Genomic DNA, 72,089 nt, shown 5'->3' with positions numbered 1-72,089 from the left:
GTCAGGAACGTTTCCCTTTTTAATGTCTTTCTAAGTCGTCAAATATCTCAGAGTACACAATAGTTAGGCCTATAGTAGTTCTGTAAGCTGGTAAGCGGGAATGTTCCCGTACCCCTAAATAAACTGTAATGTTGCTACTAAGAACAAAACACGATTTCGTTTTAGATGCAAATCTATAACTAATTCATAAATAAACAAAGATACTAAATAGCAGTTAAAATGATAACCTGGGAAAGTATAAACATTTGACCAGTGAGGTGATGAGTCAAAGATTATGTAGCGCTGACCGAGGATCACGTGAGATCTCGGACTATAACAGAGTCGGCCTATAACAGACTCGGCCTATAACGGAGTCGGCCTACCGCTAAAAACAGTAAGATATCTACGTGATTTACCTACTTTTTATAAGTTGAAGCAGATTAATTTTTAACCTCCGATATAAAATGATTAATAATATATCGGCAAGTCACACTACTCTATGAAATTAATGGATTAATTAATGTAAATCGTGCATGTATGTGACATGCGTGCTGCATACTAAAATTATATATATTGGGGGTCTATTTTTTAGCTCTACTGGTCAGAGACCAGAAGAGCTTATGCGATAGTAATGCGTCCGTCGTCCGTCCGTCTGTCTGTAAACAATTTTTCAAAATGCTACTCCTCCTACAGTTTTGGTCTGATTTCAATATAACTTGGCACACAAGTAGAATACACTAAGATACATAATTCTGTGTATTGGTTTTTTATTTCGATGAACGGTGTTGCCGTGGTTACTAAAAATAGAAATTTCTGTGAAATTCTTTCAAAATGCTACTCCTCCTACAGTTTTGGTCTGATTTCAATATAACTTGACACACAAGTAGAATACACTAAGATACATAATTCTGTGTATCGGTTTTTGATTTCGATGAACGGTGTCGCCGTGGTTACTAAAAATAGAAATTTCTGTGAAATTCTTAAAATGCTACTCCTCCTACAGTTTTTGTCTGATTTCAATATAACTTGACACACAAGTAGAATACACTAAGATACATAATTCTGTGTATCGGTTTTTGATTTCGATGAACGGTGTCGCCGTGGTTACTAAAAATAGAAATTTCTGTGAAATTCTTAAAATGCTACTCCTCCTACAGTTTTGGTCTGATTTCAATATAACTTGGCACACACGTAGACTACACTAAGATACATAATTTTTTGTATCGGTTTTTGATTTCGATGAACAGTGTTGCCGTGGTTACTACAAATAGAAATTTCTGTGAAATTCTTTTAAAATGCTACTCCTCCTACAGTTTTGGTCTTATTTCAATATAACTTGGCACACAAGTAGAATACACTAAGATACATAATTCTGTGTTTTGGTTTTTGATTTCGATGAACGGTGTTGCCGTGGTTACTAAAAATAGAAATTTCTGTGAAATTCTTTCAAAATGCTACTCCTCCTACAGTTTTGGTCTGATTTCAGTATAACTTGGCGCACAAGTAGACTACACTAAGATACATAAAACTATGTATTGGTTTTTGATTTCGATGAACGGTGTTGCCCTGGTTACTAAAAATAGAAATATCTGTAAAATTGTTTCAAAATGCTACTCCTCCTACAGTTTTGGTCTGATTTCAATATAACTTGGCACACAAGTAGAATACACTAAGATACATAATTCTGTGTATCGAATTTTAATTTTGATGAACAGTGTTGCCGTGGTTATTAAAAATAGAAATGTCTGTAAAATTGTTTCAAAATGCTACTCCTTCTACAGTTTTGGTCTGATTTCAATATAACTTGGCACACAAGTAGACTACACTAAGAACATAAAGATACTTTGTCAATGATAATTATTCTACTTATTGCTGTTGTAAAGTTTCAAATCCCAGCTGCTTAAGTACTGTACTCTTCCTTTGCTATAAGTTCAAACCAGTAGAGCTTCAGTCTCGACAGAGACTTCTGGTTTCCTGTATATATTTTTATTTATTTTCTAAGCTGCACTACTCATTTTGTTACTAATAAGTTATAAGTCATTTCTTTGGAGTTTATGTTTTCTTTATAGGCCCATTCTATTTGTTTTCTATTCTCAAATCATCACTCCTCCTTTAGCTGTAATATTCAAATATATCCTTCTGATACTTCTGTTGGATACATGATGGCACACTTTATTAAGTGAAAAATAAAGAGTTTTTCAATCATTATTATGCCAATTAACTACCCAAAAATGAAAAAGAACAATACATATGTTCATCAGATTTATTTGTTTTCAGCATATGTATAACAGTTACTATTTTCAACATCATCAGCAATAGTAACATTTTTTTTAAATATTACATGTTCAATAATGAATAGCATATGTAAGTTCAATGAAAATAAATGAAATATTTTCAAACGAGATATTTAATTTAATTTGCACAAAAAGTCCAGTCCATCATGTGTTCATTATTAAGGAATCACATTGTCAAAGAAGTTCACCGGTGAGCACTCTTCACTGACACAGCACAAGTATAAATGCAGTTCTTGAAAAGGCACGTTTCACAGTACTTATACACAGAAGTTCATTTAGTCATTGGATGGCCCATAAATCTTCCCGCACTCGCTGAGTAGCTGAGAAACCATTCTCTGTCCATCCTCGTACTCCTCCCAGGTCTGGTAGAGACGGCACTCCTTCCTACGTTGTTTCTGCCTCTGGTCCCTAATAATCTGTTCTTCGTTGACCATATATCTTGGTATTGATAATAGTCAATGGTTTCACAGTTGCATAAATTTTAATTAATGATTTATTTTAAAAACTATTATTTTTTATACAAATATTTATAGTACTATCTTTATTTAATTTTAAAGACTCTTGGTAGCTATTTAAATTATGTGCATAAACACAACAATAACAAACTCTCTTTTCACTTAACCATTTGATACAACGAACAGCGAATCTCGCTACTGAAGTGACACAACAAACTGAAGAACGCAAGAAATACAACCTGAACCAAAAAATGAACATAGAGAGGAAGATACGCTCATGTGATTTCCCTGGTAAGATAGCATATGTTGACAAAGGAGGTAACCACATATTTGAAATGCAGCCCAACACCTACAGCATTTTCACTGAAAAGATAACTCAATACTACAAACAGATGTCAAACGACACTAAATTCCCATATTCTGTAAAAGTCGTTTCCAGAGAATAACAGACTAATACTAAAGTAGAGACGAAAATCCAAGTCAGTAGCCACTCTTCAGGAAGAGGAAAAAAGACCTTACAGTATTGCATCATGCTGCATTTAACTAAGTCAAAGATCATGATAAATGGCAAAAATAGCCTCCACTATTTTAATGATCATAGAGTTATAACTGACAATGTAAGGAATAATGTACTTTACCACAGCTCCAACAATGACATCAGATTACAGTTGGAACAAGAACTCCAGGCAATACAAGACTACCAGCTATCTATTACGGGGCAAAGCCATCAAGCTGAAATCAACCAGACAAACAGTTCTGCTGCCATTCCAAACCACAATGTAGTAGATACATGTACAACCACTTCCATAGAAACTGCTCACAATCAATCCAACCAAGAAGGCAATACTAGTCAACATGCAACAGATCTAACAGAAACTACTCCAAAAGCCTTTCTGCAAATCATGAAAGCTGGGAACTAGATAGTCGAGTTCTCTTGTCCTAATAGCATAATGCCAATCACAACAGGAGCGGACCAAACTCTGTCAACATGCCCCATATGCGGCAGACCTGCGGACGGACCAGTTATCGAGTGTACAAAATGCCTCAACTGGATCCACTACTATTGCGATGGAATGCCTATCAGTCTCTACAATAGGCAAAGGAACAACAATCAACTTAAATACCACTGTAATAGCTGTCAAACAACTGATGATGTTGTTGAGCTATCTGCACTAGGTATGAGGGGAGACGAAGCTGAAGATTGCATTGATGGCCGAACCTTCAACATGGAAACACCAACAAGTCCTATAAAGACTGCACACGAGTACTCACTTGATGAGGAGACTGGTGTTTAGACTACCACGGATGGACAAACACCTATACAAAGGCCATATAGAGACCAAACCTCAACCCAAAAGCCTAACATAGAAAGAGACACAAATGGTGAAAAAGGAGTCAGGACAACATTACCCGATTGGTCAAATCCAACAACAACTGTCACCACCACAGAAGTTATGACAGTCACTCACCAAAACCATAAGGCACCCAACAAGACTGCGGCTATGAAAACCAAAAAAGACAGTGAGAGGAAAACTGTAAACCCTCCTAAGGCACCTAAATTCAAAAAGGCCTTTCAACTTGAAGATATAGAAAAACAATTAGCAGCATGTAAGGCTGAAGTAATAGGACTGGAAACTGTGGTACAGGAAAAAGACAAACAAATACTCCAACTCAAAAGACATCAGCTTCTAAGTCAACAGCAAATTCCCAACACTCCACCCCAAAATAATGACATGGAAGGAATGAAGCTAATGATTCAGAGAAACCAAGTCATGATGGAAACAGTTCTCCTTAAAATAGACCACATTAATTTAAAGCTAGACTTAATGGCACCAGCTGACAAGAAAGGCACAATTGCAGAGTCCATAAATAAGGAAGTGGAATGCACCGCAATAACCAACCAAAATCACAAGTTGAAGGATCAATATACATGTATGAATGAAAGTAGAGACAATGATAAATCTTTATATGTGGCTAATGTGGAGGACCTATAACTAATACTGTTTACCCAGTCACGTACTACATGTAAGACAAGTAGACACAACATAGCAATCTCACAGGCGCCATCAAATGAGATCAACACTAGACTAGAAAACACAACAGAAGCCAAAAATGGAATTTAGCTTAGAATTAAGAGAAGTTGAGGTCTTTTCTCCCACACAGATTAGCACACCAAGTGAAATTACAATTACATACAGGCATAAGGAAAAGATTAGTAATCCACTTACTACTATTATCTCGAACACTGACAGAAGTATTTAACTGAAAACACCTTCTAACCGCAATGGGAACACAGGTATCTGTAACCCTCAACCTGACCAAGATAACAATAAGATGGGGAGCCACAGGAATGGTTATAACTCAAACCCTGATTACGAGCCTAATATAACACCTTAAGCCAGGATGGAAAGTAGCGTCAGTAAAGGTCAAGAAACAAGGCCTATCACCACCCTAAATCAGACTTACACTAACTCAAATCGCCTAAAACCACGTCGCAATGATGAAAGGGAGCATAACAGACCAACTAGCCCTACCAGACCAGACAAAACAATAGATAACCCAAAAACCCAAGGAAACATTCAGTCTGTTTTAGGGCATTGCCGAGCCTCCACCCTAGTGCTTATACTAGCCAACCATCTGACCGGTCGCCCATTAAACCAACTATACCAACAAAAGTATCACCCAATTGTAAGAACAAAAGTAGTACAAAAACACCATACCAAAAATTAGATCCAAACCAACACTGTGAAAAGAGGGAAATGAAAATTGGAACCTTGAATGTACAGAACATCCAAAGGCAACCCGGTCTACATCAAGGAGATACTGAAAGAAATAGATATTTTGCTAATCCCAGAGCACTGGATGTTCAAGTTTGAAGAGAGGGAAATACTCCATTCTTTAAGAAAATTCATAAGCCCTGCGTTCGATCTCAAAACGAGGCTAAGGTCGGTTGACCGAAGCTCTAAAAAATGGCGACGCCGAGCATCGGGAAGAACGACAGGCATTGTTGCGTCCCTCTGTGTAACGGCAACGGTCGCTTCCACCCGGAATTGTCTTTTCACGAATTCCCAAGCAATGAAATTGTCAGGAAATTATGGATTCAAGCCATAAGGAGGGACCCTGGACCCCTTCTTAACGTAAGAATGAGTGATAAGCATACAAATACACATCATCACTTGTGGCGTTATGTTGGAAGGTCTAATCCGCCTTGAATATTGATAATCGTAATAGAACACATAACCTATATGAACATGGGATTTATATATAGTGTGTAAATTACTGTTTATAAATATTAAATTGGGAAATATAGGAAATTTTTGTATACATGTAACATGTGCAAGTTTGTAAATTTTGTGTATGGGGACTCAACTTATTTTTACAGCTGTTTACTAAGTGTGGTAAAAATAAAGAAAGTATACACTTTAAACATGATATACAACTACAAGAGACGTAACAGGTCTGTATTTCAACGATTACACTTCAGTGCTGAGTGACAATCACACGACTTCAGTTTATGAGTCACTTTAGGAATTCAAAGAAATTGAACGTTTTTCACATTAGGTTAAGGAAGCTGTTGTTTGTTCACGACATTTTAAAGCATAGAACTATAAATTGACACCAGTAAGGACAACTCTGAGACCTGGTACTGTTCCATCTATTTTCAACTGGACAAAGAATTCAACGCCAAGGAGACTAATCATTAAAAATCCACTCGCCGAAAACCTGCAGAAAACTGACAAGGATGGTATTGCACAGGCACTGGCTCCATTTGATAATTATTTTCTTAATAACACACACATGTGGGGTAATTACGATACACATAAAGCTGTTAGAGATAAAGATATACAACGTGTGAAAATAACTGACATCAATTTATATGAAATAACTAAGATAACATATTTAAAACCGCTACAACTTCCCCCGCCTTAAGATTTGACTCCGCTCAAATAAAAATACATGTAGTAAGTAAACAAAAAGGCCTAATCTACATTTAACATATTAAATTGTATGAAACTGATCAATAAAACAATACGAAAACGCATGAAAATATATAAATAAATAATATACTTAAATTTTACAGTAGAATATAGTAATGTTGCCAATTGCGAATAAAATATAATTCACACACAAGAGAAAAATTATAAATTTCACAAAAACTTGAAGTACAATTAAACATGGAAATTAAATTTACACACATTATTAAAAATATTTCACAAGTAAATTCCTGATTTTTAGGTCACCTGAGTAAACTCAGGTGACCTATTGCTATCCGTTTTCGTCCGTCGTCGTCCGTCGTTCGTCGTCCGTCGTGTGTTAACATTTGAACATTTTCAGCTTCTTCTCTGCAACCACTGAACCAATTTCAACCAAATTTGACACAAAGCATCTATGGGTGAAGGGGAGCAAAAATTGTGAATTTCATGATCCCTGCCCCCCTGGGGCCTGAGGGGTGGGGCCAAAACCACTAAAATTAATGCAATCTTTAAAAATCTTCTTCTTTACTCCTGGACATCATGCAGTCAAACTATTTGCATGATTGTAATCAGCATTGAGTCCTCTACCAAAATTGTGAAATTCATGGCCCTGGGGTCAGGGATTCTAGTGCTAGGGCGGGGCTAAATAAGTATATAGTGAAAAAGCATTATTTCTTTGAAAATCTTCTTCTCTGCTCCTGGGTATTAAATAAACCACCAACTAAGTACATAGTTATGATGAGCAAGAGTGCCTCTACCAAAATTGTGAATTTTATGGCCCCAGGGTCAGGGGTTCTGGTGTTAGGGTGGGGCTCTATTGATTATATAGTAAAAATACATGATTTCTTTGAAAATCTTCTTCTTTGCCCCTGGGTATTAAATAAACCAAGTAAGTAAATAGTTATGATGAGCAAGAGTGCCTCTACCAAAATTGTGAATTTTATGGCCCCAGGGTCAAAGGTTCTGGTGTTGGGGGGGGGGGGGGCTCTATTGATTATATTTTAAAAATACATGAATTATTTGAAAATCTTCTTCTCTGCTCCTAGGTATTAAATAAACTAACCAAGTGCATAGTTATGAAGAGCAAGAGTGCCTCTACAAAAATTGTGAATTTTATGTCCCCAGCATCAATGGTTCTGGTGGGGGAGGGGGGGGGTTATTGCTTATAAAGTGAAAGTACATGAATTCTTTAAAAATCTTCTTCTCTGCTCCTAGGTATTAAATAAACTAACTAAGTACATAATTATGATAAGCAAGTGTTCCTCAACCAAGATTGTGAATTTTATGGCCCCAGGGTCAAGGGTTCTGGTGTGTGTGTGTGTGGGGGGGGGGGGGGCTCTATTGATTATATAGTGATTAGTGAAAATATGTGAATTCCTTGAAAATCTTCTCCTCTGCTCCTAGGTATTATATAAACTAACTAAGTGCATAGTTATGATGAGCAAGTGTGCCTCAACCAAAATTGTGAATTTAATGGCCCCAGGGTCAGGGGTTCTGGTGTTAGGGCGGGGCACTATTGATTATATAGTGAAATTACATGAATTCTTAGAAAATCTTCTTCGCTGCTCCTTGGTACTAAAAAAAATAAACTAAGTGCAGAGTGATGATGAGCAAGAGTGCCTCAACAAAAATTGTGAATTTTATGGCCCCAGGATCAAGGGTTCTGGTGTGGGAGGGGGGGGGGGGGCTCTATTGATCATATGGTGAAAATACATGAATTCTTTGAAAATCTTCTTCTCTGCTCCTAGGTATTAAATAAACTAACTAAGTGCATAGTTATGATGAGCAAGAGTGCCTCTACAAAAATTGTGAATTTTATGGTCCCAGCGTCAATGGTTCTGGGGGGTGGGCTTTATTGATTATAAAATGAAAATACATGAATTCTTTGAAAATCTTCTTCTCTGCTCCTAGGTATTAAATAAACTAAGTAAGTGCATAGTTATGATGAGCAAGAATGCCTCTTCTCAAATTATGAATTTCATTGCCCCAGGGACTGGGGTTCTGGTGTTAGGGTGGGGCTCTATTGATTATATAGCGAAAAACATTAAATCTTTGAAAATTTTCTTCTCTGTCTCTGGGCATGAAGCAGATGAACTACCTATATAGTTAAGATGGACAAGGGCCCTAACCTTGCAGAATTGTGAATTCAAGGCCCCAGGGTCGGGGGGGGGGGGCTCTACTTATATACTGAAAATGAATTAATTGTTTGAAATCTGGTCCTTTATATATATAAAACATTTATTTACTTTTTTATAGGCAATTTTAAGGATGCCTTTTAAAAATTTGTGCAACCTAGGGTCAGGGGTTTATGTCAGAGTTTTAGGGGCACTACTGATTATTGATGAATATTACTGATTAGTTGGAGTGCATTTTTGTTCCCCTACCCTGTGTATGGGTATTCAGTAACCAAGCTAAGCAACTGCTAAGTTTATTGTTATGATGATCAATGGTGCCTCTTTCAAAATTGTGAATGCCATATAACATCTGGCTTAAAACATGAATCAAATTCAATACACTGTTACTGGAAAGTTGTTGCATAATGCTCAGGTGACCTATAAGGCCCGTGGGCCTCTTGTTACATTTTACAGTTCCATAATTTACCGAAATTTTTAATTGTCTTTGATTATGTGGATGGCTGGAGCTGCGAAATGTTGAGGTATTTCGTTCAAAATGTCCATAGCAATATCGGTTCACATTTTCGGAATGACTAATGGATGTGTTTCTGGACTCTTCTCTTCTACCGTCTGGATAGGTTTTTACTGTGGTAGTCAAGCATAGACAAATAGTTCTCGTTTCACAGTTTACCGGAGTCTGGGAACCGTTGCTGGTCGTCTCGGTAAAATCATCCGTTTTTTCTTCGTTTGTCCCGATCTCGGAAATGTCATCTTCGCAAGTAATTAAACTTGCAGCATGACTTGGTGTTGAATCAGTTCCGGGTGATTGTCAATTATTTCGTCCACGATGTCTTCAACAAAATGGAACACAGGACTGTCATCTTCCGGAATTTCTAGGTTCATGCTCAATTCATCATCGCTAATGTCTTCCACTTCAACAATGTACTTTGTTCAATGTACAACAGTGTCATTCTGGGCACCGCAGCAATCTTCTTCGTCTGCGTAGTAGGTAGCCATGTTCACAAATGCAGGTTTCGATTCTTCTTTTTCTTTTCTGGGCATGGCCTTTACTGTGCAATTTAGAATTTCACTTTTAGCACTTTCAAGGGAAAGTTTATGCACTCGCGTAAGGTGTCCTTGTAGATTCTGCTTTCTTATAAAAAGTCTTTGGCAAAAGGAACAGGTAACAAATTTGGCGTTTTCACAATGTATTTCCCGAATGTGTCTTTTTAGATTACTTTTCCGTAAGATTTTAATACCGCAATATTCACATAGATAGTCCATCGAATTACATCTTTGTCGTTTGGTTAATTATGAATGAAATCCAAGTATTTTTTAGGTCTTCTTATAAGACGTCCTGAGACGTCTTAGAGGCCCTGAGTACCGAGCATAGGACAAAATTTGTAGCCATCCACCGACAAGTGGTGGCTTTTCCATATGAGTGAAAATTCTCGAGAGGGACGTTAAACAACGTACAATTTAGCGTTTTTATAAACTTTCGTATATATACCCCAGTGTTTTTTAGAACGTAAAACACAAAACAATCAATTAATTTTCCCCCCTGATTTGATTTAAAAAATGGCAACTGCCGCTGGATAACTGCATGCGCAGAGGACACACACATTTTAACAATTTAATCACTTAAACAACATTTCACCACGATCGCACTTTATCTCTTCGTTGTCTATTGTCACGTTTTCTTCTAATGATTGGATGATACTTTTACCACCAGTGGAAGTTTTCGACACTTTATCACTCAATTCCACTTTTTCACTAAAAACTCTCAATTTAGTCTTCCTCTAAGACATCAAAATCGAATGGAACACCAATATCCAGGATATCCTCCCCCAATTCCAATGGTGTGATGTTACATTTTCTTATATCTAATATTCTCTTATATTCTGATTATTCTCCACCATGTTTTGTTTTTGACAAGCACGAATCTTCAAATTTAGTTCCTTAATTTCCTCTCTATCTTAGAGTTCTATTATTGAAAATGTTGCAATTTCCTTAGAATCTTTGTGCTGTTTACCACGAAATCGCTTCAGGTGTGAAACTAAATATTGTAGTCTAAATGTAGAGATTCCGCGGTTATCCAAGGGACACTTTAACAGTTTTTTTGTGTCTTTAATTTTCATTTCGTAGAGTATTCTCATTTGCAAATAGCTTTCCACAATATTTACAAAGCACCGATTTTCGACAAACCTCCAAAACTTTCGTGCCAGCACTTACTGCGACACGGGGCCTCGGTTTATACGCTTGCATACGAAGGACCGATCTCCAAGTCCCACAGTGAGATTCGAACTCCTTTCTTCGCGACTCTAGAGCAGACGCTTTAACCACTGCGCCACGCGGGAGACTTCATTAAAAGACATTTTTTTTCATTGAAAGAGAAAAAAGTGATGACCATTATAGCCCTGTGATGGATTCTCCTTATGTAAATTTCAGATTTCTAACAATTTATCAAGTAAGATTAAGTTTATGCAATTGTAAGAAAATAAAACCATACTTGCCAAATTTCATTGAAAGAAAAAAAAGAGAACACGCCATTACGACTGACTGAATATAACCTGGTGATGGATTCTCCCTATGAAAATTTCAGACAGTGTTCCCATATACTAAAAATATACAGATAGCCAACAAAGATAAGATACATTTTCGAGGAACGTAGTTGCCATGGTAATTAAATTTGAAATTTAAAAAAAAAATAGCTGTAGCCCTATTGCAATATTGCCACCAAGTGACTTTATCAAGGATCATTATTCTATTTTCTTCTGTTGTAAAATCCTAACTGCAACTTTTCTCTTCTTTTGTTTTAAGTATAAACCAGTAGAGCTACATTCTCAACAAAAATTTCTGGCTCTGGGCCGGATAGCAGGAGCGGGAGCGGTTCCAAGGGCAAGTCAATTAAAGCGGTAAAGTCCCGCATGCCTGTTGATGGAAAGAAAGTTCCATGATGCGTCATCCACTTTCATCTGTAAGTACATGTACCCCTGCGTCAAGTCAGTTTTTCTAAATTTCTACACTCCATTAAGGGATGCAAATATATCAGCTATTTTTATGCCCTCCTTCGAAGAAGGAAGGGCATATTGCTTTGCTGCTGTCCGTCGGTCTGTCGGTCCATTTAGTTTCCGTTCATTTTCTTCACAACCGTTGCACATAGTGAAATGAAATTTGGTATACAGGTTTCTCAGGTAAATATCTAAGTCGAGATCTGTTTTCGCCTTTTCGGTAGGATCACACCTTTTTTGACAGAGTTATGTCCCTTGGACTTAGAAAAATTACATATACAGTTTCCATTCATTTTCTTCGCAGGGGTTTCACAAATAGAAATGATATTTAGTATACAGATTTATGAGCTAATGTCTAGGCCAAGTTCTGCGTTGGGTACGATCGCACCCTTTTTCTTAGAATTATGCCCCTTGGACTTCAAAATTCCACTTATTTGCAGTTTCCATTCATTTTCTTTGCAGAGGTTGCACATATTGAAATTAAATTTAGTATATAGATATATCAGATAAATATCGAGGTCATATTCTATTTTGAACACGATCATATCCTTTTTGTTAGAGTTATGCCCCTTGAACTTAGAAAAATTCCACTTATTTGCAGTTTCCATTCATTTTGTTTGCAGAGGTTGCCTATAATGTAATGAAATTTAGTATACAGATATTTCCGCTGAATATCTAGGTCATGAAATGTTTTGGATAGGATCGCACCATTTTAAATTGGGGGAGGGGGCATAAGTATTTTACAAACATCTCTTGTTGGTAATGGGTATTGTTTGATTTTCATTGAAGGATTATCTCACTTTGTAATCACCGCAAATTTCTCACTTTGCCGTCTTCCATAGGTAGGGGTCCTATTTGGGTTGCCCAAATTCGATAGGCGAGATGACATTTTGCTGTAATTGGTTGAAGTTCTCTTCCACACGTGGTCTTAAGGAATATGCATATTCCTCTGGCCTTGTAAAATTTTGGTCTCACGCCTTCCCGCAATGCAAGTTTTCCTTTCATGTCCGACAGTTTTCCAATTCAAACACTTTCTTATGCTTCTCTAGAATTTCTAGAAGTCATTTTCCCGGAAATATTTCGTTTGTCATTCGATAATCTAATTGATTTGATTTCCTTCGAATCAAGTCTTAGAAATTTCAACAAGTGTGGTCCCAGAAGTGTTGGTTCTTCCTGTTTCACCACAAGCAAGTCTTAATTTTCACCTGTCCATTCAAATCGACATTAACTTGCATGTGCTGAAAAGGGAGATACCAATTTACTTTGTCTCCTTGGAAAGGGAGATCTCGGCATGTTCAGTCTCATTCTCTAGAATACCTGAATAACGTGCATGTGGGTGAATTACATTTGTTCCTTCTCTTAAGGATATTTCTGCATGCTATTATGCAAACTTCTGGCCCTCTTCAAATCCTTTACTTTGTTATCGGGGAGTTTTGGTCTGATAGAACGGAAGGTATTGGTGCTGTCCAATACCCCTCACAATCCGTCGTGAAATTCTTGTCCATCAATCTTAGAAATTCCCTGTCTTCCCTAGACAGTCCTTGTCCCAGGGTCATGAAAAAACTTGATATTTGAGTCAAAACTTCAATTATCTGTGAAGTGTTGAAAATTTGTTAAATAAAACTCATTTCATTTTTATTTTGGACTACAAAACTGCTTAATAATTTTAGGGCCAAAGCAGTACATGTATTTGACATAAACTTAAAATGCTTTATGTTCCCGGAGCTTGGTTTCTCATCATCATCATCATAAGATTTTTGGAATACAGTGCAACCAAGATTGTCAATGTTTCTAGACATGTCTGATGTTATGATGAAGTCTGTACTTCTCTTTAACTTCAAAATCAATGTCACAAGGTTTTAACATCTTCTTCTCAAGAACCACTGGGCCAGGAAAAATGAAACTCATGTGGAATCATCCTTAGGTAGTGTAGATTCAAGTTTGTTCAAATCATGAACCCCGGGGCTAAGGTGGGGCCAAAATGGCCGACCCAAGTTTATCATAGAAATAAGTAGGAAAAATCTTTAAAAATCTTCTTCTCAAGAACCACTGGGCCAGGAAAGATGAAACTCATGTGGAATCATCCTCAGGTAGTGTAGATTCAAGTTTGTTCAAATCATGACCCCCGGGGCTAGGGTGGGGCCAAAATGGCTGACCCAAATTTGACAGAGAAATAAGTAGGAAAAATCTTTAAAAATCTTCTTCTCCAGAACCACTGGGCCATGAAAGATGAAACTCATGTGGAATCATCCTCAGGTAGTGTAGATTCAAGTTTTTTCAAATCATGACCCCCAGGGCTAGGGTGGGGCCAAAATGGCTGACCAAAGTTTTACATAGGAATATATAGGAAAATCTTCTCAAGAACCACTTGTTCAAATCATGACCCCTGGGGCTAGGGTGGGGCCAAAATGCCCGACCCAAGTTTTTCATAGGAATATGTATGGGAAAAATCTTCTTTTCAAGAACCACTTGGCCAGGAAAGATAAAAGTCATGTGGAATCATCCTTAAGTAGTGTAGATTCAAGTTTGTTCAAATCATGACCCATGGGGCTAGGGTGGGGCCAAAATGGCTGACCCAAGTTTTACATAGGAATATATAGGAAAAATCTTTAAAAATCTTCTTCTCAAGAACCACTGGGCCAGGAAAGAGGAAACTCATGTGGAATCATCCTCAGGTAGTGTAGATTCAATTTTGTTCAAATCATTACCCCCGGGGCAATGGTTGGGCCAAAATGGCCGACCAAAGTTTTACGTAGGGATTTTTAGGGAAACCTTTTAAAATCATCTTTTCAAGTACTTCAAAGCTATGATTAGTGATATTAATATGGAATCATCTTCAGGTAGTGTAGATTCTAGTTTCTTCAAATCATGAACCCCTGGAGGTTAAAATTCAAGCCCCCCCCCCCATAAACTTTCATTTCTGATCAGATATGTGCTTTTTCCAAGCCAATGTGCTCAGGTGAGCGCTGTGGCCCCTGGGCCTCTTGTAAAATATATTTTGACCAATATCACGAAATTTATATGCCGGTAACTGGCCCAAACTGGCAGATGATGAAATAAGCAATTAAATGTTCTACTTTCCTATATGTAAGCATTATGTGTCCAGTAGTAAGGAGCCTATTAGACGTTAGAATAGCATAAAAGAAGAAAGTACAAATGTTAATAATTGATTTATCCCCCAAAAATTATTTCCTTCTCCTTCTGGATTCTGTTATTCTCATGTTCATAACTAAACCTAAACATGCTGGCCTTATAATGAAGAAAGAGCCTCTTTCAAATAGATAATTTCAGGGCCGCTGAGTCAGGGGTATCAAGGGGGTACTTTGACTAAAAATAAATTAATGCTTTGAAATCTGCCCTTTGATAAGCAATGGTGCCTCCTTCAAAATTTGTGAATTTCATGGCTTTTGGATTAAAACACAAACCAATTACAATCGCTGGAAAGTTGTAAAATGATACTCATGTGACCTTTAAGGCGCGTGGGCCTCTTGTTTTTGAAAAATATGATTGACAAACATGTTGTCCTCTGTTTTGACTAGTTTTATGGTGATTTTAACCATAAGTTTAAAAAATATTCATAAAATATCTTTTATAAAAAAAATTAAAAAGTCTAACCAGCCTTTCTTTACATATTTAATTAGATATTAATGATACATACATGACAGCAAACTTCTAATTCGAAAACAACTTGTCCGGTAGTTGGATGTAATTAGTTTTTTTTTCATTTTCTTTGAAAAAATACAAAAAAAAGTCATATAAAATAATTGAGAGCTAATATCGACCTTTCAAAGATAAAACTCTTGTTTTAAAAGGATGATTCAAAGATCTATAAAATAAAAAGTTGGTGTAGCATTCTACCTTAAATAAACCATCCATTTAAATACCAATTTCAGAGTAGTTGTATGTATATGTACAATCAGAAAATATCAGAACACCCCATGTCTACGGATAAATAACCTTCATATTAGTCGATATTTACATAAAGCCTTAATTGTTGGGTTACAAAATACTTTTCATCCTGTATGCACAGACGGAATTATCAGCATTTCTATATAAAAGTAAAATTAAAATTTATTTTTATATAGGAGAAAGAACTTCTTAACGAACTTATATCTGATACGCTGTTGCATCTGAGTGAGTCTCTATATAAGGAATTGAATTCTGAGGAAAGTAAAGAAAGGATTTTAAATCCACTAAGAAGTGAGAAAATCGGTTCTGTTCTGGCCTGGAGACCATAAACTGAGAACAGACTTAAGTCAAAATTTTGATTTTTTATTTCTTGAGTTCTGCTTGACGTATTTGCTTAAAAATTTGCAATTCTTTAAAAGACATAGATTCAAATATTTGTTGTAAATTTTGTATCATTTTCAAAATTATTTAAAAAATATACTGGTTTTAAAATTTGACTTAAGTCAGTTCTCAGTTTATGGTCTTGGGGCCTGGTCTTGGGTGTGGAAGCTGAAGTCAGGAGGAAAATATCAACATACATTTCAGAATGGAAGATTGAGGACCTATTCTAACCTGGATCCAATAGAAGATTGGGAAGTCCGTCGTTGAGAAAATGACTTTTGTTACTAAGACACTCGAGTGCTATTTTCAAGAAATCCAAGAAAGAATATGGGAAGTTGAAAGTCAATGGAAAGGATCAGAGAGAGTAAAAATTAAAAAAAAGACGCGAATGGTTTGAAACAGACACTCCTCTTTTAGTTGGGGTTATAGCTTCAGTCCCACTTTGGATTCCATTTATTGCGGCTGCTGGTACTTTGTGTGCCATAGCAGGGTTAATTCTGTCACCGATGGTTGCAATAAAAATTAAGAAATGGAACAACAAAGAAACGAAGCTGAAAGCCATTGATATGGCATACAATGATTTCATGCAGCAGTACAACATAGCAAATATACAGTCAGAGTTAGAATGTACACTTGGAACACACTACAGAAAGCTAGCAGAGAAACTTTTCGCTGAAACTACTGAAAAGCAAATTACTAATCTAAAGGAAACAATAATGAAACTTCAGGAGGAACGTGATCGTTTCCATTACAAGAGAGCTGAGCTGGAATATGTATGCCATAAAGTTGACAAAATAATAAACTCAGTATGTGAACTATCAATGAAATCCTGAACAAATAGGGTATATTAAGGACAGATGATACAAACAAATTTTTTGACTGGAGGAGACTTAATTTTAAATCACATGTTTAGATCTAGAAAAGTGGATAATTCTTATAATTTTTTCTCCTTAGAACTGGAAACTGAAATTGACTTTGAAAATATTAGTAATATTTCAATATGATTACAAATATGGACAAAACACACTCAGTAAAGGTTTACAGATGAAAACAAAATTTCAGAATATTACCTTTGCGCTAAAACTCTAATATAAAAGTTAGGGACATATACCAAGCCAGGTTGATTTTAGTAGATTCACATTTGACTATTGGAGACATATTCTGTAAATATGTATGAATGATAACAAAAAAAATCAATCGAGAGAGAGAGAGAGAGGGGGCGGGGGGGGGGGGGGGGAGAGGTATTTTTTCTTAGACATTTTTTTTCATTACATTATGTATACATTCTTAATTGAATTTGATTTTATGCACAAGATGAATGTGAAAGTAATTAATGACGCATAATTAGATACGATAGACAGTCCTCATGGCATTATATCTTTTGTGTGAAATGTGTTTCCGTTTAATTTGATTTACCTTATTTAAAAATTTTTCGTGTTTGTCGTGTTGGTGTGGAATCATTATAAATTCCCTAATTCTGACACTTTACAGTTCTCTGTTGGGAATGAACATGAAGAAGATACTTTCAACATTATGAAAAACATAAAGCAAAACGAACGCCTTTTTTGTGTGCAGGTCATGAAATGTACTGAGCTCCACGGGTATTTGTTGTCCTGGGCGCATTAATCCTGACGCCCAAATTCTTTCTTGGCTAGTGATACCTTTAGAAAACATTTGAATCTAGATGCATGAAAGTTGACTCGGCAACATGCGCCATCCAATTGTTTAAGTTTTATTAGGTAATTACACCTCCTATACCTGATTTCGCGGACTCAACGATACCATAACATAGGGTATTATACGCGATTTCACGGATAATACCCGATGTCGAGTATTCTCTCTAACGTGTTTATGTGATGCATTCATTAACAGTGAATTTGTTTTACAAGAAAGCATATAATTAAGATGTTATTTTTTTTTCAATTTCTTTGAAAAAATAACAAAAAAAAAAAATAATTAGGAGCTAACGTCGACGTTTCAATGCTGACACCATCGTTTAAAAAAGGATGACTCAAAGATGTATAATATAAAAAAAATTGTGTGGCATTCTATCTTAAACAAACAAAATCTTGAACTATGTAATAATGTTTACATATATGTTTCATTTTTCCTCTCAAACATATATCCTTAGCACTGCTAAATAAGACGATAATATGCAATAATGATATTTTTGACGCATGTTGATAATCTTCTTTTGGAAAGATCATGGTGTCCATATGAACAAAAGTGATTTCGTTCACTCTTCTTTGGTTGAAAGAACTGCGAACGATAGTATTGTTCTCCCGCCTACCTCCGAGTCAATTTTCAAAAGTTAGCATATTTGATGAATTTTCAATATTTTTTATAGATAATTTTATGAATTTTCATAAAACATTACTTATTTGGGAAAACAAAGAGAGCTAACTCTAAAATTTTGGTAAAACTTGTGTTTTTCACTGTAGAAATCAATGGAAAACGGAAAATATTTTTAAAACATCTTCCCCCCCCCCCCCCCCCATGTCACAAAAATTCCTTTTTACAGGTAACATGGAATGGTATTTCACAAATTCATAAAAAAGCTTTTTGTGTGACACGGGGGGAACATATGTTTATTAACAAAAAACAATAAAAATACTATTTTTCCACCAATTTTAAAGCAATATACAACTGAAACATCATATTTTATTGAAAAATTTATGTTTTAATTATTTGCCTAAAACATAAAAAAGATATAAGGAACATTTAATCAAATCCAAGTGTATTTCAAAATACGATGATGATTGAAACTCCGATTTCAATGAAAAATATCGTCTACCCCCCTTTTTTCCAGAGCTGGAATTATGGATAATTTACTGTTTAGCGCTGGTATTAAGACGATTTATCAATTACCATTGAACTGTTCTTTGTATTAAACAAAGACTTTATGCTACTCATATTGAATTAAACGGTTCCAAAGTGTAGGCGGGAATCGAGAGTTAGCGTGCGTGTTTCTTTACTTAAGTTCTGAGAAAGACAACTTATGACAATGGATTGGTCAACAAACATCGAACGGATTCACTTAGATAAGAAAACCCATAATGAACTTGTTTCAGTCTTTTTAACTCGTTGTCAATGAAATATGTTCAATTCAATTCACATTTTTTTCTAAATGACAAAACCTCTACCTTTTTATAAATGTTTAACTACCTACTTTTAAGCTATCAAAAGATTAACCTGAGAAGTTTAAAAAAAAGACATCATAGAAATGCGGAAAGAAAGATATGAATGTGTTTAAGAACCCTCTTTGTTTCATACTTGGGATATTTTACTTGAAAAAGACGTTAATGGTAATCTTAAAACAAGAGGCCCATGGGCCACATCGCTCACCTGAGAAGCTTTGACCATTCTGTTCTTTATTCGATTTCCCCCTTGTAATGCATATTGTGACCCCACCTTACCCCACTGATCATAATTTTGACAACTTGGAATCTACACTACCTCAGGATGCTTCCATATATGTTTCAGCTTTTCTGGCCAAGTAGTTCGTGAAAAGAAGATCTTTAAAGATTTTTCTTATATATTTCTATGTAAAACTGTTGCCCCGCCCAACCCCCTAGGGTCATGATTTGAACAATTTAGAATCTACATTACCTCAGGAAGCTTCCACATACATTTCGGCTTTTCTAGCCCAGTCGTTCCTGAGAAGAAGATTTTTTAAAAAAAAATTCCTATATAATTCTATGTAAAACTTTGATTCCCCATTGTAGCCCCACCCAATCGGCGGGGATCATGATTTGAATAACTTAGAATCTACACTGTCCCAGGATGCTTCCACATAAGTTTCGGTTTTTCTAAAGATTGTTCCTATATATTTCTATGTAAAACTTTGATTCCTCATTGTGGCCCTGCCCAACCCCAGTGGGTCATGATTTAAACAATTTAGAATCTACACTACCTCAGGAAGTTTCAGCTTTTCTGTCCCAGTAGTTCTTGAGAAGAAGATTTTAAAAATTTTTAACGATCTACATTACCTCAGGATGCTTCCACATAAGTTTTAGGTTTTCTGGCCCAGTGGTTCTTGAGATTTTTTAATGACCCCATCCTATTTTTGTCTTTTCTTGATTATCTCCCCTTGTGAGGGGACTGGGCCCTTCATTTTAACAATTTAAATTCCCCTTCATCCAAGGATGTTTTGTACCAAGTTTGGTCAAAATTGGCTCAGTGGTTCTTGAGAAGTCGAAAATGTGAAAAGTTTACAGACGGACGGACATACAACGGACAAAATGTGATCAGAAAAGCTCACTTGAGCCTTCGGATCAGGTGAGCTAACAAAGCTATATGATAGACATGATGACTTCCCTTACTTATGCAGCAATATACCTTCATCACCTGCATACGGAGTACCGGTATATATATTGCAGTTGATTCGATACGCAAGAGCATGCTCTATGTATGAACAATTTCTAAAATGAAGTTAATTATTGACAAGCAAGTTGATGAAACAAGAATAACAACAGTCTCGTTTAAAGTCATAAATTCATAAGTCTTATGGTTGATACAATGACCTTGTCAGCAAATACAATTTATCATCGAGTCAAATGCTGACTGATGTTTTTCATACCAATTGTTAGTCCATTATTTATACACTGAATTGACGACTGATTTTCCCGTTATTTCCTGATCATGGCAAGGAGCACATGGCGGGTGTGACCGGTCAGCAGGGGATGCTCACTCCTCCATGGCACCTGATCCCACCTCTGATGTTTCAGAGAGCTTTCTTTGCTCTGTTCCTATTTTGTATTATTTAATGGACTTTGAGATTGAATACTGTTCATTATCTCCATATCCTTATTATATTAGAATCTTGTCGGGTTACGTAGGTAATTCAAATCTTTATTTGTAGGAATAAAATATTGTCTTTCTATCAGATCTAATTTCAATTGCATAATGATCTTTAAAATCTTCTTTAAATTATACAACTCTTTATACATCTTCAAGAAGAATAGCATCATACTCTTTTTATTATGACTTTTTTCCAATAATAAAAAAATCAAATTAATCTTCTACACTGATCTACATTATATATACAACATGTTCTAATATGACATCAGGCGAGGTATCAGATCTCAACATGTGAAAAGTAAGGATTAGCAACTTACTAATGGATCTTTTAATCTTCCCCCGAAAAATCGAGGGAAATCACTTTCAATCCAGTATTTATCTTCACAATTATAGGAAAGATTCACTAACACACTGTTCAAGAAATGAATTGAGAAATTTGTGCCATTTGATCATTTATCAAATAAAAGAACATTTGGCATTACTAATCAATATAAAACATATAGCTACATGTACATTGTGTTTACATTTTTAATATGAGTTACGGCTTTGCTGAAATGAAAGAAGACCTGATAATAGTCTCCCTTACATGATTTGACTGGTCTTTCTCAAGTGCCTTCTTCAAGATTTTCGTTTGACTCTTCTTCCTTTCCAAATTTCCATTTGAAGGGTTTGTTTTCAGTTCAAGATCATGCTCATGCTGAAAATACTGATGATGATCCTGACAGAAATGATGCTGCTGCTTCTGATGATGGAAATGATGATGAGGAGGAGGATGGAAATGTTGATGATGAAGATGAAAACGCAAATGCTTCTATTGATGATGAGTAAGAGGATGGAAATGTTGATGATGATGATGATGAGGATTGAAATCTTGATGATGAGGATGAATATGCTGTTGATGATGAGGATGGAAATGTTAGTGATGATGATGAAGAGGATGAAGATGGAAATGCTGTTGATGGTGATGAGGAGGAGGAGGAGGATGGAAATGTAGCTGATGATGAGGATGAAAATGTTGATGATGATGAGGATGGAAATGTTGATGATGCTGAGGATGGAAATGTTGATGATGATGATACTGAGGATGGATATGCTGCTGATATTGCTGATGATAACCTGGTAGCATACTTTGTCTGGTAACTTCCTGCTGAGTTACTAGGGATCTTTGGAATTTTTTTATACCTACAATGTACAAGTTAAACCTGTGTTGAATTTCCTATTTTGGTACATAATATCTATATTTTTTTTGGAATTATAATACTATATTACAACAGTCCCTGAAAAGTTCTACTTTCCCAACTGAACGGTGAACGAATGCTGAACGAACGATGAACGAACGGTGAACGAACGGTGGATGAACGATGTGCGAACGCTGAACGCAACTTGGTCAACGATGTGTGAACGGTGAATGGTGAGTGAACGCAGAACGCGAATGGGGCGCGAACGCGAGCGCAAAGTGAACGGTGAACGAAATGGTGAACGCAAGATGATCGATTTATTCGGAATGCCTCCGATCTTTTCCTTGCATTGAGATAATTCTAATTTTATGTGCATAAATATAAATAAACAATAGATAAATAAATAAACAAGAGGCCCAAGGGCCTTGAATCGCTCTTCTGATAAATTATACAACCTATCACTTGTATTTGAAGCCTCTAACCCTAAGTATTCGAACCCAGGTTGCATCACCTGACAAAGTTTGATGATTCTTAGCCAATTAGGACTAATTTTTAGTCTTCATTCTTGGAAAACACAAAATGCATCAACTGACAGAGTTTTATAATTCTAAGCCGATAAATACCTAAGATACTTAAATATAGCCATAAAATGTCACCGTGACCTACTTTTTGGTCAACATTCTCTGAAAAACCCAAGATGCATCAACTGACAAAGTTTGATGATTCTAAGCCATTAAGTAGCGGAAAAACCAGGTACTTAAATATAGCCATAAAATGTAGGTCATCGTGACCTACATTTTGGTTGACATTTTTAGAGTCCCAAGATGCATCTGCTGACCAAGTTTGATAATTCTAAGCCAATAAATACCTGGGATATTCAAAAGTAGGTCACCAGGACCTACTTTTTGGACGAAATTCTCCGAAAACCCAAGATGCATCAACTGACAAAGTATGATGATTCTAAACCAATAAGTACTAGAGATACATAAATATAGCCATAAAATGTCAAAAGTAGGTCACTTTGACCTAATTTTTGGTCATCACTCTCCAAAACCCAAGATGCATCAACTGACAAAGTTTGATGATTCTAAGCCAATAAGTACCAGAGATACTTAAATATACCTATAAAATGTCAAAAATAGGTCACTGTGACCTCCTTTTTGGTCATCACTCTCCAAAAACCCATGATGCATCAACTGACAAAGTTTGATGATTCTAAGCCAATAAGTACCAGAGATACTTAAATATAGCCGTAAAATGTCGAAAGTAGGTCACTGTGACCTAATTTTTGGTCATCACTCTCCGAAAACCCAAGATGCATCAACTCACAAAGTTTGATGATTCTAAGCCAATAAATACCTAAGATACTTAATTATAGCCATAAAATGTCAAAAGTAGGTCACTGTGACCTACATTTTGGTCGACATTTTTCAGAGTCCTAAGATGCATTGCCTGACCAAGTTTGATGATCGTAGGTTTGAAGGTAATCAAAATATGCCTTTTAAACAATTTGAAAACACAAATGCCTCTTAAATTCTAAAAGTAGGTCACAGTGACCTACTTTTGCTTAAATATGTTTTTACGTCCCAAAATGCAGCAACTTACAAAATTTGATGATTCTATCCCTTTCAGTGCCTGAAATAATGAGATTAAATGTTTTAAAAAGGATAGGTCATAAAGTTCAAAAAGTAGGTCATGGTGACCTACTTTTAAGTTTACGTTGTTCAAGGGCCCAAGATGCATCAACTGACTAAGTTTGATGATCATAGGCCTTAAAGTGTCCAAAATATGCCTTCAAATCAATTTGAAAACAAATACCCGCAAATTTAAAAAAGAAGTCTCTGTCGAGACTGAAGCTCTACTGGTTTGTACTTATAGCAAAGGAAGAGAAAAGTACTAAAGCAATTGGGAATTGAAACTTTACAACAGCAATAAATAGAACAATGATCCTTGATAAAGTCTCTTTATGTTCTTAGTGTAGTCTACTTGTGTGCCAAGTTATATTGAAATCAGACCAAAACTGTAGGAGGAGTAGCATTTTGAAACCATTTTACAGAAATTTCTATTTTTAGTAACCACGACAACAACGTTCAAGGAAATCAAAATCCGATAAATCTAATTATGTATCTTGGTGCAGTCTACTTGTGTGCCAAGTTATATTGAAATCAAACCAAAACTGTAGGAGGAGTAGCATTTTGAAACCATTTTAATGAAATTTCTATTTTTAGTAACCATGACAACACCGTTCATGGAAATTAACAAGAGGCCCATGGGCCTTATAGGTCACCTGAGCATTATGCAACAACTTTCCAGTGATTGAATTTGATTCATGTTTTAAGCCAGATGCTATGGCCTTCATAATTTTGAAAGAGGCACCATTGATCATCATGACAATACACTTAGCAGTTGCTTAGTTTGTTTACTTAATACCCATATGCAGGGTAAGGGAACAAAAAATGCATTTCAACTAATCAGTAATATTCAGCAATAATCAGCAGTGCCCGTACCACACATGAACCCCTGACCCTTAGGCCTTGATATCTGATTAATACCAAGGAGCAGATTTCAAACCATTCATTCATTTTCAGTATATAAGTACAGCCCCCCCCCCCCTTCTATGATACCCCTGACCCTATAGGGCCTTGAAATTCACAATTCTGGAAGATATGGGCCCTTGTCCAGCATAACTATATAGGTAGTTCATCTGCTTAATATCCTGGAGCAGAGAAGAAAATTATCAAAGATTTAATGTATTTTCAATAGAGCCCCGTCCTAACACCAGTACCCCTGACCCTGGGGCCATAAAATTCAAAATTTTGATAGAGGCACTCTTGCTCATCATAACTATGCACTTAGTTAGTTTATTTAATACCCAGGAGCAGAAAAGAAGATTTTCAAAGATTTAATGTATTTTCACTATATAATCAATAGAGCCCCGCCCTAACACCAGAACCCCTGACCCTGGGGCCAAACAAATTCACAATTTTGGTAGAGGCACTCTTGCTCATCATAACTATGCACTTAGATAGTTTATTTAATACCCAGGAGCAGAGAAGAAGATTTTCAGAGAATTCATGTATTTTCACTATATAATCTATAGAGCCCCACCCTAACACTAGAACCCCTGACCCTGGGGCCATAAAATTCACAATTTTGGTAGAGGCACTCTTGCTCATCATAACTATGCACTTAGTTAGTTTATTTAATACCCAGAAGCAGAGAAGAAGATTTTCAGAGAATTCATGTATTTTCACTATATAATCAATAGAGCCCCGCCCTAACACTAGAACCCCTGACCCTGGGGCCATAAAATTCACAATTTTGGTAGAGGCACTCTTGCTCATCATAACTATGCACTTAGTTAGTTTATTTAATACCCAGAAGCAGAGAAGAAGATTTTCAGAGAATTCATGTATTTTCACTATATAATCTATAGAGCCCCGCCCTAACACTAGAACCCCTGACCCTGGGGCCATAAAATTCACAATTTTGGTAGAGGCACTCTTGCTCATCATAACTATGTACTTAGTTGGTTTATTTAATACCCAGAAGCAGAGAAGAAGATTTTCAAAGAACAAATGCATTTTCACTATATAATCAATAGAGCCCTGCCCTAACACCAGAACCCCTGACCCTGGGGCCATAAAATTCACAATTTACGGAGAGGCACTCTTGCTCATCATAACTATGCACTTAGTTAGTTTATTTAATACCCAGGAGCAGAGAAGAAGATTTTCAAAGAATTCATGTATTTTCACTATATAATCAATAGAGCCCCGCCCTAACCCAGAACCCCTGACCCTGGGGCCATAAAATTCACAATTTTGGTAGAGGCACTCTTGCTCATCATAACTATGCACTTAGTTAGTTTATTTAATACCCAGAAGCAGAGAAGAAGATTTTCAAAGAATTCATGTATTTTCACTATATAATCAATAGAGCCCCGCCCTAACACCAGAACCCCTGACCCTGGGGCCATAAAATTCATAATTTTGGTAGTGGCACTCTTGCTCATCATAACTATGTGCTTAGTTGGTTTATTTAATACCCAGGAGCAGAGAAGAAGATTTTCAAAGAAATAATGCATTTTCACTACCTACTTATTTAGCCCGCCCTAGCACTAGAACCCCTGACCCCAGGGCCATGAATTTCACAATTTTGGTAGAGGACTCATTGCTGATTACAATCATGCAAACAGTTTGACTGCTTGATGTCCAGGTGTAAAGAAGAAGATTTTTAAAGATTGCATTAATTTTAGTGGTTTTGGCCCCACCCCTCAGGCCCCAGGGGGGCAGGGATCATGAAATTCACAATTTTTGTTCCCCTTCACCCATAGATGCTTTAGGCCAAATTTGGTTGAAATTGGTTCAGTGGTTGCAGAGAAGAAGCTGAAAATGTTCAAATGTTAACGCACAACGCACGACGCACGACGACGGACGAAAACAGATAGCAATAGGTCACCTGAGTTTACTCAGGTGACCTAAAAACCGATACACAGAATTTTGTATCTTAGTGTAATCTACTTGTGTGCCAAGTTATATTGAAATCAGACCAAAACTGTAGGAGGAGTAGCATTTTGAAAGAAATTTCACAGAAATTTCTATTTTTAGTTACCACGGCAACACCGTTCATCGAAATTAAAAATATAAATAATTATGTATCTTAGTGTAGTCTACTTGTGTGCCAAGTTATATTGAAATCAGACCAAAACTGTAGGAGAAGGAGCATTTTGAAAGAATTTCACAGAAATTTTTATTTTTAGTAACCACGGCAACACTGTTTAACGAAATCAAAAACCGATACACAGAATTATGTATCTTAGTGCAGTCTACTTGTGTGCCAAGTTATATTGAAATCAGACCAAAACTGTAGGAGGAGTAGCATTTTGAAACAATTTTACAGAAATTTCTATTTTTAGTAACCACAACAACACCGTTTATCGAAATCAAAAATCGATATAAATAATTATGTATTTTAGTGTAGTCTACTTGTGTGCCAAGTTATATTGAAATCAGACCAAAACTGTAGGAGAAGTAGCATTTTGAAAGAATTTCACAGAAATTTTTATTTTTAGTAACCACGGCAACACTGTTTAACGAAATCAAAAACCGATACACAGAATTATGTATCTTAGTGCAGTCTACATGTGTGCCAAGTTATTCTGAAATCAGACCAAAACTGTAGGAGGAGTAGCATTTTGAAACAATTTTACAGAAATTTCTATTTTTAGTAACCACGACAACACCGTTTATCGAAATCAAAAATCGATACACAGAATTATGTATCTTAGTGTAGTCTACTTGTGTGCCAAGTTATTCTGAAATCAGACCAAAACTGTAGGAGAAGTAGGAGCATTTTGAAAGAATTTCACAGCAATTTCTATTTTTAGTAACCACGGCAACACCGTTTATCGAAATCAAAAACCGATACACAGAATTATGTATCTTAGTGTAGTCTACTTGTGTGTCAAATTATATTGAAATCAGACCAAAACTGTAGGAGAAGTAGCATTTTGAAAGAATTTCACAGAAATTTCTATTTTTAGTTACCACGGCAACACCGTTTATCGAAATCAAAAACCAATACACAGAATTATGTATCTTAGTATAATCTACTTGTTTGCCAAGTTATATTGAAATCAGAGCAAAACTGTAGGAGGAGTAGCATTTTGAAAAATTGTTTACAGACAGACAGACGGACAGACAGACAGACAGACGGACAGACAGACGGACGGACGAAATCGCATTACTATCGCATAAGCTCTTCTGGTCTCTGACCAGTAAATTTAAAAAAGTAGGTCATCGTGACCTACTTTTGAGTAAACATGATGTGAAGTCCTAAGATGCATCAACTTACAAGATTTGATGATTCTAGTCCTTATAGTAAGCAAAATATAGACATTTTCATTAATTGTAAATTTAGGTCAACTTTAAAGTGACCTTGAGACCACGCCCTTTGCCCCAGGGTCATGCCTTGAACAATTTTTAATCTTCAACTTATCCTGATCCTTGTATGTAAGTTTGGTGAAAATCTGCCTGGTGGTTCTGGAGAAGAAGATTTTTTAGCAACCAGTACTTTTGGTTTTGTTTTCCTGATTATCTCCCCTTGTTTTAGGGTCCCAACCCTTATTTTAGTATAAATGGTAGCCTTTGGGCCAAGGATACCCTGTGACAAATTTGACACTGATTGGCCAAGGGGTTCTTGAGTAATGGCCCATATTCTAAAAAGTTAACGCACACTGCACACCGCACGACGCACACCGCACAAATGGCCATAGCATTAGCTCTTTGAGCCTTTGGCTCAGAAGAGCTAATAAATGGAAAAGTAAATAAATAATAAAAACATTTTGTTCTGTACATATATGTACGTATGTTTTTAATCGATATCTTTATAACACGATTTAAATAGCCGCAAAACATGTGCATTTGTTTCCGAACGCATGTACATTAAATAAAAAATCATAAAAATATGCCATTCTTTTCACTAATAAAATGCTGTGGACTTCTAAAGATAAAACTACTACTGTAACATTGTACTTGTATAATAAATTAATTACATTGGGCCGGAATTAAAAATATCTTTGTTTCCCCAAACCCGCCCCAAATTCTCAAGTTGAGTCGGTAGGTAGGTAAACAATTTTCTTTTTGTGACAGCAGCTCAGCTTTGAAAATATATTTTAAAATTTAATGGAAATTTACCGTTCTAAATAAGAAAAGTACGAAAGAAAGCGATTTGTGAACAAAATGCTAAGAACATATGTATCAAACATAGGCCGTTTAAAAGCAAATTCCTGATAAACTGTTATTCAATTGAACTTGTGAAATATCTCAAGCCAGGGAACATTTCTATAAATCGAATTTAAAAGATAAGATTCTCAAATACGCAAAGATCGAACATCTGAATATATATGTTCATACCTTCAATCAGCCTCCAGTGCTTATGGACAATAAATAAGCTTTCTTGGGGGGCATGAGATTTCCAGTGGTTCTAGAGCATTTAATTAAGAAGTATGTGGCTAATTTGAAGTCGCGGGTTCAAATCCCAAAAGAGGAACGTTTAAAACGGTCCCCCGAAAGGGCCTATAAAAACTTATGTTCTGTGTCGCAAAATATGTTGGTTCAAAAAAAAGGGCTGAGTACGTCTGGAGCATTAGGAAAATGTTCAAATGTCGTCCCAACAAATCTCGAAGGAATTTAAAGCAAAGAAACAACCAATATTCAATGGCCTTATTAAAGAAAAATACACTGGACGTCTCAGGAAGCTGAATCATGATTTCAAAATTATTTGGAAAGAGTATGTAAACAATAATTAATTAAACCAAGCGCAATATACAATTGGTCAATATGCTATATTCAATGTCATAGTCACCAAGTTAAACCCATAAATAAAGGCATGAAGAAAGGACATCTACTACTATTTATCAGGAAAAATATGCAGACATATTTACAACAACTCCTAATATAAATTCTATAATGGCATATAGTAAACATACGAGTATAGCTGAACCTCAAATTAAATAAAATTCAGTGAAATTGAATGATGTGTTCACTAGGTGGGCCCCTCACCATTGTTTTATGAAGACCTGATATTTTTTAATCACATTTGGTCGCCATTTTTTAACAAGTGCTTGAAAATCACAGTAGAATAATGTCAGTTTCTGATAAAAACTGATTTTCATGAAATTATTTTTTATGAAACTTGGTTAACAATAAAGAAAATAATTGAATCATGTTATTAAAAAAATCTTTCCAGTCGGCGTGATTTAATTATGTCGGTCGCGTTAGGGAAAACAAAGGTATATTTTATTTTGGCCTTGTACGCGGTTGAAACAACCATACACGTATTTCCAGAGCTGCCAACATTCGGAAATGAAAAATAGTAAGGCATGGTTCGGGGACCGCCTAAGCCCCCTGCCGCTGAAGATGTTTTGTAAATGGACATGCAATCAGAGCAATTTGAGGAACTTTTTCATTTTGTTTACTTAAAAACATTGACATGAATGCGATCGGCCATATAAAACCGAAACGACGATACAAGCAAGCGATGTATGGATTATGAATATTTGATTATAATAGTAGAAACTATAGGCGACCAGTTATGAAAATCCAAAATTATAAACTTTGACTGAGAAAAACCAAAATCGGAAGAATATAGAGATATATCGTAAGGCGTATTTTGGATGCTCATTTCGTAAGACTTACGCCAAATTCGTAAGGGTTGGCAGCTCTGTATTTCCGTGCCAAAGCAATTCTGAGTAAAAAAAGGAATTATTTTTTAAATTCACAATTATCTGTTGATGTTGACTGTTATCGTACTGCATAAAAACTCGGATTACTAAAATTCTGATGCAAAATATTCTATATTTATGTTTTTTTTATATTCTTTTATGACTATTATTTGAGCCAACTTCTTCATGTATCTGTAGACATTTCCTGGCCGTGATTATACTCGGACAAGATGATGGAAAGAGGCATTGTAACAGATTAAATTTTCGAAACTAAATAAGTAATGTGCTTTCATTGATTTATTGAACAGAGAAATGTAAGAGAGAGTAGGAGGGAAAGATAACCCCCTCGGTTCTCATATATCTGTCGTATCAAATAAAATTCTTCATTTTTTTTTTTTTAATTTTTTGTACTAAATGTTCCAAGCAGTAAAGGAAATGGAAAGAAACATTAAAATTATTTGTAACTGATTAAATTTTCAAAACTAAATAAGTTATGAGTTGTCATAGTTTTTATTGAACAGAGAAATGTACGAGCGAGAGAGAGAGAGAGAGAGAGAGAGAGAGAGAGAGAGAGAGAGCGAGAGAGAGAGAGAGAGAGAGAGGTAATCTTTTTTTGATTTCCATCATCAAGTAAACACAGTTCACAGGGGTTCCCTGTTAATTCTAGCTATTCCCACTTTTTGAAAATCAGGTAGAAAAAGGCAAGATTTCATGTGGGAGTAGGTGGAATTTTTGTGTAAACAAATAATTAGCTGAATAAACATGTCATTACTGTGAAAACAGTAATTATTTAACCACTGTTAGACTATGGGACAGGTAAATTTGCTATTTCAAATTAAACCAGAAGTCTCTGTCGAGACTGTAGCTCTACTGGTTTGTACTTATCAAGAACCATTTCACTATTCTATGTATCTTAGTGTAGTCTACTTGTGTGCCAAGTTATATTGAAATCAGACCAAAACTGTAGAAGGAATTTCCCAGAAAATTCTATTTTTTGTAACAATGGCCACATTGTTCATCGAAATTAAAAACCGATGCACTATTCCATGTATCTAAGTGTAGTCTACTTGTGTGTCAAGTTTTATTAAAATCAGACCAAAACTGTAGAAGGAGTAGCGTTTTGAAGGAATTTCACAGAAAATTCTATTTTTAGTAACCATGACAACACCGTTCATCGAAATTTAAAACCAATGCACTATTCTATGTATCTTAGTGTAGTCTACTTGTGTGCCAAGTTATATTGAAATCAGACCAAAACTGTAAAAGGAGTAGCGTTTTAAAGGAATTTCACAGAAAATACTATTTTTAGTAACCATGGCAACCCCGCTCATCGAAATTAAAAACCGATGCACTATTCTATGTATCTTAGTGTAGTCTACTTGTGTGCCAAGTTATATGAAAATCAGACCAAAACTGTAGGAGGAGTAGCGTTTTGAAGGAATTTCACAGAAAATTCTATTTTTAATAACCATGGCAACACAGTTCATCGAAATTTAAAACCGATGCACTATTCTATGTATCTTAGTGTAGTCTACTTGTGTGCCAAGTTATATTGAAATCAGACTAAAACTGTAGGAGGAGTAGCATTTTGAAGGAATTTCACAGAAAATTCTATTTTTAGTAACAATGGCAACACCGTTCATCGAAATTAAAAAACGATGCACTATTCTATGTATCTTAGTGTAGTCTACTTGTGTGCCAAGTTATATTGAAATCAGACTAAAACTGTAGGAGGAGTAGCGTTTTGAAGGAATTTCACAGAAAATTCTATTTTTAGTAACCATGGCAACACCGTTCATCGAAATTAAAAAACGATGCACTATTCTATGTATCTTAGTGTAGTCTACTTGTGTGCCAAGTTATATTGAAATCAGACCAAAACTGTAGGAGGAGTAGCGTTTTGAAGGAATTTCACAGAAAATTCTATTTTTAGTAACCATGGCAACACCGTTCATCGAAACTAAAAACCGATGCACTATTCTATGTATCTTAGTGTAGTCTACTTGTGTGCCAAGTTATATTGAAATCAGACCAAAACTGTAGGAGGAGTAGCGTTTTGAAGGAATTTCACAGAAAATTCTATTTTAAGTAACCATGGCAACACCGTTCATCGAAATTAAAAACCGATGCACTATTCTATGTATCTTAGTGTAGTCTACTTGTGTGCCAAGTTATATTGAAATCAGACCAAAACTGTAAAAGGAGTAGCGTTTTGAAAAATTATTTACAGACAGACGGACAGACAGACGGACGGACGCCGGACGCATTACTATCGCATAAGCTCTTCTGGTCTCTGACCAGTAGAGCTAAAAATCAGACTTTTTACTTATATTTCAATGAGAAATTAGACTTTCTCAAATAAAAATAGCAGATAAATTATTTATTTTTATTCAATATTGTTATTTGCAAGTGGGAATAGCTGGAATAGAGATTTTTAAAAAGTGGGAATAGCTAGAAGACACCTTCACGGAAAGTCCGTGCTAGTAGCGTGCCGGAAGGTCCGTGCTAGTAGCGTGCTTGACCTGTCAATCAAAATCATTCGACACAGTGGAGGTGTGAAAATCGCGTTTCATCGGACATGCCGAAGGCAGAGAGTCACTCAGTATTCCAATATGTTTTAATATTTTTCCTATCATTTCTCAATTTGATTTTTGCAGAAAAAATAAATAAATTATTGGAATATATATAAATCGTGGAAATACTAAAGTTTTAATTGAATTTGAAACATATTCTCTGCCAATTTAAAATACTACTGTCGGCACAAGTTTATTCTAAAATACTTTTGTTTAATGACTGTTTAATGTTGGTTTTAAGACAGATTTTTTGTGTTTTAACACAAATTAAATATTAATTAAAATATACTGAAAAAAGTCAATAAGAATTTTATTTCGGGAGAAAAAACAGGGGGGATCTTAATTATACTGAATTGCAAACATATATTTAAACATATGTTAGGTACAGTAAAGGAATTCGAAGGAGTTTTCCTTCTCTAATAATAGACTATTTTAAACAACTGGTCTTTTCTAAAATTTTAAAACCACACCATCAATTTAATTTTCCTTCTCTAATAATAGACTATTTTAAACAGTTGGTATTTTCTAAAATTTTAAACCACACCATCAATTTAATTAACTGAATATTTGCAGTACCATTCATAATTCTCAAACCTACATGTAGCTATCTTCGGAGTTCCGAATGAAAATGAAGACTGAACGATAAGTGAACGGTGAACACAAGATGAACGGAAAGTAAACGGAACGAAGAGCGAACGGTGAACGTTTTGTGAACGGTGAACGCGAGCGCATGGTGAACGGTGAACGCAATAAAGTGAACGAAGAGCGAACAGTGAACGCACGCTGAACGAACGGTGAGCGAACGGGAAAATGGGAAAGTAGAACGTTTCAGGGACTGTATATTCAAGATATATGGCCAAATATCTAGGTTGAAAAGTGCCGAAACTCCCCGAAATGAGAATTTACTGGTAATATGCACATTTAAACATTGTTTCCTAAATTTTTGACTAAATTCTGTGCAGCAGTGTATGAGGAGTTGCTCTGACAATAAAAACAGGACTGGTGGAGTGACTGACAGAAATATTTCACTGATTTTACTAAAAGTGACTATCTTTTGTGATTTTTCTGATTAACTGAGAGTATGTTTTCTGATTAAGGACATACGCAACGTACCTTACCCACTGATAACTGTTCTAGATATTCTTAATTTAAGATTATAGTGCCATCGTATAGTCATAGACAAAAATTCAGCATGCATTACCAGGGTTTTTATGAAGATATCAAATTATGAAAATTTTTTGCATTATTCAAAGTTTTAAAAATATACAAAAATTACAAAACATTAATTCCTAAATTTTTCCCCGTCAAATTTGTTTTAGAAGAGGAGTATAAATCCAAATATAGACATTAAAAGTTTTGCATACAGGCCTTTCATTAAGTGGAACACTTAAACTCAAGGGAAGAACCCAATAATGTACAAACTACGTTGCGTATGACCTTAACTGTACTTTGTTGATTTCCCAGACTAGCTTATTTACTTCTTTTTTATGATTTCACTGACTCTGACATTATTTTATGATTTCCTAGATAAACGGACCCTTTCTTAAGTGATTTCCCCAAGTGTCTTTCTTTAGCGAGTTGAGTAAGTACTGTAGATCACTAAATTTTCGCGACACCTTATTTTCGCGAGATTGTCATCGACTCTTGATTAGGGAGACAAAATTTTCGAGAGTTGTGGTTATTGCTTTATATATTCTTAAGGAATACTATTATATGCGAGAATTAAATTTTCGCGAGCACATTGTCTCGCGTAATTACGCGAAAATAAAGTTCTCGCGAATAAAAAGGGATTTACAGTACTTTCTTTGTGATTTCTCAGATCGATTGAGTTACTTTGTGATTTCCCCTTGGCATGCTAAGATCCCTCCTCTGGTAAAAAGAGTAGTCTTTTTGAGGGCCACAAAAAATATAAATCCAAAACTTTTCAATGTGATACAGTAATCTTTTCAAGGTCATGTATTTAAATTTAACTAGAACTGTCCAAGAGGGACGAATACCCCCCGCTGGGTTTTTCAGAGAAGGTGCCAATTTAAAATTACTTTATGGATCTAGAGGTGTTTACTATTTACTTACAAAAATTTGCTGTGAAATATAATCCATTGTAACATTTTTTTTTATTTCATCTGCAATAAAGAAATATATTGCAATTATGTATCATGACACTCTGCAAACTGATTGTTTTAAAAAAAAATCAAAATGATTATACAAAATCAAATTAATCTTTATATCTCAAATTCATTTTGAAAATAAAGAGCTGGTCATCCAGTAATGAAGTGCTTTGACAGACAATAAATTACAATTAGGAGAATAAGAGAAGAGAGATCTTTAATTCTTGTGCCTTATTCCCTGGAGATTAGATAACACACACACTTGATAAGAGATATGCCTTAACAACTTCAAACACCAAACTCATTAATTTATCTTTAACTGGATGCATGTCCAGTCATTATTCCCAAGAGACAAATGAATTCACATTATCTTCTGTGTAATGTAAATTTCAACACTTGATGATGTTTCCTTTTTTAGTTGGAAGTTTAGTTAGCAGCTGTTTAAATATTATATTAAATAAACCGATAGAAGTATTTAATACTATGACAGTTGTAATTAATTAATAAATAATTGTCATTTCGTATTTACTTATTTTTCCACATGTTTAAAAACGAAATGCCGATTTCATGAATGACTGTTTAAAGCCATATATGGCGTATGTACAATGAAAATTATTTTACTAATATTATGAAAACTCATTATTTGTATCATTACTTTATATAAAGATAGAACTTTTTTGTAAATTATAAAATCTGAAGTCAATTGCGTTATAAAGATATCAAAATTTAATTTGGATTCTCGGAATTTTCTCCGATACGGAAGAAAATACAAAAGATTCAAATGACACATTACAGAGAAGATGAAATCGTATTTTTAGATAAAATGAGATGTTCTCTATGTTCAGAATTGTATGAAAAGTTTTAATTTAAATGTATTAAATATATTTCTTTACTTAATTTTGTATTTTTCAAAAAAAAAAAAAAAATAATCAGTTACGCCATATATGGCTTTAATAAAACACAAATTGAATTTTGATAATTATTATATATCAGTCTTTCATAGCAATTTAATATTTTATGAGTATAATGTAATAAATTAAAAAAAAAAATGAAATCAAAAATTCGATTTTTTACTGCAGGAATGTGAACTCATTGATTTCAAATAATATTGATTATATTCTGTTTGATTTCCGTAGGCGGATTATTTATCTTGATTTTGATTTAATAATAAAATTTGCCGATATACTCTACTAACAATTATTGATAATTTTTTAAAGATTTTTTTTTATCTTACGTAAGCATTATCTAAAGGAGGAAAACCGGTAAATGGGCGGGGGTGGGTGGGGGGTAAATGTTATGTCTTAATCTATTTCTATTCTCTTTCTCTTTTTACATGAAGCTTGTCAAATAACATCAGTATACCCATCATACTGTAAAATCTTTCATTTTAAAACCCGACCAGAGGTATGTAAATAATAGATGTCATGTGTACATTAATTAATAGGCCGTAGGACTTTGAGGCATTTGACTTTACATTGTATTCAATGTACCGGTAGATCGATTTTTACACTGGCATTCAGCTATATTACGAAAAAATGAAATATCTGGGATGAAATAAAAACTTCTCTATTTATAAAACAAATAATTATTCATGATTTACTTCTAAGCCCTTCTTACATGATATTCATGAAAAAGACTTCAAAATCAGTTCTGTTTATTTTACCGTTTACGACTAGAAATTCAGATTTACACATAAAAAAAAGAAATCCGCTGACATATAAACTGTACCCATAAATATTTACAGACCCATTTTATTTAGAAAAAAATAATAAAACCCAGTTGTAGTTTTCAGGTGTCATCAAGCCGTGAACTCAACATGTACATATATCAAAACAGGTTTTCAGTTGCCATGCACTCGGGGTCCGTGATCGCTTTGTAAAAGACCTTGATCACAGTTGAAAGTCGGAAAGAAGATTCCAATACATTTTTAAGGGGTGTTAATCTGCGCACACATTTAACAAAAGATTTAAAAGAAAAATAAAATTAAGCATTTATTTAACCTAACATTAGATTAAAAGTTACAAAAAAAATGAAAGACTGTACTAATAATTTGATTTACCCCCCCCCCCCTTTCTAAACATGTGGCCGTCAGTGCATGTAAATTAATAAACAAATTATAAATCCATTTATTTGAAAATAATGAGCAACGAGTATTATGTACTAAAAAGTATTAAATGACACATCATTTCAATCTTTCTTTCATGTACAGTAAAACTCATTTAGTACGAACACGGATATAGCGAATTTATGGATATAGCGAAGTCATTTTGAATCCCAAACTATATAAATTTAATGAATTTCTTATACGGTTATAACAAATTACGGATATAGCGAAGTGATTTCATAGGTCCAAGCGACTTCGTTATAACCGAGTTTTACTGTACTTCAAATGTAAAGACAAGAGCGGAGCCCTGATACATTTTTGCTTTAAAGCCATATATGGCGTAACTGATCAAAAAATATATTTTTAAAAATACAAAATTAAGTAAAGAAATATAGTTAATACATCTAAATTAAAGCTTTTCATACAATTCTGAACACGGAGAACACCTCGTTTCACCAAATAATACAATTATATCTTCTCTATAATGTGTTGTTTAAATCTTTTGTATTTTCTTCCGAGCCAGAGAAAATTCTGAGAATCCAAATTAAATTGTGATATCTTTATAACGCAAATGACTTAGATTTTGTAATTTACGAAAAAGTTCTATCTTTATATAAAGTAATCATACAAATAATAAGTTCTTATAATTTTAGTCTAATAATTTTCATTGTACATACGCCATATACATGATATATGGCTTTAAATAAAAAAAAATAATGATACCAGTACTTCTTTCTTTCTTTGAAAAAAAATACTTAAGAAGCCATTATCGCCTTGATAGTAAATTGAATATTTCAATGTCCTTAAAATTGTTGTACAGAATTGATAAATTTTAACACATTTTCTTTAAAAGGAAAAGAAAAAACAAATAAATATTATACATGTACATTACCGTGTAATTTCATTTTGATGTTCCATTTTTTAAAACTCCTTTTTATTACTCCTAAAATATCACAAGCATATCTAATTCAATAATCAAATACTAATACAATTTGACATCCTGACCCATCAATAGCCATATTTAAAATGAAATGACTTCCGAATGAACCTTACACGATTCTCGCACGAAAATCACATTTCTCACACGGTTCTTACAAGAAAGTCGCACGTTTCTCACATGTTTCTCGCACGCTCGCTACACGGTTTGCACGAAACGCTTTGGAGCTTACACGAAACGCTGCATGGTTTAAACGAAACGCTACACAGTTTGCACGAAACGCTGCACGGTTTGCACGAAACGCTACACGGTTTGCACGAAACGGAAAGCGCACGAAAGTTACACACTTTTTTGGGGTAGTAGCACGTCTCAGGGTCTGTACATTTAAGTTTTAAAATTTGATCATTTTTTATATCTTTATACTGAGCTCTTCTTTTAAAGAAGACAGAAATAGTCTGAAAATGGCCGCTACCCCCCCCCCCCCCCCAGCCTCGTTAAGTGTCTTTTTGAGTGATATCTCCGAGTAACTGAGTAACTTACTTCAGTGCTGATACTGACTCACTGCAGATCTCTGACGAATTGTTCTTCAGTTTATTGGCAGCCTTAATCCTCATTCTTTCTTCCGCCCGCTTCCGTTTATAGGCGGCCCTAGTCTTCTTTCCTGTCTCCGCCCTATTAGCTTTAACGGCCCTATTGTGCTCTTCCCATTCTTCTGCAGACTTTTTATTCCATTCCTATTAAAATCAATTGAGTATAATAAATCCTTATAATAAAGCCAACATGCTTAATAATGAATGGATGCTTACAACAAAGTGATTTTTATTCCTTCAGGTTTTGAAACATGCCGTTAAAAAAGGACGGGGAATGGGAAAAGTATTATAGTATTGATTATCAGTGATAATCGGACTGGCTTAATCAATCAATAATCTTTTTTACTTAAATGAAACTAGAGGTACTGAGCAATGAGCTCACTAAATAGTACCCCCGCTTTCCATAGTGTCCATGTGTTGCTATTGCTTTACGGTAAAGTGTAAAGAGGAATAACTCTGTCATATCAAATTTTATCCATAAGCTTCTATATATTAAACTTCATAGGATATAACTAGAGGTACTGTGAGCAATGAGCTCACTAAATGATACCCTCCGCCTCCCATATGATTATAATGGCAAAGTCCATGTTTTGTGGTGGCCGGGAAACCCAAAATATTTGTCGGATCAAAAAATAAAATAGGAGGTGCACAATGGCAATAAGTAATAAAGATTCTGTGAAAGTTTCATTAAATTTCACTCAGTGGTTTAAGAGGAGTTGAGGATAAGAGATGGGTACCCCAAAGCGTAACAGACGGACGGACGGACGTACAGACAGACGGACGGACGGACGGAATTAACGATTACTATATACCCTCCCGCTTTTCAAGCGGGGGGTATAAATATAGAATATGATGGCAATGTAACGTTTTGCTATGGGAAACCTAAAATAAGTGTCGAATAAAAAAGTAAAATAGGAGGTGCACAATAGCAATATGTAATAAAGATTCTGTGAAAGTTTCATTAAATTTCACTCAGTAGTATAAGAGGAGTTGCGGATAAGAGATAAAGCATAACAGACGGATGGACGGACAGATGGAAGGACGGATATACCGATTACTATATATCCTCCCACTTTTCAAGCGGGGGGTGTCGTAAAAGGCGACTAAATGGGGCGGTCCTTCAGATGAGACCGTATAAACCGAGGTCCCGTGTCACAGCAGGTGTGGCACGATAAAGATCCCTCCCTGCTCAATGGCCCTGAGTGCCGAGCACAGGCCCAAATTTGCAGCCCTTCACCGGCAATGGTGACGTCTCCATATCAGTGAAATATTCTGGAGAGGGACGTTAAACAGTATACAATCAATCAATCAATCAAGCGGGGAGTTATAATAAATATAGAAAAGTTAAACTTCTGCAGATCTCTGTTCCACTTTTACAAAAACAAGCAAGAAATATTCTATTCCAAGAATATTGATTAATTTTTCTTAAATGTTTGTCGTTCTATAGTAAAACCTCGCAATATTGTCAAGCTATTAGTCTGACTCCATATTTAAAATATCAACAAGGCATGGACTTCTAATTACGGGGAAATCATAAGAGTAAACAGCCCTGCGTTTTATCCATAGCTCTCCATGCAATATGTGTGTTCTTGCTAACAAAGTTTCACTTATAAACTTACCCTTTTATCAATTGATCTCTGGAGCGTGCAATGTCTATTCAGTGTTTGTACTAACATAGTTTTACTGTAAAAACTTACCATTTTATCCATTGCTCTCTGTGCATTACCTGTGTTCGTGCGAACAGAGTTTTACTATATTTAATTTACCATTTTATCCATAGCTCGGTGTTCATGTGAACAGGGTTTAACTGTATAAACTTTTTTATCCATTGCTCTCCATGCAATATCCATGTTTGTGCTAAAGGAGTTTTACTGTACAGTATAAACTCACCGTTTTATCCATGGCCCTCCACATTGCTCCCACTAGTCGACCAAAACTTCCAAAGTCCAGACCCGGGTGCTGCTTCCTAATCTTTTCTCTGTTAGCATTAATCCACAGCATGTAGGAGCTCTGCGGTCTTTGAAGCTTCAAGAAGAAATTAACAGATTTAGCTTCCAAGAAGAAATAAACAGTGTTATTTAGCTTCCAAGATTGAAATAAACAGAGTTATTTAGCATTGAAGAAGAAATAAACAGTGTTATTTAGCTTCCAAGAAGAAATAAACAGTGTTATTTAGCTTCCAAGAAAAAATAAACAGTGTTATTTAGCTTCAAAGAAGAAACTAACAGTGTTATTTAGCTTCCAAGAAGAAATAAACAGTGTTATTTAACCAACATGGCATTATGAATAGCAATTGTTCCATGATGCAAGCAATGTAAGTTGGTTGAAACTAATCCAATGGTTCTAGAGAAGAAGTTGAAACTATGAAAAGGTTAGACAAATGGACAGACAAACAAAGGTTGAAAGACTCAATCAAACTCGAAGTTCAAATGGAACAAAGTAACTAAAATTGATATTGTTAAAGATCTTTCTAGAGACATCTATACCTTTCTCTTTTGTTTTTGACCACTATTTTCCTGCTGATGTCCAGTCTGTCTCACTGAACCAGAAGAAGTCTGCTTTTCTTTCTTTTTCAAAACACCTGACTTGGGTGAAATTTTCTTTCGTCTTGCACCTGCCTCAGTTGAAATTTTCTTTCGTCCTACATCTGCCTCGGATGAATTTTTTTTTCGTCGTGCACTTGACTTCGGTGAAATTTTCTTTCCTCCTGCATCTGCCTTGGGTGAAATTTGGTGCACTCCTACAGCCGAGGCAGACACAGATTGGAATAACTCAGAATCCTGGGGACAGGCCAGAACTGATTGACTGCTGACCTCCGACGATTTCTTCCTCCGTTTTATTGCAGCCCTCCTCCTCCTTTCCTCCAACTGTTTAGCTCTGGACTCGTTCAACTTTTTTTTTTCCTCTGCGAACTTTTTATTCCATTCCTATCAAAATCAAATGAGTTCAGTATATCACTTTTAGAGCCAGCATGCTTATTATTAACTTGTTTCACAGGTTTGCTGACATTAATAATGATAATTAAAACTGGGTTTGCAATTTATTAGGGCTGGATCAATATATCGGTAATCGGTATATATCGATATTTTTTAGCAATACGATAACCGATACAGAGATGGTTGCGTATTGCTCGATTATTTCAACGTTTAATTAAGAGAAAGAAAAACGTGAAAGTGACTAATATTACGAACGACTTATCTAAAGTCGGTTAAACGCATGTAAACATGTCAAAAGTGTAGGGTCGCTACGTAAAAGTCGGCAGCAAAAAGGCAAAATATAATTATATTTGTCAACAAGAAGTCGCAAGTTCTGGTGGAACAACGAGCCTATATATTATTACCCATCTCAGACGGCATCGCAACATTGACCTGTTTGCTACTGTGAAACTTGGAGGCAATTCCGGTAGGTCAAATGGCGCGTCGAAAAAAAAGTCATGGAATGTAAACCGATTATAAGATGTCAATCAGAATTTTTAAGTCATAGTTTATTTTAACTCAAAGCAATTTGGTAAAATATTTCATATGCCATTACTAAATACTTCAACGAATACGACGTCAAGTGAAGTATCAACACAGTCAAACAGGTCAATGTTGTGATGTCGTCTGTGGCTTCAGAACGAGTATTTAGCACCAGTGGCAACATATTTTGCATGTACAGGGGCTTGTCTAAAACCTAAGTGGATCGATGCCTTGATTTTTCTGAAGAAAAATATGGGCAACTAACATAAATCTGTCATACACTAGTCCATTCCAAGAGAATAAATAAAAAACAAGAATTTAAATTGTTTAATTGTTGTAAATTTATGCTTTAATCAAAAAACACTATCACCTCTTTAAAAAAAAAAACATGCAAAAAATAGTGTATTCTCATTTGTCTGTATCGGCAATATGTATCGCATATCGCACCTCTGTATTGCAATATGTATCGTATCGAAAAAATTCTTTCAATACCCAGCCCTACAATTTATTAGCTGCAGATCTGTAGAGTTATGGTTTTATATTTTGTCTTTGACCATAATGCTGCAGATCCTGTAATGCAAAAAAGGTGCAATTTATGGCGCAATATTTTTTGCACACTTTTAGGGAGAATTTTACTTTCAAGCATTTGTCAATCAACTACTTTTCATGGTACTGTATAAATTGAACGGTCTATCCGTAAGTCTCAATGCAATATCGGTGTTCATGCTAACAGAGTTTTACTGTATAAATTTAATGGTCTATCTATAGCTCTCAATGCAATATCCGTATTCATGCTAGCAGAGTTTTACTGTATAAATTTAATGGTCTATCCATAAGTCTCAATGCAATATCCGTGTTCATGCTAACAGAGTTTTACTGTATAAATTTAATGGTCTATCCATAGCTCTCAATGCAATATCCGTATTCATGCTAGCAGAGTTTAACTGTATAAATTTAATGGTCTATCCATAGCTCTCAATGCAATATCCGTATTCATGCTAACAGAGTTTAACTGTATAAATCTCATGGGCTATCCATAGCTCTCAATGCAATATCCGTGTTCATGCTAACGGAGTTTAACTATATAAACTTACAGTTTTATCCATAGCTCTCAATGCAATATCCGTATTCATGCTAGCAGAGTTTAACTGTATAAATTTAATGGTCAGCTAATCGACCAAAACCTTGGAAGTCTAGTTCAGGGTAATGCTTCATAATCTTATCTCTGTTAGTGTTAACCCACAGCATGTATGGGCCCTGTAGTCTTTTACGCTTCTTATTTCGGGATTTCTTTCCACCTGTCTGCTGTCCTCCTTCATCTGCCTCGGGTGAAATTTGTTGTCCTCGTACATATGCCTCGGGTGAAATTTGTTGTCCTCGTACATCTGCCTCGGGTGAAATTTGTTGTCCTCCTTCATCTGCCTCGGGTGAAATTTGGTGTCCTCGTACATATGCCTCGGGTGAAATTTGTTGTCCTCGTACATCTGACTCGGGTGAAATTTGTTGTCCTCGTACATCTGCCTCGGGTGAAATTTGTTGTCCTCCTTCATCTGCCTCGGGTGAAATTTGGTGTACTCCTACAGCCGAGACAGACACTGGTTGGAATAACTCAGGATCCTGAGAATGGACTACAACAGAGTTTGGAGTGTTCTCCCTTTTTATGTTCCATGTACTTCCTCTTTGCCCTGAGGTCAAAAGGTCATTCTGTGGAACTACATTATTTATGCAATGTGCAGAGTTCAATCCAAGAGGTTGTGACCTTTGAACTTGACTTGCTTCTACTGTACCAAAGTTTGTTAGCATTGCTGCAATTAATGGTTTTTGAGCCACGTTGATTCTAGTCTCTTTGTTTGCAGCTTTTTGCCCTATCACTTCAGGAATACCCACAGCGTTCGCAAAATGAGTTGAGGAACTTTCATAAACATTTGGAGACGTAAATGCACTTCTCATAATGAGGTCATTTGTCCCTGTATTATTCACTGTAAAGTTATCAAAAGGTTCTTGTTTCACTCCTGTGGGTTTGTATAAAGAACTGGAGGTCATATTTGTCACTGTAGAATTCTCTGTATTTGAGTAATTTTCAGCAGAGTTTGGATTTACTACTGTAGATGCTTGGAAAGGGTTAGCTCCCCATGAAATCGCTGCTTCCTGGTTTCTATGAGAGACGCTGTTATCTGCTTGCTGGGTGGATCCAGGATTTGGTGGGGCGTTATCCATGGAGTATACGGGTTCATCTTTTAATGCAATTTCCTTGAGTGAAAAATTAAGAAAATTATTTTAATGCTAGTAAATAATACATTTGATATATATATATATATTTTTAAAAAATCTTTCCGTTGAGAATGCATCAATTCATTTATGATGCCTTGGGAAAAAAGTGAGAAAAATACTTATTACAAACACTTTGAGTAAAAGAAGCCCATGGGCCTCATTGCTCACTTGAGCACTCTGGCTAGAACATGTAGAAAGCAGAAATAAGTTCAGTATTGAAAAGTTAAAAGTCATATATATTTAGTGGTCCCCACGTAACTTGAAAGGGTAGGAGGTGGGGTATAAATTGAAAAAATATAAATCTACAATAAGTCTCTTGTGACCCCGACCTACCCTTGGGGGTCATGATTTAAACAAATTTAAATCTACACTACTTCTGGATGTTTTCACATACGAGGGTGTTGGATTATAATTATCCTCAATTATAACAACTTTAAATTTTTCTATCATATAAATTTTAATAAAATTGTCCATTCCTCCATAAAGTATAACAGATATATCAAGAGACTGACCTCTCCCATCTCAAGGTCACTGACCTCTCCCATCTCAAGGTCACTCTCATCACTGGAGTCCTCATCAACAGAATCAGCCTCTTCAACTGTCAAAAGGAAACAAGTCCAGTCATGTCGAGCAGTATCAAAACTATGGCCAGAGAAGTAAATCATTAACTATGACAGAGATTTTTCAACAATGAATGCCTCTCATGATTAATTAGACCCATGAAACAATAAGCTTTCTTCATACATTGACCTTCTTTCAGTGGAGCAGGAGCATGTCAGATGTCAAATTCAATTAACCAATCAAATCATTGCCTGCAAAAATATCATAATGGTATATTTGTTGAAGCAAATACGCCTAGTCAGAGCTTAATACCCGATTTTGACCTCTGATGTGGCCCACTATGGGATGTTAGATTTTAGTGTAGTGAGTGTGCGAGTCGGTCTAACACATAATTTTAATTTAGATTGCAAACTACTATGACTGAATTGGTAATTGAAAGAAAGAGTAATCAGTCACGACAGGCTGGGGTTCTAGAATGGATGTTTTACATAAAGTTAGAACAAATGGTATAAAAAAAACTTACCCTCATACTGCAGAGAAATGTCCTCCTCCTCTTCTTTCAATTCTAATATCGGAACCTCACCTGAAATTTTTAAAAAATATCAAAAGATTTTTCCCATCTCATAGCTTTTATTCATTAAGAGCAAAATGCCTTTTTATCTTTGTAACCCTTAGGTATACATTGTTTTTAAATTTCCTTATAAAACTAGTCATGGGAACAGTTAATCCCTTTTTTTTTTTAGCTCATTCAACTTTTATTTCAAACATGATAGAAAGCCTTTGTCACAGGCCTTTATTATAGAATAACACAAAATGTGAACCAACGATTACTTGCGAGATCTCTCATTTGCGATTCATCAGTTAATCCAGGATTATTAATATTCTTATGATAATGACATCGACATTCTACATAAATACATAGTAGGCGAGTAATTAGATGGCGACAAGAAATACTTACGATTAAAAGAAAGTCTCACCACATCTGGATATACCTTGCTCGTAAATAAAAAATGGCTTACAGTACGTGACAGAAGATGTCCACTCTTTGAGTTATGACAATTTTATTTATTGCAATTCCAATTCCAATTTTTTTTTATGTTAGCTTTTCCGTAACTTTCAAAAACCTACCGGTCTGTTGCAAAAAATGCAAAAGCCAAAAATAAAACACAATTTCAGGACTCTAGTTTTCTTTGGTTTTTTTCTCATATGGGTTGTCAAAGAACACACACGGACAAAGATCAGTTGATAAATCTTGGAATGGCCTTACCTGACTTCCTTGTTCTCTTCATGAGTTCAGAGTTCTGTGTGTCAGGTGGTCTATAAGTATACAGATCGTACATTTTTAGTTATATCAGTTAAGTGTGAAGTTCTGCCTTTTGTCACGATCTTTTTTCAAATTGACAGATGCATCCAGCATAAACAATTCACATCCCATGTATGTGATTGGTCAACTCATATTATCAATATTGAAACAGAAACTTTCTGCTGCATGAGCAACAAATCAGGGATAAGAAGAAATTCCAGTCGTAAAGTTTTTTTCTCATTTGCAGTTTTCCTTAAAATCTATTTGTCAATCCCTGGCCTGGGGGCCATAAAACTTAGACGAGCTCTTTTTTCCTCTCAGTCTCACTTTAACAAAAGGAATGTATATTGATAAAGTGAGACTGAGATCAAAAGTGAGCTTGTCTAAGCTTTATGGCCCCAGGCCTGGTTGATTTTGACTGTTTGCTCCGAGTACAGCAAACAATTTATTATCAGCCTTATTTAATTTCATTATAAATTACAGTACTGTTCAGGTCAGAAAACCCAAAGCATCTAATTTCAGCCTCTAGCATTCATTTAGCATTAGTTGTGTGTTAGAAGAGTGTCCATCTACTCACCTTACCAGAGGACATATGCCCTTGCTCATACAATGAACTTCATGCACCTGAATCAAATGTTGGGCTATCTCACTGTCATGGAGCCAGTCAAATCGTCCAATCAGCTGCTTCCAGGCATTCGCTGCTGCTCCAAACAAAACATTTCTATATTTGTTCCTTCTAGTTGTATCTGTCTTATTATCACTACAAGATTCCTGCTGACCAAGATCAGTCTCAATAGGGGTACATGTATCTCTCTCATTATCACAATTTTCACAAGAGTCTTGGTGACCAGGATCAGTCTCGTAAGGGGGATCTCTCTCAACACTAATTACAAAATAGTCTTGGCAATCAGGATATGGTGACCTGTGAGCTGATTGGTCAGTTTCACAACCAATGACTGTTGGTGTAACAGAAGCCTCCCATGATTGGTTGTCCAGTCTTGGGATGTTGCTCGCCCTTATATTACTATTACTGTACCTCTTACTTAGGCTAGCTTCTATGCTCAGGTTCATCATTAGTGCAGACAGTGCATTTTTACCCAGTGCTGAATTTTTATACCAAACAGCATCAGAGTGGTAGCATATTTTTCTGGGTCGCTGCCAAAAGAATGGGTTTTCTGGGCTCAATTTCATCAAATATTTCTTCAAAGACGCCACTGGGCACATGGGATCACCTGAAAAAAACCAAGGGAACATTATCATGTTACTAAAAATAGCATGTTACTAAAAATAGAAATGATATCATGCTACTAAAAATAGAGACTTCCATAATCATAAAATACTTCTTGATCATATTGATAATGAAGTTCAACTGTATTATCATATATTGAAAGTCTTCACAGAAACTCACTGGTGCAAAGACCAAAGTCAATGATTTTGATGTCAGGTGAAAATCAGAGGTTGCGCTCTATATTAAATATCAAAAAAAGCTTAAAAAATTGGCCGTTTTTGTAACCAAAAATTTAAGTGATATTTTATGCATTGTTAAGTAAAACTATGCAGTTTCAGTTTTTCAGAAATTCACAGGGCCAAATAAGGCAAACGTGAACCTTGTTCTTTAATTAATATATGTGAACTAACTAGTTACTGTTAACTTGTACGTAAAATACACGAGTATCCTCGAACAACTTACCGAAACACAACAAACAGCAAAAAAACACAGCATTTCTGTTTTAAAATTGATGTACTAACACATAGAAGCATGTTTTAATTTATAATTGTGTAGTCATTGCTTTAAATTAAGGGGGCCAGTAAAATTTTTGGTGGGCTGGTAAATTTTGAAAGTTCACTGGTCTGACTGGCAAGTAAATTTGAAAAGTTTTCATAAAGACTGTATTAAACCTGCACCCACCAGGTCGCTCGTACATTCTGACTGGCTGCATCAGTATTTTCCCGGGTTTATCATTCTTCTCTCTAACGGTCACATATTCCCTGCCCGAGGCATCCCTGTGGAACGCGAAATCCTCTTTTTGTATGCACCTTAAGTGTTTCAGGCCTCTGTGACAGAAATAGTAAATATACTCAAACAAAGTCTTTTGTTGGAGCATTCTCGGGGAATCTGTCGAGAACACCGTGTTGTAGAGTTTGTCTACATCATCAGGTTCAATAGCCTGAATAGGAACTTTCTCTTTAGGATTTCTCATCTCTCTCTTTCTCGATTGACTTACGATCTTTTCATACATTTTATTGGAAGTGGAATATTTTTCGTCTTGGATAATATCTTCGTTTCTAAGTCTCAGGAAATGTTTTTGCAGACAGGATCGGATAGAACTCACGGTTCCGTCAGCATAATGTTGCCCGCCCACTCTCTTCATCTCCGTGTAGAATCTTGTCAACAAACCGTCAAGTTCTTCTGAAGAGTAAGTCGTCTCCACGGTCGGGTGTACGTCTTTTTCCAGAAGAAAGGCGCGGAATAGTGAGAGCGGTGTGCCAACACGCCCCGGAATGTGAAGCGTCGGGTCAGTGCCGTCTCCGATCATTTCCTGTAACACATCTTCTCCTGTCATTTCGTCTTCTCCAAGAATAGCAGCCATGTTGGTCGCGGTCTGCTGGGTTTCATGTCAATTCGTCTCCTAACAAAATTGATTGGTAAACTTCTCCCCATTCATGCATTATTCATCTCAAAATGTTACCTAAACTTTATTTTTCTTGGGGAAAAATGGATTTTAAAAGTAAAAAATAATATTAGAATGCTTAAATTAAATTTATTCAATTGAAGAGAGTGATGTGTAAGACCTAACTGTTGAGGGTCTAAACGGTGTAGAAGCCGTAATATTTTATTAGCTAAGTCGTACAATAAACAGGATAATTGTAATCAAAGTACTGAAAGTACTGGGAAGCGCTAAGCACATTGATTTGAAATTCATCAGAATTATTTTGACTTGAATTTTCCTGTTTTATTGAATTTTAAGCAATATCTTGACAGTACTACACTGCTAGTCTGAGTACAGTTGTTTGATACATATGTGAGTCCTGAAAACTCCCCATTGAGGTCTTTCTAAAAAAAAAAATGTTTGGAATTGCTGCCTAAAGGGTTCAGACAAAGGAGGGAGGGAGGGAAATTATCATTTTTTTAAATTGAAGGAAATTTTTCAATTTTTGATAAAAATCTCAGTAAACAGTACATATAAAGGTATCTACCATCAACCAAAAAACCCTTATTTTTTCTTATATCCGACACTGTATTTCAGTGTTTTTTAATTAGCCCCTTCACGATAACTGCGGTACTACACTTTTGCAGGGCAAAATAATAATGTTTGGCGGTGTTTTTGTTGATTGATATTACATATTTTAAACAATTACTTAATATGTCATATTTCACCAAAATATATCATTTTGCCCTGCAAAAGAACAGTACCGCAGTTACCGTGAAACGGTCTATGGTGCATATAATACATGTACAGGGCAAAAAACAAATTGATTGAATAAAATAAATAGTCTTCCTACTTTTGGTCAATAAAATTTTTTTTCAGGTGGGGGCATTTCAATGAGGTGGGAGGCAATTCCAAACAAACTATAATTTTATTTTGGCCTGAATTCAACATTGTCTTTTTACATTTTCTTCACCTGTCAAAGGATAAATCAATTTCAAATACCGGTACATGAAATTGCAAGAAAACATTTCTCCATGTAAAAATATTTTCTTTCCCCATCACCTTGTAGAAATCCGTATTAAAGAGGTAACATTTGCGTATAAATTGTAATTAAAAGGAGGGGAGATGGCAATCATGTTTATCAAAGAAATATAGACTCTTATTAGCTAAACATTTGCTGAAAAATGTATATATTGAAATAATTTTGAACACTTGAACACTTGAAAGTGTCACTAAAATTCCTCTCATTTAAGTGCAACATATGACACAGACACAAGTAATTAATAACCAGCAAGTATTTTAGTTTTTATTCAAAAATATGAGACTCAGTAAATAATTTGCTTGACTAATGGGGGAAGCCTTGATTATTTGACTGGTCCTCACATTCTACTTTCATTTTCTCCTTCACTGTTACAAATCTTTTGCTGGTGCCCAGCCCATCACATTTTTTTCTTGGATTATTAGACAGGTTTTTTTCCAGTGTCCTTTTTACATTCTTCTTATATTTTTGGATTTTCCTTACAGTCCTCATCCTTCTTGAATTTTCTTTTTGAGGGTTTGTCTTCACTACCAGATCAAGCTCATCCTGAAAATACTGACGATGATGATGATGATAATGCTGCTGCTGATGATCCTTTGCTCTTATTATTAGTTCTCAGCTCTGCTTGGTTTGATGATCTGGATTTAGTACAGCTCTTTGGAATTTTTCTATTCCTACAATATACAAGTTGAACTTGTGTAAAAATTTCCAGTTTGGGAATAGTATTTATCATATTTTCTGAAGTTTAAGTGGAAATTTTAACAAGATACAATTTATAAAAATTATCGTTAAAAAAGGGAAATTATTTCTGCATTTCTTCAGAGACCAGAGTCCGAAATTAACTCATGTCCGTAAGTCCGAGACTAGTAAAAATTGTGTCGGACTAGCAGATTTTGTAAGGTACTAGTCCGTGTGGGCTAGTGAAAATCTGGTTATAAGTCTTCATTTTATTTCCGAGTCTTTCAGACGTTTGAAAATAAACGAGAAACCAAACCGCGATAAAGTGTTTCCAACTGATGTGTGGACACATATTTCATTGAATAAATTGATAAAAGTTGAAGATTTGTGTTATTCTTTTTACATACTAGTGGGTGGACTAGTGGAATACTTTGCAGAATGCGGACTAGTGAAAGTTCGAAGTCACTAGTCCATGCGGACTAGTGCTAAAAAAAGTTAATTTCGAACCCTGGAGACTTCCCTGATAAACTGTTCTAAATTGAATTCCTTGATTGCTCTTTAGTGACTTCTCTGATTAACTGAGTGTGTTTCTTTAGTGATTTCCCTGAATATTCAACTTTCATTAGTGATTTTACTGACTAACTAACTTTTTTCAGTGATTTTCCTGATGAACTGTTCTTTATTGACTTCCCTGATTAACTGAGTGACCTTCTCTGGGTGGTGATTTCCCTGGTTAACTAACTTGCGTTTTTTTTAGTGATTTTCCTGATCAACTGAGAAGCTTTCTTCAATGTTTTCCCAGAATAACTTTACCTCAGTGATAGCGCCGATTCCCTGCAGATCTTTGACAATTCCTTTTTCTCTTCATCAGCAGCCTCCCTCTGTCTCTCAGCCCTCTGATCTCTCAACTCCTTCATTATCTTTTCATACTCTTTCCTGGATTTTGCGGCCTTCTTCTTCCATTTCTTTTAAAATCAAATGAGTAGTGAATTAAGGTTATAGCCAATGCTTATAATGAATTTTTGCTTACAGTGAATTGATTTTCAATCATCGAGGCCTTGAAATATATCATGAATTTTACAGATATAATTGCTTGTTTGTAAAGAAGCAATATTTTCTATTTTTAGAATTACATACTGTAGACGTACTTTTTTCCACAGAGTCATAATTCCACAGAATCTCAATTTCTGTTTATTCCGTGGGTTGAAAAAAACCCGCAGATTTTCTAAACTGGAGGGGGGGGAACTTGCCCCCCCCCTTTTTTTGCAAATACATACATAATATGGTCATTGAAAATTGGAGTTTTAACTTTTTCTGTTGGTTTAGGCCCCCTCCGCTTTCAATTAGACCCCTTTTCAATTTGCTTCCAATGCCTATGAACTTACTGTTTTGTCTTCCAGGGCATTCCACATTTCTCCAGCTTTTCTGCTAAACTCTATAGTGCCCAGTCCCGGGTTCTGCTTCCTTATTTTCTTCCTGTGGGCATTCAGCCACAGCATGAAGGAACTGGGGGGTCTGTCAGGGGGGTCACTGTACACTGTGGATTGGGATTTCTTGGAACTAGGCAGATCTTTCTGAAATTATGTGTACATAAGTACATGTACATGTATATTCATCTAAAGCCTATACAACATTTTTTATGTTTTTTGTAAAAGGTCTTCTCATATCTTTACCTTTTTTATTTGTTTTTGACATTTATTCACCCGCTGACGTCCATTTTGTGAAGCTTGCTTTCCTGCCTTAACCAGTAAATCACCTGTGGAGAGTGAAGTCTGCTTTCCCTCTGTTACTAATGGCACACCTAATATTAATGCAGGTGAAATTTTCTTTCCTGCTTCACCTAAGGCACCTGATGTCTGCCCTCCTCCTGGTAATAGTGTCCCACTAGAATCAAGTGAATCCTGTAGTTCTTCTGTTTTCTTTGTCACACCTGAAGCAGGTAAACTTTGTTGTCCTCCTACACCTGAGGCAGGTGACACCCATTGTCCTCGTACGACCGAAGCCAGAGAAATTTTTTGTCCTCCTATTATAATTGTCTCATCAGATGAAGCCTGCCTTTCTTGTTTTATCAATATCTCACGTGAAGCAGGTGGAATCTCTTGATTTGCTTCTCCTGTATCCGAGTTAAGAGTCTGTTTTGTTAACAGTGTGGAGTGCAGTGGGGCTTGAGCCACATTAGTCCATGTGTCTACAGCTTGATCTCCTATTTCTTCAGTCTTTATGTCTGCTGTTTGGTGCCAAATTACTTCAGGAGTATCCAATGTATTCTGAACATGAGTTGATAAGCTTTCACAAATATTTGAGGAGGGAGAGGAACTTCTCATAACTGGTTCAACTGTCTCAGACTGAGGCAAATTCAGGACTTCAGAAAATGCTCGTGTGGAAGGTGAACTGGAATTCACATTTGTCACTGTAGAATTCCCTGTATTTGAGTAACTTTCAGCAGGTTCTTGATTTACTACTGATGATGCTTGGAAAGGGTTATCTCCCCATGAAATCACTGCTTCTTGGTTTGAATTAGAGACTCTGTTCTCCGCTTGCTGGGTAGATCCAGGATTTTGTGGGGCATTGTCCATGGAGAATAAAGCTTCTCTAATTTCCTAGGGTGAAAATTAATTATTTTAAAACTAATACAGTCCAACTCGGTCATAATGAAGTCACTGGGACCTAGGAAATAACTCTCTAATTAAATTTTCACTATACGAAAATGCTTACATGTTAATATATTTACATTTCCAATAAATATCCCCTATGATTCTTTACAAAATAAAATGCAGTATATTTTCTCGTGAACTACATTAGGTATGTATCACGAATAAGCATGAATATATCCATTGTTACGTCATAATACCGCTCTTGACGTCAAAAATATAGTGCACACTGTTTTGTTTTAAAAATGACAGTTGAACGGCGTGAATTTATGGAAAGTCATCCGAAAAATAATGTAAATATAAGAAATGAATTTAATTTTTTGAAGATTCATGAGGTATATGAACTACAACGCTTCATGCCGGCATATTTATCATGAAGCGCTAACGCGCTTCATGAAATATGCTGGCGTGAAGCGTCGTAGTTCATAACATCATGAATCTTCAAAAATTAAATTAATTCCTTAAATGACTTATTAATAAAATATTATTCATCATGGCTTTCTTGATTTTGAGAAAAATTATTTTAAAGATGTACAATTCAATGTAAAACTTTGACCCCCATTATGTCTCCACCCTATACCTGGGGGATAATTGGTACAAGTCTGTATAAACAAGAGAAGACCTTATCAAAAGTCAATTAATATCTATATTTACCTCCAAACTGGCTACCTCTTCATCCTCCAGGTCAGGGTCACTGTCATCACTGGAGTCATCATCAATAGAATCAGCATCTTCATCAACGGAATCAGTGTCTTCATCAACTGTCAAAAGAAAACATGTCAAGGTCAACATCAATTGTCAAAAGAAAACATGTCAGTGTCTTCATCAACTGTCAAAAGAAAACATGTCAGTGTCTTCATCAACTGTCAAAAGAAAACATGTCAAGGTCATCATCAACAGAATCAGTGTCTTCATCAACTGTCAATAGAAAACATGTCAAGGTCATTATCAACTGTCAAAAGAAAACATGTCAAGGTCAACATAAACTGTCAAAAGGAAACATTCTTGTCAAACACTGAATGCAGATAGAGAGATATTCATTTGGTTTAATACATATATGTTGTTATAAAGCATTGTCAAATCTTTGACCAAAGACATGTAATACAGGGTGGTCCTTAAGAATTGAAATAGAAGGGGACATTTCAAAAATTAGAAGAGGATCTGGTATTCTACCCGTAATAGAAAGTTTAAGCATAATACCAAATTAACATCATTAGAGGCAGGGAATTAAATCTAGCCCCTGGGCATCGGGACAATCTCGCAATATCAGCAATGACTGGGACTTTTCAAAACAAATTTCTCTTGTGGTAATTTTAGGTCCAAGAAACAATGTTTTTTTCATACAGAAACCTAGCTGACCCAGTTTACATTGACCTTTGTTTACACTGACCTAGTTTACATTGACCATTGTTTACAATGACCTAGTTTATATTGACCTTGTTTACAATGACCTTATTTACATTGACCTATTTTATATTGACCTTGTTTACACTGACCTATTTTATACTGACCTTGTTTACAATGGCCTAGTTTACACTGACCTTGTTTAAAATGACCTTATTTACATTGACCTATTTTATATTGACCTTGTTTACACTGACCTATTTTATATTGACCTTGTTTACACTGGCCTATTTTATATTGACCTTGTTTACACTGGCCTATTTTATATTGACCTTGTTTACACTGGCCTGGTTTACATTGACCTTGTTTACATTGACCTATTTTATATTGACCTGGTTTACACAGACCTTGTTTACACTGACCTAGTTTACATTGACCTTGTTTACATTGACCTATTTTATATTGACCTTGTTTACACTGATCTAGTTTCAGAATAGAAGAAGAACTCCCAGAACCCTGCAGTTGAATACATTTCAATTCTTTTATCATTATAGAGGGTCCATTTATACACATTCCATTCATTCTCAAGTAATCAAAAAAACCGATACACAGAATTATGTATCTTAGTGTAATGTACTTGTGTGTTAAGTTTTATTGAAATCAGACCAAAAAATGTAGGAGGAGTAGCATTTTGAATGATTTTCAGAAAAATATCTATTTTTAGTAACCACGACAATACCGTTCATCGAAATCCAAAACTTGTAAAAAGAATTATGTATCTTAGTGTAGTCTACTTGTGTGCCAAGTTATATTGAAATCAAATTAAAACTGTAGGAAGAGTAGCTAGACAGCTAGATGGAGATGGACACCGAATGCATTACTATCGCATAAGCTCTTCTGGTCTCTGACCAGTAGAGCTAAAAAAGGTACTTAAAGATGCTGGTATTGGAATTACAAAGTAATTTAAAGAAAGCAAGAAAAGAAGAGCAATCAAGTGTGGGAATCTGATATTCTACTGCAGCTGATATTTTCACATGAAAAACAATGTATACATGTAGAAACCCTCATTCCACTTTTACCTTCTGATTGAAATGGAATGTCTTCTGTTTCTTCCGATTCTCTTGTTGGAATCCCATCTGAAATATTGTAAGTTATACTTTTTTTTGATTGCTTTTATCACAGGCCTTTGGATCGCTTAAAAAAATTTGTGTGTGTAAAAAAAAAATAAAGGTACTGAACTCTTACACTGGGTACCTAATTTCGCTAATAAAATATTTTTTATTCGAATGCTCTAAAATTCTACTTTCTATTTAAATCTATTCATAGATAAACATTCTTCAATTCTACCAAAGCTCATTCCGAAACTCCATGTATTTCTTGAGATATTCTGAAATCAATTTCAAAAATGACCTACTTTCTTTTACTCGACATTAGCTTGGGCCCCTGGCCATTCACATGTGAACAGACGGTGTTTGAAGTGCGGCGAAGAGTTGCATAGTATTTGCAAAATCTTTCAACAATTTAAAGTTGATTTCTTACTCCAGATTGTAACGTTAAGTCCGTAATAATATTCCTTTCGCGAAAAATTAATTTGAAAACATCTACATCAACAACTACCGCCATGTTGATTATGAATGTAAATGAAGCCATGGTAGAACGAATTTTTTCCCGGAATGCATTATATACCTTTCGATTTTCAAAACAATTAGACTGCTAAAATGTTGTTTATGACTTAGTTACACCATATGATCAAATTAAAGAAAAACCTTGTAAAGCTTGAATGCAAATGAGCAAATATTCATTGAGTTTAGAATAAATTCCGGGGAAAATTTGTCCCGTCGTTCCCGCTTTACAATTAGTGAAGGCCCAAGCTGATGTCGAGTAAAAAAATTATTGTCTATTTGGGAATTGATTTCAGAATATCTCGAGAAGTATAAGGAATTATGGAATGAACTTTGGTAGTAATGAAGATTGTTTATATTTGAATAGATATGGATAGAAAGTAAAATTTTAAAGCATTTGATTTAAAAGAATTTTATTGGCGAAAGTAGGTACCCCATGAAAAGAGTTCCATACCTTTATTTTTTTTTTTCTAACACCTCAATTTTTTTTTCTAAGCGATCTAAAGTCCTGTGGCTTTCATTCATAAAGAAAAAAAAATGCCAGTTAAATTTTGAACTTTTCAGTAATTAGTATACTGGAATTTCAATTTTCTTACAAAACTGGTCATTTATCGTTTCAGACCTGATTTGATTGATTGCTTACCTGAGCTCCTTGTTCCGTGGATGGGACTCGCGTTCCGTGCCTCAGGTGTTCTATAAGTAAACAGATACAGATACATTAAGCTGACATAATAGTTGTGGAAGGAAGGAGGTAATTTCTTACAATTCATCAACTTCTGTGGCACAATGGTATTTAATCTTATAATCTTGTAGATTATTTTTTAATTATAATTTAAAAAGAAAAACTATAGATTTGAGCATTTTTGAAACTGGATAAATATGTTAATAAAAGGCATTGAATTGTGGGGAATAAAAATGAACTCTGAAAAATGAAATTTTTGCGAAGTTTGCAAGAGCCTCATCATCGCAAACCGGTCCTTAAAGTGCAAGTGTCTATTAACAACTTACAGATTCAAAAAGGATAAATCGCAAATAAATCGTGGCAATCTAGTTTATCCCTGTTAAATTGCAAAATAAAGTGGTGGTGAATAAAAGTTAGTTTACAGTATATTTTTGTATCAAGTCCTCTTACCAAATTTTTCAAGGTGGGTAACTATAGAAAAAGGTAAGTAATTTATTATAACCAATTTTTTTGGTTGCTTTACAGAATTGAGCAAATTTTTAACAAAATCACAAATGGAGATTAAAGGTGAAAAAATAAAATTTCAAAGAGCTGAATAAAATGATAGGGTTGGCCGATTTTGATTGGTTACTCTGAATACAGCAAACAATTTACTGTTGGCCTAATTTAATTTCATTATAAAATACAGTACTGGTCTGGTCAGCATTTGGTCAGTAAAATTAAAACAACTAATTTGAGCCTCTAGCATTCATTGAGCAATAGTTGTGTGTTAGAAGAGTGTCCATCTACATACCTCTCCAGAGGACAGACGCCCTTCCTCATACAATGAACTTCATGCACCTCAATCAAATGTTGGGCTATCTCACTGTCATGGAGCCAGTCAAATCGTCCAATCAGCTGCTTCCAGGCATTTGCTGCTTCTCCAAACAAAATATTTCTATATTCGTTCCTTATGGAAGTATCTGTTTTATCATCACTACAAGACTCCTGCTGACCAAGATCAGTCTTAATAGGGGTACATGTATCTCTCTCATTATCACAATTTTTACAAGAGTCTTGGTGACCATGATCAGTCTCAGTAGGGGAATCTCTCTCAACACTGATTACAAAATAGTCTTGACAATCAGGATATAGTGACCTGTGAGCTGATTGGTCAGTTTCACTGCCGATGGTTGCTGATATTTCACAGGCCTCAATTGATTGGTCAGTTTCACAGCCAATGGTTGCTGATATTTCACAGGCCTCAATTGATTGGTCAGTTTCACAGCCAATGGTTGCTGATATTTGGCAGGCCTCCTCTGGTTGGTTGTTGAGTATCTGTATGTTGGTGGCCCTTATATTACTGTTGCAATATATTTTACTAAGGTTACTTTCTACACTCAGATTCTTCATTAGAGCCCACAATGAAACCTTTCCCGTTGATTTTTTATCCCATCGTATTGTCTCAGCTTCATACCATACGACATCAGAGTGGTTGTATTTTGTTTTGGGTCGCTGCCAAAAGAATGGGTTTTCTGGGCTCAGTTTCATCAAATATTTCTTCAAAGATGCCACTGGGCACATGGGATCACCTGAAACATAGGTAATCAGAGAATACAAAGGCTACAAAGCTCACGAATGTTGTCTTAAGTAAGGCAGAGTCATACAATTAACCAACAAAGAGTGTACATCCAAAAATGCAAAATTTATGCTATTTTGATCTGATACTTTGGGATAAACCTATATAAAAATTTCGAACTAGGGCATGTGTTGAGGAAGCCAGTCAACAACATCGCCGAAGTAGCCCTTAGATGGACACCGGAAGAGAAGAGGAAACCTGGTCGGCCAAGGACTATCTGGCGAAGGACCGTTGAAAAAGAAATGAGGGACCACAAGCAAGCTAACGTGGGGAGAGCTAGAAAGAAATGCGAAAGAGAAGTGAAGAAATCTAGTCCTTGCCCTATGTGCCCACAGCATAATAAGTACTAGATAGGTAGGTAAAAACTTTGAACTACATTGTAGTTCTTCAATCTTCATCATGAAAATGTAATTAAAATCCAGTCTCTGAAGCAAGATTGACAGTTTTCATCCCTTGATGCATCATTTCGGCATGTTTGGTTTATATAAGCCCTTTAGTTTTTTGGTAAATAGACCTGCACCCATAACTTTTACCTGGTCCATTATCAGTACAGTAGAAACTCCCATAATTATAAATAATACTGACCCAGGATGACAGATATTGACCGAATATTCATGGAGTATCAGAGTTCTTGAAATCTTTTTTCCACTGTCAGTCATTTGGACTGACTGCCACAGGAAGTTTGTCAGTCCAGACAGATTTTTATCAGTCCAAGAAAATAATTAAACATAATTTTTAGAAGATTAAAACTGTATTTGAATTTTATTATCATTACATTTCGCACCCTCCGTCATATCAGCACTGCATACTTCATGCGAATTTGATCATCGTATAACAAATTTTGTTGAATTCTCGTGGGAGGTCAATTTTTTTCATAAGTTTTTAATCTAGTTCGATTTTTCTCACCTAGCTAATACCTTATCGCCATCAAAAACTTGTTAAAACAATTAATCAATCATAGTTTGGTACTTGCGTTCATCGAAGAAGCCATTACGAGATACTGAAAAGTGTTTAACAGATTATGATCGGTCGGTTATAGGGAATTCGTACGAAATTTAGTCGGATTTTCGCAAGATGGTTTCTCAACATCTACCGGTCATTAAGACTGACACAGAATGTAAAGTGATCGGTCCTTGGTTGTTTTTATCGGTCTTGCCGACAGGACCGAAAGATTTCAAGAACTCTGAGTATTCAGACTGTACATTTGTATTATAAACCTGAACCTACCCTGTCTGTCATACATTCTGACTGGCTGCATGACAATTTTCCCCCGATTCTGCTTTAATTTGGAACAATGGAATTTATTCTTCATTGTATATCTCTCTCTAACGGTCACATATTCCCTCCCCGATGCATCTCTGGAAAACACGAAATCCTCTTTCTGCACCAGCCTTATGTGGTCAAAGCCACTCTCACAAAAAAAGTAAATATACTCAAACATAACCTTTTGCTTAAGCGACCTTGGGGAATCTGTTGAGAAGGCCGTGTTATAAAGTTTATCTATGTCATCAGGATGAATAGGAATTTTCTGTATAATTCTCCTATTCAAGGGGTTCTCTCGGAAATCTCTCTCGTTAAAGGATTTCGTGTATACCTCATGAAACATTCTGTTGGAAGTGGTAAATCTTTTACTAATGACAATGTCTTCATTTCTTAGTTTCAGAAAATGTTTCCGCAGAGCGGACTGGATGACCCGCACGGCCAAACTGTCATAATGTTTGCCGTCGGTCCTCTTCAATTCCATGTAGAAATTTGTCAACAAACCGTCCAGTTGTTTTGAAGTGTAATTCGTTTCCACGCTCGCATGTAGGCCCTTTTCCAGAAGAAAGGCCCGGAATATTGAAAGTCCTGAGCTGATAGGTCTACCTCGCCTTTTAGTTGTAGGAAAGGCGTCATTGCTATCTACACTTAAGGTTTGATCATCAATCATTTCTGCTTCTCCAACGAAAGCAGCCATATTCGGCACGATTTTCTAGGTATCATGTCAGTTTGTCTACCCACTAATTCGTTCGGTAATTTTTCTACCTATTCCAAGCGTTGTTCAGCTTTAAAATATTGTACAAACATTATTCTTTTTTAATCTTAAAAGAATATCTTTAAAAAATGAAAAAGATTAGAATGTGAAAGTTAAAATATATTCATTTGAAAGAGATTGATGTAGAGGTCCTAACTGTAAAGGGTCTAAACTGTCTAGTAGCCGGAATATTTTATTAGCTAAGTCGTGCAATAAACGTGATGATTGTTTACAATGCCGAAAGGAAAAATTTCCTATGTTAAAGACGATGAACCAGATTTTATTAAGAAGTTTAAACAGAGAGTAGGCTACAAGGAGGGCCCAACAGTAAATACAAAGGTATGTAGAATAAATTATAAATCTACAGTTCCTACATAACTAAAAACTTTTTTTTTCATTTGTAGCGTCTTATTTCGAATTTTTTCAACAAAAACGTGTGTGTACTTCGCTACCTGGGAGGAGGTTAGGCTAAGTGCATTAGTTCCTGCAATTAGTATTTATATTAACTGCTTAATTAAAATTTATGACTCCAGGGTTCACAATTTAATTTAGGTGAACTTGGACTTTTGGAAATTTAACTTTGACAAGGCTTTGTATTTTTGCATACATGACATTATGATGAAATATATAAGATAACGAACAGTAATCATGCTCAAAAGTCCGTAAAGCAAGAAAAAAAACGAGCAGAATAAACACGGACCTTCAAAACATCAGGGGTGGGATCAGCATCTTCTCTGGCCAAGGGTTTCTGATCCGAAATCTCTTGTAGAGTGGATTTTAGATCAGAAATCTTTGGCTAGCGAAGATGTGGGATCAGGGGTCATTGAGGAGTGAGCATCCCCTGCTAAACGGTCACATTTGCTGTGTGCTCCTTATGATCAAGAAATAACGGAAAAATCTGTATTTAAAGACGTCGGTCAGCATTAGACTCAGCTGCAATAATGTAGCCCTCTCCGATTTCTTTTATCTGATATTTTCTGGAGAGGGCTACAATTCCATCGCATCTCTGTAATGGTGCAAATAATTTTTTTTGATAGGCGCGATTGAAAGCAAAATAAATTATTTTTACATTTAAACTTACTTCTTTTAAGACGGAATTTTTATTCACTGTCAACAACATAGCCTGTTAAACTCGAAAATCATGTAATTAAATAAATCTGCGTCTTTCCCAGCTGCAATATTCAGCAGCCATGACATTCACACAAGATGTACTGAGACTTTCGCTTGAAATTTAGAACAACTAAATGAAGCAATTTTCAATGTTTATAAACGACTGTGTTGAAATATATCACAAAAACATCGATAAATAAAACCATTTCAAGTGTTATTTTTGAGCAAACAGCGATACGTATGCTTAAAATAAGAGAATTCCTAGTAGATCCGCTCCTATAGATTCTAAATTCTCATAGGCTATCCCAAAATAAAATATATTAAGGTCAGTAAACATGGCGGATAAATTCAAGTTGTGATGTTGACATACACGAAAAATAACCGACATATGGATCATTGTGAATATTTTTGGATCGATTTATGTTTTGCATAATTACTTTTTTGGATTCCAGGTAAGAGATGTTAAAAAAATAGCCGTTTACTGATAATTTGAGCCAAATCCGTGCGGGAGTGATTCACTGCCGCATTTGCACCATTACGGAGATGCGATGGAATTGTAGCCCTCCCCCCCCCCAAAAAAAAAACAACGGAGAGGGCTACATTATTGCAGCTAAATTTGACTCAATGATGACATGATACACATGTTCTTGAGCCCTGTGGGGATCCGGGTTAGAATAGGTCCTCAGTACCCCCTTGCTTGTCATAAAAGGTGACTAAATGGGGCGGTCCTTCTGATGAGACGGTATAAACCGAGGCCCCTTGTCACAGCAGGTGTGGCACGCTAAAGATCCCTCCCTGCTCAAAGACCGTAAGCGCCTAGCATAGGCCTAAATTTGTAGCCCTTCACTGGCAATGGTGACGTCTCCATATCAGTGAAATATTCTGGAGAGGGACGTTAAACAGTATACAATCAATCAATCAATCTGTCACATATTTCGAATTCATGGATAGAGCAAAGTCATCTTGGATCCCTAGCTACAATTGACTTATAATGAGTTCCTTACATGGATATAACGAATTACGGATAGTGAATAGTGAATACGAATAGTGAAGTAAATTCACAGGTCCTAGTAACTTCATTATAACCAAGTTTTACTGTACAGTAAATCAAAGGTTAAAAAAAACATGAATAGCCTTCCATGTCTACTTTCAGTGGAGTCTGGTTAAAGACTTGTGATAGAAAAATGTGAGAGAAGGATTTGATTAAAGATTGAGATTTAATTAAAAACTGTAAAATCACATTTTCGTGGGGTCGAATTTTCATGGATGGGGGTGGGGAGAACATTTGGTTTATAAGGATGTGAATTCATGGATGCAGAATTGTTGAGTAGTTCATGTAGTTATGTATATATGACATTTTACATTTTGTGGTGGACATGAATTTGTGGGTCTCTTAATACATCGGAAACAGCAAAAATTAACCCCCCCATGAATATTTCTGATTTTACAGTATGTTGAGATTTGATTAGGATGATTATCCTGTAAAAAAATTGATTAAAAGTAAAATCAGAGAATTGTTTTAATATTTTATGAACAGCGTGAGATGCCAGACTTTGATGACGATGATGACAGGCCGGATAATGAGGACGAGAAGCCGGTGGTTGTACAATTGAGGGAGGGGGATCTAAGTGCTGAGGAGGCGGAGAGGCTGCAAAAGACTGAAGGTGTGTATATAATACATTGTAAACAAACATTCATGCAGTGGTGGATCCGGAAATTTTTAAATACTGTAGATGTACCTTTTTCTTGTGGTATTAATTTACACTCTGTACATGGTCACACATTTTCTGCAGAAATTAAGTGTGCTTAAGGTAAGTCACTCATCAGCTTTTTAGAAAAGTTCACGCAGAAGCTTTTACTTTAAAACTACTTATTAAAATTCAATTTTTATAACATATTTAAATTCAACAATGTAAATTTTTTAACATTCAATGAAAAAACTGCTCAAAAATCTACAAAGAAGCAAGATTTATGAGGGACTATTTCTTTTGGTGGAAGGATATTTAGCAGAAAATTCTGCAAATCTGCACATTTATAAAATTTAATGTAATGGAAATTTAGCCTCACATACTTTTACTCGGAGAATATTTTCCGTTTTGATATTGCTAAAAATATTTAATATAGGTCTTAATTTATATTTTTAGACTAAGTTTTACACCTTCCCTCAACAAACTTTTCCAAAAAATGAAAATATATTAAAGAAGTCAAGATCAAATTTTCACCATTTTTTGCCTGAAAATCGCATATTTTGACAAATATTTCAAAATTAACATCACTGACCCCACCTTTTTCTTTTATTATTTTAAACTACTCGATACTTGTGACTGATCAGCACTTAAGTCGTAAAAAGTTTGATATAAGAAAAATTTTTATTGCCTATTAAGTTTTTTAATACACCAAATATGTTATTTTTTAGTGCAAAAAGGTCACATAATAATTTACGTGCATTAATTTGCAAGATCTGTTTAATGATAAATATTATTCAAACTATTTTACGTAAAATAAGATTATATTTATTGCCATGCTTACATCTGATCAAATATAATAAGGGTTAAAGTAATTAACCAAAGAGATAAAATTTAAGTGCAAAAAGGTCAACTTAAATGTACCGTAAATCAGTAGGATGCACACTGACCCCCTATTTTCTTTGCGATTTTGAGTTGCATTTTATGAGTACTTATCCAAAATATACTTCTCAAAAAATCCTTGATTTAACAAATTTCAGGAGTGACTTACCTTAATATAAATGTAAGGCATATAGTGACACTCTAGGAAATCTGCGTAATTTTCTACACGCAAATTCAACAGATATTGAGATTCTGGGAAATTTTATATATGACCCAGTGGAAAAAAGTATGTTTACAGTATAGGAATTTTAGTTCATGGCAAAATTAAATTTAAACAACTCCAGCCAGGCATTGATCATGTTGATACTTGCTAATTTGTTCATCCATAGCAAAATTTGTGCCTCTTAAATGGTCGGAGGCACAATTATTTCAAACACTGATTTGACATAACTCGTACAGGTCTTTTTGTGCATCATGTTGTTTAAGTGAAATGTTGATTGTTTTTTTTCATCCCAGAACCCCAAGCTGATGGTAAGATCACGTTTAAGAAGCCAGTGAAGAGGGGCGGGGAGGAGGCATCACAATTAAAAACTTCTACAAAGAAGAGGAAGGAAGAGAAAGGAGGGAAGAAGAAATCAGGGAAAGGTGTCAAGAACTCAACTCTGTTGTCATTTAATGAAGAGGAAGAGGATGTCACATGACACAAGTCATAGGGTGTCACATGATACATGTCATAAGATGTCACATGACACATATCATGTAATAGGATGTCACATGACACATGTCATAGGATGTCACATGTTACAGAATGTCAAATGACTTTTAACAAATATCACATGACATATGTCATAAGATGTCACATGACATATGTTATAGGATGTCACATGACTTTTAACACAGGATACCACATGAAACATGACAATGTCTTGCCATAAACTGTTCTTAACATTATGCAACATTGTAATTTATCATGTAAGGACACAACAATGCAGGTTTCATCAGATTTGGTTCTGAACATTGTACATTTCTAATCACATATTGTAATTTACTCAGACATTTCCTACTTCATTGTTTTTGATGGAATATATTGTGTAAAAAGGACAAAAAAAAAAAAAAAGAACATTCTTCATATTCATTAGCCCAAACATGAGTATTTTTTTTGATTGTACTGGAGAATATTTGGAAGCTCAAAGAGATTGCTTGTCAAGTGAAGATGTATGTAAAGACTGAAGATTACCTGCAGATTACATAGATTTTAGCACAATAATAAATATACAAGAGGCCCAAGGGCCACAGCGCTCACCTGAGCACATCGAGCTTGAATTTAACCCACCCCCCCAGGCGTTCATCATTTGAACAAACTTGAATCTACACTACCTGAGGATGATTCCATATAAATAACACTAATCATAGCTTTTAAGTACTTGAAAAGAAGATTTTAAAACGTTTCCCAATATATCCCTATGTAAAACTTGGATGGGCCATTTTGGTCCCACCCTTGCCCCGGGGGTCATGATTTGAACAAACTTGAATCTACACTACCTGAGGATGATTCCACGTGAGTTTCATCTTTCCTGGCCCAGTGGTTCTGGAGAAGAAGATTTTTAAAGATTTTTCCTATATATTCCTATGTAAAACTTGGATGGGCCATTCTGGCCCCACCCTTGCCCCGGGGGTCATGATTTGAACAAACTTGAATCTACACTACCTGAAGATGATTCCACATGAGTTTCGTCTTTCCTGGCCCAGTGGTTCTGGAGAAGGAAGATTTTTAAAGATTTTTCCTATATATTTCTATGTAAAACTTGGGTCGGCCATTTTGGCCCCACCCTTGCCCCGGGGGTCATGATTTGAACAAACTTGAATCTACACTACCTGAGGATGATTCCACATGAGTTTCATCGTTCCTGGCCCAGTGGTTCTGGAGAAAAAGATTTTTCCTATATATTCCTATGTAAAACTTGGGTCGGCCATTCCGGCCCCACCCTTGCCCCGGGGGTCATGATTTGAACAAACTTGAATCTACGCTACCTGAGGATGATTCCATACGAGTTTCACCTTTCCTGGCCCAGTGGTTCTGGAGAAGAAGATTTTCAAAGATTTTTCCTATATATTCCTATGTAAATCTTGGGTCGGCCATTTTGGCCCCACACTTGCCCCGGGGGTCATGATTTGAACAAATTTGAATCTACACTACCTGAGGATGATTCCACATGAGTTTCATCTTTCCTGGCCCAGTGGTTCTTGAGAAGAAGATTTTTTAAAGATTTTTCCTACATATTTCTATGTAAAACTTGGGTCGGCCATTTTGGCCCTCCTAGCCCCGGGGGTCATGATTTGAAAAAAATTGAATCTACACTACCTGAGGATGATTCCACATGAGTTTCCTCTTTCCTGGCCCAGTGGTTCTGGAGAAGGAAGATTTTTAAAGATTTTTCCTATATATTTCTATGTAAAACTTGGGTCGGCCATTTTGGCCCCATCCTAGCCCCAGGGGTCATGATTTGAACAAATTTGAATCTACACTACCTGAGGATGGTTCCACATGAGTGTCATCTTTCCTGGCCCAGTGGTTCTGGAGAAGAAGATTTTTAAAGATTTTTCCTATATATTACTATGTACAATTTGGGTCGGCCATTTTGGCCCCACCCTACCCCCGGGGGTCATGATTTGAACAAACTTGAATCTACACTACCTGAGGATGATTCCACATGAGTTTCGTCTTTCCTGGCCCAGTGGTTCTTGAGAAGAAGATTTTTTAAAAATGACATCAAATTTTTATTAATTCCTAATTATCTCCCCTTGAATGAAGGCGTGGCCCTTCATTTGAACAAACTTGAATTCCTTTTACCCAAGGATGCTTTGTGGCAAGTTTGGTTGAAATTGTCCCAGTGGTTCTTGAGAAGAAGTCGAAAATGTGAAAAGTTTAGAGGCAGACGGACAGACAGACGAACGCCGGACAAAATGTGATCAGAAAAGCTCACTTGAGCCTTCGGCTCAGGTGAGCTAAAAAGCAAATAATTTTACTTCACAAGTGGTGCTACCAAGAAATTATGTGATAATCAATTCCTTGTGTATATTTATGAATGACCAATCTTCTGTCATTTGCATAGTGGTGCTAATAAGTTTTGAAGTATTTATTAGGTCACCTGAGTAAATTAGGTAACCTATTAATTATATTGTTATCCGATTTTGTCCGTCATCATGTGTCGTGTTGTGTGTTAACATTTGAACATTTTCAGCTTCTTCTGAAACTGTTGAACCAATTTCAACCAATTTTGGCATATAGCATCTATGGGTGAAGGGGAACAAAAATTGTGAATTTTATGGTCCCTGCCCCCTGGGGCCTGGGCCAAAACCACTAAAATTAGTGCAATCTTTAAAAATCTTCTTCTTTACTCCTGGACATCAAGCAGTCAAACTATTCGTATGATTCTAATCAGCACTGAGTCCTCTACAAAAATTGTGAAATTCATGGCCCCAGAGTTGGGGGTTCTAGTGCTAGGATGGGGCTAAATAGATTATATAGTGAAAATGCATTATTTCTTTGAAACAAGATATGGCAATAACGAAATGGGTAGAAATTCTTCTTCTCTGCTTATTGGCATTAAATACAGTAACCTACCAGGTAACCAAATGCATAGATATGTTGAATAAAGCTGTCTCTTCCAAAATTTTGAATTTTATGGTCCCAGGGTCATGGGTTTCAGTGTTAGGGCGGGGCTATATAGATTATATCGTGAAAATGCATACATTTTTTGCAATTCTATTTCTCTGCTCATGGGCTTTAAACAAATAATTAACCAAGTGGATAGATATGTTGAATAAAGCTGCCTCTAACAAAATTTTGAATTTTATGGTCCCAGGGTCATGGGTTTCAGTGTTAGGGCGGGGCTATATATATAGATTATATCGTGAAAATGCATAAATTTTTTGCAATTCTATTTCTCTGCTCATGGGCATTAAACAAATAATTAACCAAGTGGATAGATATGTTGAATAAAGCTGCCTCTTCCAAAATTGTGAATTTCATGGGCTTAGGGTCAGGGGTTCTAGTGATAGGGCGGGCTATATAGATTATATAGTGAAAATGAATTATATTTTTGAAGGTCTTTTTTCTGCCACGTGCACCTGGGTATTAGACCAATGAACTATGTAGTGCAGAGTTATGAAGAAAAAGGTAACGTTTTTGAGATTTGTGAATTTCATGGCCCCAGGGTCAGGTCTTCTTGTATTAGGGCGGGGCTGTAATGTTTATATAATTAAAATGCATGAATTCTTTGAAATTCTTTTCATTTGCTGCTGGGTATTATGCCAATGATCTAAGTAAATATTTATGATGAAAGAAAGCTGCCTCTTTCAAATGGTTAATTTCCGGGCCCCTTTGTCATTTGGAGGGGGAGGGTACATAGTCTAAAAAATAAATTAATGCTTTGAAATCCAATTTTGAAATTAATCAACAATTTATGATGAAATTAAATTCATGATAAAATTTCCAAAATTTTGAAATATTTGGCCCCAGGATCAGTGGTTCCTGTGGGATGGGGTGCACAACTTATGGTTACGAAGTGGAAATGCATTTTATCTTTGTTACTCTGATCTACACCTGGGTATTAAGTAACCAAAGTAAGCATGCTAAATGAATAATTATGATAAGCAATGGTGTCTCTTTCAAAATTGTGAAATCTATGGCCTCTGGTTTAAAACATGAATCAAATTCAATCGTTGGAAAGTTGTTACGGATACTCATGTAACCTATAAGGCCAGTGGTCCTCTTGTATTTATTTATGATACAAATGTCATCTCTTTTTATATACTCCTGTTATCTAATTTAGCAATTACATTTCGCCTCTTTCATTTTATTTCAACAATTCAAAATCATGAAATTTTGATTAAATTAACAATGTCTGGTGCTTCCAACGTTATGTTAAACAAAAGGTCCAGGAGCCACACCGCTCACCTGAGGCTTAGGCTAGGAAAAAACAAAATCAGTTTAATGTTTTTAAAAGCTTAAATGCATGAGTGGTTCCTTTGATCCCCCATCCTACCCCCGGGGTCATGATTTGAACATACGAATCTACACTACAAGAGGATACTTCCACATGAGTTTCAATTTCCATGGACCAGTAGTTCTTGAAAAGACGCTTTTTAAAGAATTTCCCTATATATTCCTATGTTAAACTTTGACTCCTTATCATGGCCCCAAGGGCCCACCTTACCCTTGGGTGTCATGATTTGAACAAACTTGAATCTACGTTACCAGAGGATGCTTTACTGTCCCAGTGGTTCTTGAGAAGAAGAATTTTAAAGATTTTCCCTATGTTAAAATTGGACCCCCCATAATGGCCCCATCCTACCCTTGGGGGTCATGAATTGATCAAGCTTGAATCTACACTTCCAGAGGATGCTTCTACATGAGTTTCATCTTTCCTAGCCAAGCAGTTCATGAGAAGAAGTCTCAAGAATTTAAAAGATTTTCCCTATGTATTCCTATCTTAAACTTTGACACAAATAATGGCCCCTCCCTATCCCTGGAGTTTTTGATTTAAACAGACTTAAATCTACACTACCAGAGGATGCTTCCACTTGAGTTTCATCTTTCCTACACTCCTGTAACCAAGCGGTTCTTGAGAAATTTTTTTTTAAAGATTTCCCTATATATTCCTATGTTAAACTTTGACACACATAATGGCCCCACTTTACCCCTGAGGGTCATGATTTGTACAAACTTGAATCTACAGAGGATGCTTCAACATGAGTTTCATCTTTCCTGGCCCAGTGGTTCTGGAGAAGAAGAATTTTAAGGATTTAGCCTATATATTCCTATGTTAATATTTGCCCCCCCCCCCATAATGGCCCCACCCTACCCCTGGGGGTCATGATTTGAACAAACTTGAATCTACACTACCAGAGGATGCTTCCACTTGAGTTTCATCTTTCCTGATCAGTGGCGTAGCATCGATTTTGAAAGTGGGGGGGGGCAGCCAGAGAAAAAAAATATTACTTACCTAAAAAAGTTGACCAAAAAAAAAAAAAAAAAAAAACAAAACAAAGTTGCCCAAAGTCGAAAATCCTATTTCGTTGGGGGGTTGCAGGTAAACTTTTTTCTCAGTGTCAACTACTTTCAGTACCAAGTCTAATACTACATTTTCGGTACTTCCCTAAAAGTGGGGGGACCATCCAGATTTTCAATTAACATTTCCTATGGTATAAGTAAGGTTGTGAAAAAAAAGTGAGGCGGGGGGGGGGGGGGGGGGCAGTCCCCATGGTTCATGAGCAGAAGAATAATAAAGATTTCCCCTTTTTAGCAATTACATTTCGCCTCTTTCATTTTATTTCAACAATTCAAAATCATGAAATTTTGATTAAATTAACAATGTCTGGTGCTTCCAACGTTATGTTAAACAAAAGATCCAGGGGCCACACCGCTCACCTGAGGCTTAGGCTAGGAAAAAACAAAATCAGTTTAATGTTTTTAAAAGCTTAAATGCATGAGTGGTCCCTTTGATCCCCCATCCTACCCCCGGGGTCATGATTTGAACATACGGATCTACACTACAAGAGGATACTTCCACATGAGTTTCATTTTCCATGGACCAGTAGTTCTTGAAAAGACGCTTTTTAAAGAATTTCCCTATATATTCCTATGTTAAACTTTGACTCCTTATCATGGCCCCACCTTACTCTTGGGTGTCATGATTTGAACAAACTTGAATCTACGTTACCAGAGGATGCTTTACTGTCCCAGTGGTTCTTGAGAAGAGGAATTTTAAAGATTTTCCCTATGTTAAACTTGGACCTCCGATAATGGCCCCATCCTACCCTTGGGGGTCATGATTTGATCAAGCTTGAATCTACACTTCCAGAGGATGCTTCTACATGAGTTTCATCTTTCCTAGCCAAGCAGTTCTTGAGAAGAAGTCTCAAGAATTTAAAAGATTTTCCCTATGTATTCCTATCTTAAACTTTGACACACATAATGGCCCCTCCCTATCCCTGGAGTTTTTGATTTGAACAGACTTAAATCTACACTACCAGAGGATGCTTCCACTTGAGTTTCATCTTTCCTAACCAAGTGGTTCTTGAGAAGAAAAATTTTAAAGATTTCCCTATATATTCCTATGTTAAACTTTGACACACATAATGGCCCCACTTTACCCCTGAGGGTCATGATTTGTACAAACTTGAATCTACAGAGGATGCTTCAACATGAGTTTCATCTTTCCTGGCCCAGTGGTTCTGGTGAAGAAGAATTTTAAGGATTTAGCCTATATATTCCTATGTTAAAATTTGCCCCACCCCCATAATGGCCCCACCCTACCCCTGGGGGTCATGATTTGAACAAACTTGAATCTACACTACCAGAGGATGCTTCCTCTTGAGTTTCATCTTTCCTGATCAGTGGCGTAGCATCGATTTTGAAAGTGGGGGGGGGGGGCAGCCAGAGAAAAAAAATATTACTTACCTAAAAAAGTTGACCAAAAAAAAAACAAAAAACAAAAAACAAAACAAAGTTGCCCAAAGTCGAAAATCCTATTTCGTTGGGGGGTTGCAGGTAAACTTTTTTCTCAGTGTCAACTACTTTCAGTACCAAGTCTAATACTACATTTTCGGTACTTCCCTAAAAGTGGGGGGACCATCCAGATTTTCAATTAACATTTCCTATGGTATAAGTAAGGTTGTGAAAAAAAAGTGAGGGGGGGGGGGCAGTCCCCATGGTTCATGAGCAGAAGAATAATAAAGATTTCCCCTTTATATTCCCATGTTTAAATTTGACCCCCATAATGACCCTTACCCTACCCCGGGGGAGGGGGGCCATAATTTGAACAAACTTGAAATTACAATACCAGAGGATGCTTCCACATGAGTTTTATCTTCCTGGCCCA

The 72,089-nt window shown here is 35.8% G+C and overlaps 4 protein-coding genes across 4 annotated transcripts; 1 reads left to right on the top strand and 3 right to left on the bottom strand.

Annotated features, from left to right (window-relative positions):
* Positions 1 to 21,058: 21,058 nt before the first annotated feature.
* On the bottom strand, positions 21,059 to 43,225 carry LOC134260125 (uncharacterized protein DDB_G0271670-like). Its single transcript, XM_062742705.1, has 5 exons — positions 43,187 to 43,225; positions 41,121 to 41,561; positions 40,525 to 40,659; positions 38,585 to 38,778; positions 21,059 to 22,099 (listed from the first exon to the last, which is right to left on the bottom strand). Exons 1-5 carry the CDS (start codon positions 43,223 to 43,225, stop codon positions 21,610 to 21,612), a joined length of 1,299 nt encoding a protein of 432 aa, XP_062598689.1. The 3' UTR covers positions 21,059 to 21,609.
* A 25-nt stretch (positions 43,226 to 43,250) lies between these two features.
* On the bottom strand, positions 43,251 to 48,822 carry LOC134260124 (uncharacterized). Its single transcript, XM_062742704.1, has 6 exons — positions 48,137 to 48,822; positions 46,805 to 47,459; positions 46,192 to 46,241; positions 45,448 to 45,507; positions 44,876 to 44,961; positions 43,251 to 44,342 (listed from the first exon to the last, which is right to left on the bottom strand). Exons 1-6 carry the CDS (start codon positions 48,816 to 48,818, stop codon positions 43,251 to 43,253), a joined length of 2,625 nt encoding a protein of 874 aa, XP_062598688.1. The 5' UTR covers positions 48,819 to 48,822.
* A 1,348-nt stretch (positions 48,823 to 50,170) lies between these two features.
* On the bottom strand, positions 50,171 to 60,501 carry LOC134260129 (uncharacterized). Its single transcript, XM_062742712.1, has 9 exons — positions 59,740 to 60,501; positions 57,688 to 58,465; positions 56,856 to 56,905; positions 55,670 to 55,726; positions 53,901 to 54,007; positions 52,269 to 53,195; positions 51,981 to 52,169; positions 51,409 to 51,560; positions 50,171 to 50,591 (listed from the first exon to the last, which is right to left on the bottom strand). Exons 1-9 carry the CDS (start codon positions 60,467 to 60,469, stop codon positions 50,459 to 50,461), a joined length of 3,123 nt encoding a protein of 1,040 aa, XP_062598696.1. The 5' UTR covers positions 60,470 to 60,501; the 3' UTR covers positions 50,171 to 50,458.
* Positions 60,502 to 60,655: 154 nt separating this feature from the next.
* Positions 60,656 to 65,348, top strand: LOC134260130 (uncharacterized protein KIAA1143 homolog). Its single transcript, XM_062742713.1, has 3 exons — positions 60,656 to 60,865; positions 63,174 to 63,300; positions 64,720 to 65,348. Exons 1-3 carry the CDS (start codon positions 60,761 to 60,763, stop codon positions 64,902 to 64,904), a joined length of 417 nt encoding a protein of 138 aa, XP_062598697.1. The 5' UTR covers positions 60,656 to 60,760; the 3' UTR covers positions 64,905 to 65,348.
* The last annotated feature ends 6,741 nt before the right edge of the window (positions 65,349 to 72,089 follow it).

The sequence above is a fragment of the Saccostrea cucullata genome, unplaced genomic scaffold (assembly GCF_032062105.1).
Source record: "Saccostrea cucullata isolate Sc308-1 unplaced genomic scaffold, CSIRO_AGI_Scuc_v1 ctg2696, whole genome shotgun sequence".
Lineage (NCBI taxonomy): Eukaryota > Metazoa > Mollusca > Bivalvia > Ostreida > Ostreidae > Saccostrea > Saccostrea cuccullata.
This window is presented reverse-complemented; position numbering and strand designations above follow the sequence as displayed.

Bases quoted from the DNA above. Each gene is read 5' to 3' on its own strand.
- LOC134260124 (XM_062742704.1), bottom strand. From the start codon at position 48,818: ATGGCTGCTATTCTTGGAGAAGACGAAATGACAGGAGAAGATGTGTTA. The intron at 47,460-48,136 runs GTGGGTGCAGGT...GGTTTTTTTCAG, and splicing joins CAGAATGTACGAGCGACCTG to GTGATCCCATGTGCCCAGTG. The intron at 44,962-45,447 runs GTAAGTTTTTTT...TCCTTTTGACAG, and splicing joins CATTTCTCTGCAGTATGAGG to TTGAAGAGGCTGATTCTGTT.
- LOC134260129 (XM_062742712.1), bottom strand. From the start codon at position 60,469: ATGGCTGCTTTCGTTGGAGAAGCAGAAATGATTGATGATCAAACCTTA. The intron at 56,906-57,687 runs GTATGTAGATGG...GTTTACTTATAG, and splicing joins GGCGTCTGTCCTCTGGAGAG to AACACCTGAGGCACGGAACG. The intron at 52,170-52,268 runs GTAAAGATATGA...ACATAATTTCAG, and splicing joins GTCAAAAACAAATAAAAAAG to AAAGATCTGCCTAGTTCCAA.
- LOC134260130 (XM_062742713.1), top strand. From the start codon at position 60,761: ATGCCGAAAGGAAAAATTTCCTATGTTAAAGACGATGAACCAGATTTT. The intron at 60,866-63,173 runs GTATGTAGAATA...TTTTATGAACAG, and splicing joins GCCCAACAGTAAATACAAAG to CGTGAGATGCCAGACTTTGA. The intron at 63,301-64,719 runs GTGTGTATATAA...TTTTCATCCCAG, and splicing joins GAGGCTGCAAAAGACTGAAG to AACCCCAAGCTGATGGTAAG.
- LOC134260125 (XM_062742705.1), bottom strand. From the start codon at position 43,225: ATGAATACGGATATTGCATTGAGAGCTATGGATAAAACT. The intron at 40,660-41,120 runs GTATAGATGTCT...TTCTTCTTGAAG, and splicing joins GTCAAAAACAAAAGAGAAAG to CTTCAAAGACCGCAGAGCTC. The intron at 38,779-40,524 runs GTGAGTTTATAC...TGATTTTAATAG, and splicing joins GGAGGGCCATGGATAAAACG to GAATGGAATAAAAAGTCTGC.